Source organism: Centroberyx gerrardi, chromosome 13 (assembly GCF_048128805.1).
Source record: "Centroberyx gerrardi isolate f3 chromosome 13, fCenGer3.hap1.cur.20231027, whole genome shotgun sequence".
Classification (NCBI taxonomy): Eukaryota; Metazoa; Chordata; class Actinopteri; order Beryciformes; family Berycidae; genus Centroberyx; species Centroberyx gerrardi.
Window position 1 is genome coordinate 4,290,681 of NC_136009.1, and position 60,948 is coordinate 4,351,628.

At 41.0% G+C, this 60,948-nt stretch overlaps 1 protein-coding gene across 2 annotated transcripts; it reads right to left on the reverse strand.

Moving 5' to 3' along the window:
- Window positions 1–1,623: 1,623 nt before the first annotated feature.
- Window positions 1,624–54,459, reverse strand: LOC139919832 (sickle tail protein homolog). 2 transcript variants are annotated; one of them, XM_071909688.2, is made up of 26 exons: window positions 54,346–54,459; window positions 41,664–41,862; window positions 40,385–40,583; window positions 38,078–38,171; window positions 28,764–29,040; window positions 27,886–28,159; window positions 26,683–27,000; window positions 24,985–25,089; window positions 24,479–24,516; window positions 24,183–24,364; window positions 23,316–23,491; window positions 19,006–19,142; window positions 18,170–18,317; window positions 17,621–17,921; window positions 16,714–16,872; window positions 16,107–16,422; window positions 15,317–15,415; window positions 14,605–14,914; window positions 13,865–13,949; window positions 13,394–13,594; window positions 12,911–13,003; window positions 11,361–11,432; window positions 8,380–10,536; window positions 7,083–7,217; window positions 4,154–4,190; window positions 1,624–4,123 (listed from the first exon to the last, which is right to left on the reverse strand). In XM_071909688.2, the coding sequence occupies exons 1-25, from the start codon at window positions 54,457–54,459 to the stop codon at window positions 4,164–4,166; spliced, it is 6,216 nt and encodes a 2,071-aa protein (XP_071765789.1). In that variant the 3' UTR covers window positions 1,624–4,123; window positions 4,154–4,163. The 2 variants fall into 2 exon arrangements, with proteins under 2 accessions (XP_071765789.1, XP_078143641.1); XM_078287515.1 differs by lacking the exon at window positions 54,346–54,459 and adding an exon at window positions 51,041–51,155 and having other exon boundaries at window positions 1,624–4,190.
- Between the last annotated feature and the right edge of the window lie 6,489 nt (window positions 54,460–60,948).

Sequence of the window (60,948 nt, forward strand, 5' to 3'; positions counted from 1 at the left end):
AATTCTATGCTATTCCATGACCAGTATTCGTGCTTATCATATATGTAACTTATTAAATCATGCTATCTGTATCCTTTAACGCTAAACCACAACCTGACTTTAGTGTTTTTTATATTTTTCCATTCATTTCAGTGGAGAAATTGGTCTTATATTTCATTCTAACTGGCATTGAACCGTCTTGGAATTGCCTTGATGAGACTTTCAGAGTGTTGACAACATGTTTAGGGTTACTGGTCTTTCTGCACACCAGTCTGTCACTATAGGTAAATGTAAATCAGCAGCAGTATTATATAGAGTCAGTCTGCCTCCACCACCCTCTTCCCAATTATTGTAAGCATGAATAAAGCAGCAAACACATCATATAAACCAATGGAGCCTTGATGTTCAGTGTGTGCACTAGCTTCTCATATCTGGAATATCCTGTGTATTAATGTATACAGGAATATTTAGTCAGGATATGATGATGCATTATTGATCGCCCAAATCACTGCACATTAACAAGCATGGAATTCTCCTTAAAGGACTTATTGGTCGACATGTATGAGTTGAAATACCCCAGATATGGTCGTCCATGTGCTGTTGATGAGGACATCATCAGATGAAACGACGTGAATAAGAAATCCACATAAGCAAGAACATCAGAGCTCCGTTCTCTCTCACACACACACACACACACACACACACACACATACTATTTGGGCAATCCTAATTAATTCCAATTAGAAATGCAAATTAGGAGCCACATCTTTGATTAACAAGCACTCAAGTTCCTTGTTGGTTTGTGGCTGTCCTCTGCCGACGCAGCCCAGTTGTGGGGAGCGGAGAGAAAAAAAAAGTATTGGGACACTGAAAATGTTGTAATTAATCTTGAAATGCTTGGAGTGAGATATTTCTAATTACTCCCCGGTCTCCTCCCTCTGTGTTGCATCTCCCACACTTTTGGACTGCCAACTTTCCCCCTGCTAGATAGGATGCAGAGGAATTACAGACTAATTACACAGAGATGGGCGCTGGGATTCATCTGGCCCCGCAATTTACATATGAGCTAATTAGCATATGATGGAACTAATTACTAATAATTTAGCCAATTACAGCGCCGGGGTATCTCATTAAGGTTTGGGAAGAGGGAGGCTCGGAGGAAGAGGCGAGAGAAGATGGAGGTGTATTGTGTCAGTCAGAGAGAGCGAAGGTATATTTGCAAAAAAAGACGAGAACAGCAGACAGCTGCATTGATTTAGATTATAATAGTATATATAATAGTCATTTTTTAAACCTTTATTTATCCAGGGGACGATGACAGAGCTCCACGCTCTTTTCCCAGCAACACCCTGCTTCACATCCATTCAGTTCCACACATTCACACTGGGAGCTGACCAGTACAACCACAGTCAACATATTTTTTTTTGTATATGTCACACCATTAGAAATACATATTATCAGAAACACTTTTGCAAAAAAAAAAAAACTTTGGTAATTAATATCCCGGGATAGCACATTCTATATGCAAATGTGGAATATTAATTAGAAAATGTCTGAGAAGCTTTTCTAGGCCATCATCAGCGCTGCAGCATGTGTGTACTGCCCTCTTCTGGCAGCATGGTGAAGTGACTCATCACACACATCTCAACACTCTGGAAGCCCTTTATTAGTTCTCCAACCTCACAAGCATCTGAACTTCTACAAGACCTGTGTGCAACACGGCCGACAGCTTTACAAAAAAAACCAAAAACACAATTATGTACAGGACCGTAAATACGACAAGTTCTCTCTAACAGACGAGGCATGCAGAGGTTCGAACGTCGGCAAGGTAACAAAAAAGTATACAATTAAAGGCTTTTTTTTTTTGGATGTCATGGATGTAAAACTTGCCACTAGGTTATGATATGAAACATTCAAAAGTTTTTTTGTTTTTTTTTACACGGTACACAGTAAAAGGTCCACACAGTGCATGTCTTAAATCACATGGTAAAACCAAACACTTTGGTGTTTCAGCTCATGTTGTAAAGTACTGCCTTGGAAAGAACTGCAAAATGCTTTAACCTGCATGGATTTTTGCCTTTCACACCGTCTAGATTGTCTGTCTGTAAAGTAGTGACTGATTGATTTGGCAGTGTAAAGGAACTTGACAATAAAAGTTCTTTGTTTTGGCAAAAGTCTCTTCAAACAACTCACTACAAATCTACATCTAAAAATGGTTTGGTATAAGCACAATAACCAAAGCTTATGCCAAAATAAACTAGATATGTCTTATATATATCTCTCCTATTATACTGCCACATACTGTATATTGTATATCTTTGCCTTCATCTGACATACAAAATGTACACTGAGAGTTGATACATTTACATCATATATTAAACAATATATTTTGTCTATGTAGGATTTTCTTTGGATAAACTTTGCATACTGAGAATCACTCGGCTTCTTATGGGCCTATGTTTTTTCTTACAAGTATATTCAACACCGTCAAGTGGAACGGCACATTATCTCACACATCAAAGAGTCAAAAAACTGCTGTCAAAAGCACTCAGCACCGATTGCCGATGAACAGCAAAATGAGCTGTTATATTTGCATATTACTGATGCATAGAGCTGATGGATTGTATGTTTGTGAATGTGGAAATCAAACCTGAAAGCATGTCAAACTCAAGTCTCTATTCACCAAATGGAAGGATTGTGTATCAGGATATATATCAGGATATGTAATATCATACTGAGGCAACGGTGAAGAATTTAATCTTATTCAGCTTTAAAGGGAAAATCCACCCTAAAACACTTTAACACTGTCAACAAACACAGCTATTGGTGATGAACTTTGCATTTCTGGGTCCGTTTTGTTGTTTGGTGTATTTTTCTTATTCTTGTGGATAAGAATAAGAAAATGGCAAATGTAGACGACGTCACGTCAAGATATTTCCAGCAACTACAATGGAGTCTGATAGTAGAAAATGTTTCAGGATCTAAAACATCAACAGTAAACATCAGGTTTTGGTGTCAGTCCCTCAGAATCAAAGAGCGAGGGCTTCTTTCTAGAGCCGCCATTTTGCACCAAGAGATGTTCAACAATCATACAGGGAGAAATCCATCGTAGAAGAGTAAGAGTTATCAATTTCTCCTTTGACAGTAGTCTCAATAGACCAGAATGCAATGCAGCCTCAAGATGTTGTGTGCAAAAAAGGGGCAAAAATCTACTAGAAATCCTCCTTTGGTACAACTCAAGCCATTTCTCCACTGGAAAAACTCTCACTCTCTTGTTCTTATTCTTCTTATTTCACTATCACTCTCTCCACCTACATGTAAAGCCAACAATTGATTGCGACAAGCTTACTCCCCTTCTCTGGGGGTTGTCAAAAGGCATTCTGGGAAGTGTAGGAAATCACTAACTAGGTACACCAAAAAAAATAATTACAACACTTAACAAAATATGTCCTGGAATGCACCAAACGTCACAGATTGATGCGATCCAACAGTGTAAGAGGATCCCAAGGTGGATTTTTTTTTTTTTAACTTTTTAATAAAAAACAATATTCTGCACAACACTATCTTCTCAGCAGATGGTTGAGAAAATTTATGAAATTCCATTTGGAGTGAATAGAGACCCTGCAATTACAGATCATATCTATAAACGCTCACAGTATATCCAAAAAAGTGAAAAGGTAAACATCACACAATATCACCGTAGGAACACCATGCATTGCCGCTTCATTGACTCTGCCCTCCCCCACCTCTGTCCGCACTTTTATGACATGATGTACTTCCCCCGTTAAAAAAAAAGCTATCAAACACCCTGAAACATCACATCCAAACATCAAACCCATCATGCCGCGTCCTTCGAGGCTGCCACCGGCGCGTGTTGGACCCGTCCGGTTTGGCGTTTCTTGCCGTGGGCCGGAGAGCCGGGGTTGGACGCCGACGACGTCCGGACGCTCCTCGCCGTGGCCGGGAGGAGGGAGGAGGAGGACGGGGAGGGAGGGGAGGAGGAGGAGGAGGTGGGGGACAGGGAGGAGGAGGTGGAGGACGAGGGGGAGGAGGACGAGCAGGAGGACGAGGAGTAGTAGTTGTACTGGGAGACGGGGGCAGAGGCGGAGGCGGAGGTGGAGGAGAGGGCGAGGCGATGCTGGCGCTTGCCGTCGCTGCGAGGCCCGTGGCGGACGGGGCCGCCGCTAGCGTGGGATGGCGACGAGACGTGGCTAGACGAGGGGAGGAGACGACTCAGATTCAGAGACGGGATAAAAGACTTGTGGGGGGGAGGGGGGGGAGGGGAGGAAGGAGAGGGGGAGCGGGGAGGCGAGGAGGCGGAGGACAGGAAGAAGGCCTGCTTGGAGCGTTGGGCGCAAGAAGAAGAAGGAGAAGGAGGCTTGGAGACGTTGGAAGGGGGAGACAGGAGAGAGGGCTTTCCGGAGGAGGCGCAGGAGGGGGCGGAAGGCGAGGAAGCGCAGGAGGAGGAGGAGGAGGAGGAGGAGCAGGAGCAGGAGGAAGAGAGGCTGTTGTGGACATTTGAACAGTGAGGACCGGACAGAGAGGCAGACGAGTGCTTTCCAGAAATATGGCACAAGGCTGGGATCTTAGAAGCAGGTAAAGCAAGGAAAGAATGGTTACTATCCCCAGCTGCTGCTCTAGCGCCTCTGCTGTTAGCCTGCAAACAGAGACCACGGGACACGGCCAGTCAGCGCCCGCCACAACACCGGCTGCATCCAAGGGGAATAACACTCAATTTAAGCGTTCGCACTAGGCTTGGGCCGATATTCGATATTATCGGATATCGCGATGTTTCACGAATATCGCGATATTTCTGCGGTATCGAATAGCGCCGTGTGTTGCTTGGATCACAATTGCGCAAACATTTAAACTTGTAAACGTATAATCTACTAGTGCTCGGATAGTAAAAAACAAAAATAGTCATAGTCGTAGTGAAAAATTTGTAATTTTATTTCAAGTGGGGATTATTATTATTATTAATAGCCTAGAAATCTGATGTGATTTGAAAGAAATAAAATCTAATACAAAAAAACAAAAAGAAAAAATCCCGGAGAAAACCCCCGATAATATTGCATATTGCGATATTTTGGTGGGACAGCATCGCAATATAACATTTTGGATATTGCCCAAGCCTGGTTTGTATATGTTATTCCTATGGCCTTGACCAGTCAAGCCCAATGACTCTTTCCCAAAGCTAGAAATCATAGAACTCTAATCAAGACTGAAGTTGCCGCAACACCCAAACAGGGTGCATTTGTATTGTCACTTTTTAATGAAGAACTATAGCTGTATCCTCACAAGAGCATCACGGGTAATGCCAGTTTCTATCTTTACTAGTTGAGTTGTACTTTTGCATTCAAGAATTAAGCAGCAACACCGCTCTGTTATTTCTGGCTATGAGACACAGTAGTGAATGTTCATCTATACTAACTTAACTGGCCAAAGACATAGTAGTAACATACATGGGGGATAAAATTCAGTGGTATTTCCCTTATAGTCAGCATCAGCTAAGAAAAGAAAAAAAACATTCAATTTGCAATGCAAGTTTTAGAAAATATCTTACCAAATCATACTAGATAATGTTTTCTTTCAGAATAATTGGAAATATTTACCACCACTACAACCTAAGGTCATTCATGGTTTCACAGTATTTGTCTGATGAAACTAATGCCACTGAACAAGCCACAAGCCACAACACTCATGCGACGCTCACAGGATGGCATACTCTTTCATGATATGAAAGGGTGGATAATAACTGACGTTCTAACTGGGTAATAAAGAATCGTAGTTTACGGCTTATGTGAGGCCCTGCTTGTGGAATAACAAATTAGCAACATCTCAGAGATGTTTTGAAGAGTGTTTGAAAGACATCCAAATGATATTTCCACAACCTGCTGCCAGGTGAAGAGGGATGTTATACAGTGAACATGCTGATTTAGAGAAGTTTGTCAGGATGAAGAGGAAGGCGTGCAGTGACAAAAAGCAGCCAAAAACAGTCAGAGAAGACTTAAAGGGTAAGTTTGGCGATTTTTGACCTATATATAAGTTGTGTCTTGCATACCTGTAGTACTTGGACCCGCAGAGTGTATTGGCTCCAGAGTCAGCTGTATGTTGAAACACAAAACTCCTGTTGCTAGACAACTTGCTGCAAAAAATAAGTCCAAACGGGGTACGTTTCAACTGACAGTTGACTCGGGAGCCAATATTCTCTGCGGGTCCAAGTACTACGGGTATGTAAGAGACAAATTATATATAGGTCCAAAATCGGCTAACTTATCCTTTAAGGTTATTAAAGGTTATCCTTTAACACATCCACTCATATACAGAATGAGACAGAATTACACAAGAGAACAGCGACACATTCAAAAAAACACTACATTGCAATCACTACATATCACACTTTCTAAGAACTTTGCTACTGTTGTTGTTGAACAGAAAAGTAATGGTATCTAGTGGCTTGTCTTCATGAGCTGCAAGCTCCACTTTTCTACCTAGTTACCTGTGGCATAAACAAGCTCAAACAGTTTGTCCAGAGCTACTGCACTACACTACTCTGAGTGTGAAATGGTTCACTACAGTAGATGAACTTCAGAAATAGAATGGACAGAAAGCACACTCCCTGGTTTATTATAATCTAATCTCCCTTCACTGAGTCTCATGTACTGTATTCAGGGATGCAGTGGAGGGTAAACCCATTTAAATTCAGTTTGATCACCTTTTTATGTGCGGAATAGTTTACCCACCTCTTTAGGCTGACATAAATCGTTATGATGTAAATTCATAGTATATATCATAATAAGTAGTATCAAACTGATATAGGTTAAATTGCAAGTTAATGCTTTTCTGATAATTGATTGTTGTTCATATTAGTAGTTGTTTGCCTCATGATGATCACTGACTAGAGATCAGAGTTTACCCTGGTTTTTATGTACCACTACATCACTGACTGTACTGATGTCCGACAACAAAGGTTAAAGGTTGTACAGTCTGCCATTCTAAGTGTACAAACCCACTGACCATGCAGCGATGCAGTGATAGTAATTCCCATTCTATCCACTCTACTTCAGCGCTGCTAACCCCAGGTCTCGTCAGAGTAGATCTACCTGTCTGAACTGCTTCTGGGTGTCCTGCAGGCTCTGCTGGCCCTTGGGTGCCTTCTCTGGCAACCCAGAAGAGGACGAGTGGCGCGACTTGGAAAACAACCGCTGACCGGAAGAGGGGGAACTGCCACTGGAGGTCTGGAAGGGAGAGTCATAAATAGAGATAGAGATAGAGGGAAATATAACAGTTAGTTAATATAGACTGAGTGGGATTATGTGTGGGATATGTGGGATTATGCTGTCGTTGAAAAAAGCAAAAAAATGTCTGTTGCGAGAGAGAGAGTGGTGAATTACATAGCATCATGCTCGCAATACCTTCCCAGCAACACCGACATTAAAAACCATCCAAAAGCTTCAATATCAAGCAGTAAATTAACATGAACCAATACCAAAACAACCATTGCATCCCAAGTTATTTGACCACAGTAGCACATGGAGGAAAAAATTATTGTAAATCTTTGCTTTCAGTTCTAGGATGGTACACTATAAATCAAGGGGTATTTCAATCATGCATGGGGTATATGGGGATTCATTTTATTTGTCAATTCAGTAAGTAGATTCTCATATCAATTTTTGTTTCAAAATGATGTCCTTTCTGATATACAATGCATCTTTTACACTATATCTTGACAACATATTGACTGAGAATTCAATTCTACTTTCAATTATCTTGTATGGTAGTGTGAATCTACTTTGTGAATTTACTTAACTGAAAGTGTACTAACTTAATCTCATTTCAAGGGGGTATCTTAACGAGATACTCATCAGTGTCATCAATATTAGCCTGCTATTTCTCTTCACCAGGCACTTGTCGCATTGCGTTGAAAAAGTTTGTACTTGGTCCTTTAGCTATCCTCAAAACATCATGTTTACATTGTACGTCTTGTTTACAGCATTTCTCATCGAAACCAAAGGCTTGCAGCTAGTGGTACCCTTTGGTTTAAATGAGGAATGATAACAATGCTGAACAAGCACTGATCAGCAAGCAAGTGCCAATGCATTAAGAATTTTCATTTGATGAAGAAAAATATCCAAAAATCAAGGTTTGCACTTAAATCCTTTTCTTTCACTCGATGTCTCAGCTCCTATCTACGGCCATTCCGTGTCCCTCCTAGTAAACATTTGGTTTAATTCATTTGAGGACGCAAAACGGCGCAGTTGAAAATGACCCATGGTTACTTATAAGAAGGACTCAGCAGAACATATTTGTACTGTCAGACAGTCACAGTAGAGGCCCAGCCACCAGCACCATTTAAGCAAAATGCGATATGGAGGGAGAGGAACATTAGACCCATCAGACCTGTTTCTTGGTAGAAGTTTTCACAGTCTCCTGGGGAGGCTGAGATTTGGCCCTCTTACTCTGCGGTGGCTTCGGGCCCTTCAGGACATGAGAGGCCGGCCTCTTCGAAGGGCTTCTCTCCCTTTCTCTTTTGACTTTGCCTCCAGGCTGAGGATCGTCTTTAGAGACCATGGTAGGACTAGGAGACAGAGGTGGTGAACAGGCAATGGAGGAAGGGGAAGAGGGGATAGTCATGCTGTCCACGCTGATTTCCAGCTGTTTGATGGACTCCTCTAGACTGTCAATGGAGTCAAACGCGCTCTTGCAGAGCTCCTCACTCCGGCTATGTGATTTGGAGTGGCCGGTTTGGATAGAAGAGGCTGTGTCACTATTAGAAGCACTGCCTTGACCCAAGTCTATTTGTTGTTTGATATTGTTGATCTCAAACCTCTTGGTTTCCTTTGTCTCCTTCTTGGTCTCCTTCATTGGCCCTTTGTCCAATGTTATCTCCTCTTCTTCCTCGTAGACAACAACTTCAAGAGTCTTCTTCCCAGTTTTGGTTGTCCCCGTTCGAATGGCCTGGCTGATGGCAGCCAGTTTGTTTTTGGGGAAATTGAATTTGAACTTCCTTTTGGTCTCCGACTTTCTAAGTGAGTCTGGTTTACACTGGTCTTCGTTGTCAGGAGATAATATATGTTCTGATGCAGGTCTATTTGTTGTTTGCTGGATACGTGGGGAGTTCTGACCATTTTCTGTGATTTCTATCACATCAACTCCCGCATTTGCTTGAGCAATGCCAGTTTTTCTCCAAGGTAAATTCTGCTCCCGTTCCTCCTGCTTCCTTTCCTCTTCATCCTCGATACTCTCTGGTGGTAGAATCCTATCTAGATCCTCCTCGCTTTCAAAGATAGTAGACAGCCGCTTGTAGGCTGACTGAATGTCCATGGGCTCATTGAAGATAATGATGACAGGTTTATTGTCAAAGTCATCAATGTTCTCGCCACCTTGTTCCTCATGTGGACATTGAGTGGGATTACCACTACTGTCCACGGCAACAGTCATCATCTCCGAGCTATTGGTTTTGGCTAGGTCCTCCTCTTTGGACTGAGTCTTGATTCTAGTCTTAGAAATTCGGAAGGAGATTTTATCGATAGGGGGTGGTGGAGGGGGAGGACCCTCGTCATCAAATAGATCAGGACTCAGGCTACCTCCTTCTTCTATGTATCCTGATTGGTCCCTGGATACCTGCCTTGCTGCCTCCTGGTTCTTCTGCTGGCTGTTTTGGCTGTCAGTGAAGCTCGTTGATAGGGGGGTAGATTTCGGGATGGGGCTAGCTACACACCCCTGATCTGAGCTCATGGGCTGATCCTCCTGTGACTTTGGTGACGATACTATAGAGCAATTCTCTGGCAGAATGTTTTCTTTTTGTAAAGTTACAACAACTTTCAAATTTGACTTCTTCTCTGCTGGTGCCGAGGTGGGGGCAGGCACCTGCTTGACCACCTTCTCCACATTTTTCTGGTCAGGACTTGTGATCCCAATGTTTGGAACATTTTCTTTTTGTAGAGTAACAATTGTTGTGAACTTGACCTTCTTGTCTACTGGTGCTGGGTTTGGGGAAGACACCGGCTGGATAATGTCTTTGTTGTTCTGATCAGGACTCACAATATCAACAGTAGGAACATTTTCTTTCTGTAAATTTACGACTGTGAGTGACTCCATCATATTTTTCTCTGCTGGTGTTGGGTTTGGGGCAGGTGTCTGTTTTACTACAACCTCCTCATGTTTCTGGCCAGGACTCACATTATCAACAGCGGGAACATTTCCTTGTTGTAAAGTTACAACTGGGGGTAACTCCACCTTCTTCTCTGCTGGTGCAGGGTTTACGATGGGTACTTGTTTGACCACCTCCTCTTCTTCCTCCTTCTGTTCAGGACCCAGAGCATCTTTCCCAGCTTCTTTGCCTTCCTCCAGTCCAATTGCTATCACCTGTTTATCAAGGTAGCCATCTGCAGTTCCTGGTTGAGAAGCTACCTGGTGGTCAGATGTTAGTAACTCGGGAGGATTTTGATTGGCCACCTGTGATGTTGGAGATGTCCTTTCCTCTCCTTTGCATTGGTCATTTCCACCTGGCAAAGGATTCTCATTTGACAGGTCTGCAGTGACATAATACATGACCTAAAAACAGAAAACGAGAGGAACAGGACTACATCATTAGGAAATTAGAAAAAAATTCACTCTAGTCACTATTTCTTTACTCCTAACTTTAAAGGCATAATCTGCAATTGTCTTAATATATCAAATATTGATATATACAGAGATTCTGGGAGGGTAGGGCTTGCTGATCAAAGACAACTTCTCTGCAAATTTCATATCCCACCATACCTCAAAATACAGGTCCATTTTGATCTGCTGTTTACATACACTAGAAATGTAAAGAAATCATTCACAGCCTAAAAATACAATTGCGACTCAATTCAAAGTGCTTCTAAGTGCTTCTTGCATCAATGGCTCATTCAATCATTTTTAATTGAAATATCTGTACTTAATCCAATACATTAAAATATGAAGACAACAATTTAACAGTAGTTCACTTGGGGAGTCAGATCCATACAAAGGCTGACTTAAGGAAGAAAGGGAGTGGTACATAGCTTCCCCATTGTTAACACAAATCATGAATTGCCTTCCCCCATGGTTGTCAAACATATGCCATGGATGCCAAAGTCTGCGGGTTTTCATTCCAACCAAACACTTCTGCAGCTTCACTAATTAGCACAGCTTCAATCTGAAAGGAGGACCTAATCATTGAAATGAGCTGGTGTAGTGTTTGGTTGGAATAAAAACCTGCATATACATGGGCCTCGATGGCACATGGTTGAGAACCACTGGATTAGAGGAATGGAAAGGGAAGGGAACTTGACATTTTGCCTGTCTACAATCCACCCAGTAGATGACATTTTTATGTGGAAGAGGTCTGTTTGAACCAGGAGAGCGTGCCTTACCCTGGGAATCTGTGGTGGAGTGCTACTGTTGTCATCTGTGTTGAACAATGGGTTGTCTCTCCAGAGCTGAATCTGATCGGTGGGACAGTGTATATTGATGAATAGGAAAACAAGTCGTTGTGTATGGGCGTGCGTGTGCTTACGAGTGCGCTTGTGTATTTGTGCTTATGTGTGCACTTGTATGAATGTGGTTAATGGTTCATGTATGTGTGTTTGCATGCACGTGTTTTATATATAAAGTCAGGTAGAGTGTACTCCGTCCCAGTTAGTAGAAAAGACTTCAGCAGCCAAGGCAGGGTAGCACAGTAGTTGCTTTATTAATCCACAAAAGGCAGGTATAGAGAATGTAAAGTCCACATGGCCAAAGATGGAATAAGACATTGAGGGAAGAGATGGAAATGTTAGCCTGTTAACCCATGGCTAGTATGCTTTCCAAGAAGAAGAGAGAGAGATGGAGTTTACAGAAGAGTAGAGTAGTGGCCCAAATCCTTCAGTTTCATCCCTGATTCAGAGTCAAAGACACAACAGTAGATTGAGAAATGAATAGGATGTATCCTCATGCAGGGACAAGTCCGGCTTACGAAGGTGAAAATACACCCAAGAGGGATTAGAATCTGATGAATCCATCTAGATGCACTCTAGATACATTGTTTTTCATCTGCATTAGAATTTAAATGCCAGCTGTAAATGTGACCATTAGTACATTACACAGCTTCATTTGGAGAGAAAGGGATACTCTGCTACAGCGTTTATGAAGTGTTGCAGTTGGAAAACACCTGTTACATGCATCGCGGTACCCAAGAAAATTACGAGAAAAGAGAGAGAAAGAGCAACAGAAGGGTAATTGACCTCACGAGTGTCAATCCTTTAGTGGAAACTCATGTTGATGTGAGTTAGAAGCAGAGGAAGATATTCAACACAAACCACAAATCAGGTGAGTAGTCAAAGCATTTAGACTGCTATATCTCTTTAATATTTCTTAATAGGTTGGATATAAACATGACTGTATGTATTATAGATCCAGGTTAGTTAGAGTTAGATAAACACTGGAACAGAAAAATCAGACCTTTAACTCTTCATGGGTCAAATCTGATCTTTTTATGGCTTAGTGAAACAGGTAAAAGTCAGACAAAACTGTGTGTCCTGTACACAGTGTGCTTTCCTTTTACAGTGCCGGTGTTCTATCGACTCATTAAGAAATGTTAAGTTGATTGCCCATTAAAAAGTCCTCAGACTGATTTATTCTTTTAAAGGTGCACTTAATTTCGCACTTTGGCGGCCCCATATGGCAGGGGGAGGTAACTATTTGGATTTTGAGGACTTCATTACCCAGAAATCCTGTAAGGTGATGTCAGTAAACTAAAAGTCTTCTTGAGCAGTGAACCAAAAAAAAAAAACAGATTCCTTGTTGTTTCTCACTAATTAGAAAGCTGACAATTAGATATGCGCAACAAAGAGTTAAAAATCACAACTTCTGTGCCTGAATACATTCAGCCATTAATGATTAGTGCTGTTAGTGGATTTTGTATTATTTTTTATTTTTTTTTTACCTTAGGGTCAATCTCTCGGCTCTGGGGGTCAGAGGCTGAGAGGTCAACCACACATCTGGTGCCTACTTCCTTCACAGTGCATTTCTGAAACACCTGGGCAAGGGGGGCAAAGGGTAAAGGGTTATGGGTAAAGGGTAAAGGGTAAAGGGTAAAGGGTAAAGGTCACTGGGAGTGTGGTGGGTGGAGAGGCAGGGATGTAGTGGAGTGTAAACCTACCTAAACTCAGTTGACCCATTTTTTTCTTTGTGGAATGTACTTTTATCCACATTTTAAGGCTGACATGAATCATTATGACATGAGATTCATAATGTACATCATAGTAAGTAGTAGCCAACTAATGTAAGTTATGTGAGTACAGGGTATTTTAAAGTAACTAAACCCCAAACCCAAATCTGGGTAAAGCCTGACATCTAATGGTAAAAAGCATGCTACTTGATCTGCTTTTGTGGAGGTTTAAGAAATCCAAGTGGTAAATAAATCTACCTGCAGTTCTTTCATGAACTTGTCGTCCTCCTCTTCCTCATCATCGTCGTCGTCCTCCGTGTCTGCTGAAGCAGGAGCAGGGGTGGAGGCGGGAGGCGGGACCGGTGCGGGGTGAGGCATCTGGGGTTTGGGCTTGACTTCCGGCGGCTGCCTGGGCGGTTTGGGCTGAGGAACCGCAGCCGCCTCCTTCTCATCCTCATCCTGAAGGAGATGGAGAAAACAATAAAGGAGTATACCACCCAGAATAAATACATACTCCTGTTTTTCTGGGCTCCGCCGTCAGTTTGACTATTTTCAGATTTGCACCAAGGTCTTAAGTTCACCAGGCTCTCTGCAGGCTTCAAAAAGCCAAATTTCCGACTTTGTAAGACATTTTGAATGCTACCTGGAATTGAATTTAAGACCAATTTAAAAAAATACAAAGCAACATTTTAAGTGGACACACACACACACACACACACACACACACACCTGTGCTCCAACAGGCTCTTTCCTGGTGGTGAAGATCACCTCTCCTGACCTTCCTGTGGTAAGGCCTGGACTGGCTGCATAGAATCTGGATGATAATAATAATAAGATCATTATAAAGTAATACATTAACTATAACACTACAACAACCTAAAGAAGCAGCATACGCAATTTTACAAAATATTTAACTGATCTCTGATGCATATATTTCATATCCTCGGCATACAGACATTCTAGTGTTGAAACTGTCAGTTGTGTTATGTTTTGATGTACCCTATTTGCTATATTCTTCTTTTTTCTTGTGATATCTAACATTTTTCCCAACAACCCTACATGCAGGTTTCAAAAAGCAAAATTTAAAATTTTTTAAAGATCAATTTAACAACCAAAATAAAGAATTAAAGCTGTCAAAACCAGCCTATTTCTGATAGATCATAGCTAACGAAAGTTCTGACACTATAAATGAGCAGTAAAAGAAAAAGGAAACCAGGAAATTAAATGTGAGTGGACATGCAAGTGGGTCCAACTTACTGTGACCAGCTGTTGTGCAGTAATGTAATACAACATAAGAAAATCAAACCAACACTACTGCTGGTCCCATTCACCTCTTTTGGTGAAACTACACAATTCATGATATTTCTCTTATTTCACTCTGCCTCGACTAGATATCACTGAATGTAAAGAATCTGCCAATACCACCATCTAATGTTACAGCGGCATCAGAATGAACCTTTTCAGCTGACCTTCGCGGGGGAGGAGGAGGAGGAGACTTGCCGGCCTTGTCTGGACTCGGCTTCCTCTCTTTCTCCACGCTGGACCGGCGGGGCTTCTCCACCAGCGGCCGGCCGCAGCGCTCCGAGCTGGGAGGAGTCGAGGGGGGAGGGGTTGATGAAGGAGGAGCTGGGGAAGGAGCTGGGGGAGGAGGAGTTGAGGGAGGAGGGGTTGAGGGAGGAGGGGCTGAGGAAGGAGGAGCTGGGGAAGGAGCTGGGGGAGGAAGATCGGAGGGAGGAGGCTCCACAGCGGCTGTGGGAGGCTGAGACGCTTCTGCTGGGGCTGAATGTACCAAAACGAATGTGTTTAAAATCGATAAAAACATTATATTATGTAAATATGTTTCAACAAAAAATGAGATACCCACCATTTCAAACATTGACACCCACTCTTATAAAATGATTGATAGCACAGCATAAATAACACTAATTATAATACTTATATTTTAAGTATCACAGTGCCTTCAGAAACTTAGAATTTTACTTACTGACTCAAAACATTTGAGCTTTTCAATTTTAAATAATTTGTAAAATAAATACAAAAAATCCATTTTTGATATCATGGGTTATTGACAATTTTAGGCTGTAACACCACAAAAAGCGGAAAAAGTCCAGGGGGTTGAATACTTTCTGATGGCACTGTATTGTTTGTGTGTTGTTTTCTGTATTGAATCGAGAAGCTTACCTGGGTCTGAGGGTTGTGACAGGGGGGCGTCCACCTCATCAGGCAGCTTGGGACCTTGGTCTTCCTGGGTGTCTGGCAGGGCTTCCTGCTCCACCGGGGCTGCAGTGGATATAGAGCAAAGGTCCTGGTTAGGGATTCACAAAAACCGGTATTGGATATTAGCCCAATTCAGGCTATAAAAAAAGATTATCACTAGTGAAGAATTTCCCCTGATACCTTAATCATTTCCCTTACAAAAAAGTCACATGTGGGCTTTCACATGTGCTTTTTGGACACATGTTGGTTTTCCTACATGAACAGGTGACATTTCCCATCGAAATTTTCACATGTGAAACAGATATTGACAGGGGAAAATGTGAAAAAAAGTGCACTGTTGGAAATGTGGAAAAGAAACACTTCATCTAGAAACTGAAACTTTTTAACGTCTGAAGGAAAAACTGTCACATAGAGAATGTTCTATGTCACTGTCACAAAGAGAATTTCCGAAAGGATAATAAACGAAACCAACTAACTAACATAACATCAGAAAACAACGTGAGAAACATTTTTCACGTGGGTTTTCACATGAAGGTTTAAGAAGTATCAAAAGTGCATGTATGTGCCTTCCTTATGTACTATAAAGCATTAAAGTGTCCCATCTGTAAAAATATCAAATACATGCATGTGCTATGTGTATTTCCAGAGTTGTAAAGTTTTATTTTGGGCATGCAATTTTAGATGGAATCTCCCATTACTTTGTGGTCAGCTTAAGAACAAACCGCTGTCAGCTTATGGGATAATAAAGATCAACCTTGAAGTGTCAGGTCTAGTGGGGTCTCCTGCTCCGACCGGGGTGCAGGGGCGGGCTTCTCCCCTGGAGCGGAATGGGAGGGACCCTCGCTGGTGTCTGACACTTCCAGGTCGGGGATGGAGCTCATCAGGCTGGCCTGGGCCTCCTGGAGCATCTGGTCAAAGTCTGCAGTGGCGGTGCCGGTGGCGTCGGAGGGAGGAGGCTGGCTGGGAGCGGTGTTGCTTGACTGGTCGGGCTGGCTGGTGTCGGGCTCCGGCTGGCTCGCACTGCTGGTTTCTAGACTCTGACTCCCCTCAGGGGTTTCTCTCTCTGTAGTCTGTGGAGGACGGAGACAAAGGAACAGAGTTTGATTCTTCTGTGCAGTACAGTATATGGGTTCTGATTACCTTGAAACTCTCAATGGTCGGGGCGTTTTTGTTCCAAAACAGTACGGGCTGGAAAGTGAGTTTTGAAAGCCACAAATCTGCAGTGATGCTGGAGTGATGCTTCCAGAGTAGCTATTGAACTGAATTATCTAATAACACTGTAAACTGACTAAGCATTCAGCACCACTACTAAATTTATACACTATAGTATCAGATTGCTATCTTATAATGTCAGCACATACGCCTGTTTGTTTTATGGCGGTCCTGCTAGTGCAGCTCTCCTCTGCTGACGTCAGTGCCGGCTGGTTGGCTGCAGCTGTTGTACTGCAGAGTGTATCTGCCTGCAGAGGGACCGTCCTCTTCTGCAGGGCGGGGCTGCTCTCTCTGCTGCGAGGGCTCACCTGCACACCACAGTTACAACAAGTGAACTTTATTCACATACAATGTAACAGAAAGTGCACACAAATATTTTTACCAATACGCAGGACCTAATCTCACTATCCCTTGTGCTATTTAGGGATGGGACAATATCTCGAAATTCAATATATCACAATACAAAAATGTGACAATATGTATCGTGGGGCAGAAAAATGAATGGTGATATTAGCTTCGTTTTATTCTGCTGTAGTAATCACATATGAGACGGCTTGACCATCACAATTTCACAAGCAAACCAAATTTGACCTACTGCTTCATAAAAAAGAGTAGCTGGTTATTTACAGAGGCTTTTTTATAGTGTATATATATATATATATATATCTATAGTCATTTCAACTAGTTATTCATCAGAATGAAAGGAAACTTACTTCCAACTTTATCCACTGAGAAAGTGTTCTGACTGATATTCACACTTTTTTAAAATTCTTTATAAAATATTAGCTAATTTGCATATGTTTGTAACAAAATAACCATGTCATAAAACAAAAATTGTTTTGTATTTGTGTCCATATTCAACATATTATTTTGTCCTCCTATTCACCTGTAGTGCCTCACCATAAATTAGCCCACAACACCTCCAGAAGGATCAACAGTAAATCCTGGCATCTCATAACAAATTCATGCCAATTTCCCCACACAGATCATTTAATTTTCATCTCAATTATCTTCTTTACATGAGGGATGCAGAATGCCGTCCCAAAATGGGCCTACCTTGGCTACGGTTGGCGAGTCTCGTCCATGAGTGGGGGTCAGCGGAGGACTGGGGTGGTGATGGGAGGACTGGATCACCGTGGCCGCACAGCTCTTGACTCGGTGGGCCGTGGCGGGAGAGACCTCAGCCTGGGTCCCGGAGGATGAGGGGTTGGGGAGAGGGGGTCTGACCGAGGATCGGGGCTGGGGTTTGGGGGAGTTCTGGGGCGTCTGTGTCTTGGGCGGGCCCTGGTCTGTTTCCAGGACCTCCAGAGGCTCCGCTGGGGCCGATCTGGCCGGAGGGGTCGACTCTGACACGCACCTGGGGACAAGATGGAGAACAAAGATAGAAAACGCACATCATTTGCATAGAAGATGCTTTACTTTTTCTAAGACCTTTTTTTGGGCATTTCTGCTTTTTTGGACAGTTTGAACTGTAGAGAGACAGGAAAGATGAGAGAGAGAGGGATCCTGTAATGAACATGAGGTGGAAACTTTTCACTCAAGTCAAACTTAAGTGCAGTAAATTTAAACTAAACTACATTAAGCGAGGCTAAGTTCAATTCGTACCTGCGGAGAGCGCCGAGGGCCTCGGTCATTGCTTTGACCCTCTTCAACATGGAGTCCATCTTGTGGGGCTCCTCCTTCAGGAAGCGCACCGCCTCCACCTCCACCCTCAGCACCGAGCGCATCTTCACCTGCAGCTCCGGAAACTCACCTGGGAGAGAACAACAGTATTAAAGTCGCAACGAAAAGAAAAAGGAATTTTGAAACGTGTTAAGCTAATTTTCCATATCATCATTTATATCTATTTAACAGAGGTGGGGACTCGAGTTACATGAACTTGTTCTCGAGTCAGACTCAAGTCACAATTTGAATTGCTTGACTTGATGTATGAAAAGAAGACTTGACTTGGGTTCTGGTGACTCGGGACTTGACTCTGACTTGTACTTTGATGACTTGAAAAGGTTTCTAAAGTCTTGACTTGAGATCTTGTGTTTGTGTAAATAACTTAGATTGAAAGTGATGAGATTTGATCCAGCAGACGACTGAATTTAAATTCTGTTTTCTGAATTTGTATGGAATGATTGAATTTATTGAAGTTGAAACTGATTCTAGAAATCAAACTCATGATGCTCTTACCAAGTTTTTATCCTATTAAAACCATATTGCATTGAAAAGTCCTAGATATTTAGTTTTCTTTAAGATGTTAAATTGATACTGGACTCTTGATTTGTTCTGACTTGACTTGCTGTTCTACATTTAGACTTGAGACTTGACTTGAAACTTGTGCCTCAAGACTTAGGGCTCGAGCCAAGTTGACTTGGTCACACCTCTGCTATTTAACAATAAACAGTCATAAAACCAGATTCTACTTTTGGAGCTATACACCCAAAGCCACTGACTTTTGAGGATGGTCAGCGCCTCTCCGACCCTCCGAAGGTTGACCGCTCCCTCCTCCACGTCTCTCAGAGTGATTGACAGCTGACCAGGACTGGAGGTGGAGGCTCTTTTCAAATGGTCCACATAGTTCTCCAATTCACTGAGGACACAAGAGAGACAGAGACGAGTAATGTAGTGTAATGGTTAACAGAGGTTGGCAAAATGAACTATGTAGTAACCATTTATAAACATAAGATGGCAGCAGAGTTTTAATGTATGGTATATGCAAGTGGAAGTTATGTAAATAAATATCAGTCCTTTTTGCATTGGTTGGTGTCTTTTGGAGTTCTTCCTTTTTTTTTATCAGTGTGCAAGTTCATGCTGGTTTCTTTCTGTCTATACATTTTGAATCCATGCACCTGAGACAAACCTCCTATAAAAACTATAAACTATAGGACTTTTCCTTACAGTGCAGACATCTGTCACTTACTCAACTGATTTTCTGCAATACACCAGTGTCAGTCGTAAGTTTCTGGAGAGCTGACTTGACTTTCATCCAAATTGCTTAATGTTTTTGGACTAATGCCTGATGCTGACTGCAGATTATCCTGGTGTTATTCAAAGACTGGCTCCGGGGCCTAAAAATGGATTGTTGGAGGATCAAAATGAGTCCTGAAATTATTCGGAAACAATTCCAATCAATTACCTTATGAACCCTATGAACACTTTCTTATGGTACTTTATTTATTGACAATACATTTCTCCGGCATACTTTTCCAAGAACACTACAACCTCCGAAAACCTGTTATGTTGTGTTGAGACAATGCTGGGCAAACCAGTTTGACAGTGTCTGTGAGTTCATAAGGCAGACTAAGGTGTGTGTGTGTGTGTGTGTGTGTACAGAAGATCAACAGAAAGTGTTTGACCAGACATAACCTGGGAGGTATTTCTTGGCTAGAGGCCTAGACTTCAAACATCGCCACTGACTGCATTGTTTGAATTCAGTCTTGTTGCTAATGATAACTACATACGCGTGTTATAAGTATGCACTAATACTGAATGGTAATGAACTGTCTATGACTAACGCCCGCAGTATTCCTGTCACTCAATCAATCTTAAAAGACCCATGAGGGAGTTTGCTGAGTCACAAATGTCGCCCAGGCAAGAAGCAAGCAGCCACATGTCCTGGCATGGGGTCTAAATATGGGAAGACAAGCGTGGGAAAGGACGTGTAAACAAATCGCAAAATCGTTCCCATATCAACCTGCCAGGTCTCACCACACCGACAGCGCTCCCATCCCTCTCGGTCTATTTTATTTCAACTTTACTGAGGTATTTACAGGTTTCAGAAAGCCAAGTTTAAAGCAATATTCCACTTAGTTTTAACATGGGGGTTATTTGACACTTGACCACCATGAAAACCAGAATATAAACTAATCACCAAGATCAGATGCAGCTGGACGAGTTTGTAGCGTTCGGATTTTTACTTCCCATTCATTTGAATATAAGCCATGAAAATAACCTGAAAACTGACATTTAACACGTTGGTGAACAGATTCAACAACAGATCCTGCTGCTGTGATTATCAGTTGACTGTTGGTCCACCGTTTTAGAACAGAATTTCACCAAATAGCATTTTTATTGATAAAAGAGAACATAGCGGAGGGATACCATTTAGGAGAGATAGTTCCTGTTTGAGAGACCAGATCTACTTTTATTTTTAAATACTAATTTTAGTGTAAAGCAAGAATAGAAATGCAAAATGAAGAAGGACCCAGGACTGCTTTGTTGTCTTAAAAGCAGGATCTGTTGTTGAATCTGTTCACCAACGTGTTAAATGTCAGTTTTCAGGCTATTTTCTTGCCTCATTCATATGAATGGGAAGCAAAAATCTGAACGCTACAAACTCGTCCAGCTGCATCTGATCTGATTGATTAGTGATTAGTTTATATTCTGGTTTTCATGGCGGTCAAGAGCCAAATAACCCCCATGTTAAAACTAAATGGAATATTTCTTTAATTTAAAATAAACCTGCATAACATGGGGAAAAAATTAACAATTTTAATTACTGTATTTAAGACATTTTAATACTTTTTACGGCCTTAGATAAAAGGCCAAAAACGTCTGCCTCACTTAATTCTCTATACACAGCCATGTGAACCCTATTAGCATTCACTTACATGTACAGTATTATTAGACACGTGCTGGCAGGCAGCCAGTGTCATGCATAGCTTTGCTGGATAATGTAAAGAATCTAAGTAGGCACTGTAGGTCATAGACTGAGCTAATGCAAATCAACTCCATTTTAATGCTTCATTATGACTCAGTAATTCCCTTACTTTACTCGCTAATATAGTCATTAAGATGGTTAATTTCAACGCTTGCCAGCCATGCCAGACATGGTTACTACTCAGTTCCTGCTCATACTTGAGCCTCTCACAACATCAGTATAGTGCTGCTGATTTTTAAAAGAATATTTTTTATAGTATCACTAGCTAGTACATTGTGGAGACAGAGAGGTGTAGACATGGAACAAAGAGCTCAAACTCACAAGGTATGCAGGTAAGCACAAGTGCATGCAGGGTATCTTCAAGTCCTTGAAAGTCTTAAATGTATCTAAATTTCTAAAGGCCTTAAAAAGTATTAAAATGTCTTAATTGCATTTGTTAGAGGTTTGATTTTTTTCACTGTGTAATGACAGGTTTCTTTGTGTTGCATATCCACTCTTAATTAATTAATTAATCCAGAACAGGGTTAGTAGTACAATATGCATCTTATCTGCTTTACTAAACAGAACTAGACTAGAAATAGGCTGGATTTGCCAGCTTCGTTTCCTTATTCAGGGTTTTAAATTGGTCTTAAATTCATTCGTAATTCCACGTCACATTAAAAAGGTCTTGAAATGTCTTAAATTTGGCTTTCTGAGTTCTGAGTTCCACAAATAATGTTATAATGTTATTCAATGGATGTTTTTGACAAAAATACAAGCAAACAAGTAAAAAAATCAGTCTGAACCCATCAGATCTTATTGGATCATCTTAGGTTTGGGGATAAATTTCAGACTCTTCACCATTCTGCTCTTCAGTAAACAGCCAGATAAAGCATAAAAGAAGAGGGAGACGTACAGGTAACTACACATAAAAAGCAGAGAATACTTCAGTTATAGCCAGATGTAGATATAAAGGCTCGGTTGCCCTGCTGATATAGAGTGACTGAAACTGATGAGCTGCAACTGATTTACTGACTGACTCACTTTTCCCATAATGTCCTGATCAAAGATGCACTGAAATGCACCCAGGAGGGGATTGTTTGCTCGATGTGATGGTATATTGGTATTTCTGTGTCTGATTCGCGTGCTGAGAGAGTGAATTTCAGTGCCGACGGACAATAAATGGATTCATACCATTTTGAATCACACTCAGTATGAATTAAGAGCCAGAAACTCGATAAATGCCAGGCCTTTCTTTGCATCCATCGTGCTAAGCAGTCGATGTGTAACATCCTACCATGGGAATCAGTTGTGATCTCTCCAGAAACCCCAATCACACTCGATCAAATCAACGTCCATTTGCCTCACGCTAATTCTTACAATTGTATTTCTTCACATTTTCTGTACGCCATAAGACACAGCCTTGTTATTTCAGCTTCAGCTGCAGTCAAGTCACTGGCAGTGTAGTGTGTGAATGTTGAAAAGGCTAAATTATTACTTTGGAAACCACTAAGGGAAAGTCCAATCTGTACTCCAAACAGAAACAAAAGGATAATCCCACCATCATAAACCGAAATACATGGTTGGGGATTTTTCTTCTGTCTCAAACTTTTTTGTTTGCACTCTTGATACAAGGAACAACAATATGCACCAGCGAAGCATGAGTTTTTAATCAAGTTTTAAGCGCTAGTTCCCACCAGTGACCATACAGAAACCCAGGTTTTTGTTTTTTTTGCTCATTCCTGCTATTTCCAGAAAAACAGGATGATTGTGGAAAAGGGAACCCACAAATTTTTCACTTCAAGTATGATTATTTTAGTTTCTTTACTCGATAATATCAAATATCGGGAAATGGTGTATTTTTAGTGGTTACTTCATGCCGTACCAGTAGGTAATTCTAACTAATCCCCCTCCCATCATGTAAAACTACTATCCTATCAGCTTACACCATGGGCCACTTTTCAATGATCCCTCCCCACGTTATGTCCCGCCCAACATCTTGTTTCCACCAGTCAAATTACAGAATCAAGGTATGCGCTCAAAAAGTCATTTCATTGTGACTGAATCAATTTTGAATGAAGCACATTGCCTACTGAATTCAAACTGGAGTAGAAAAGCTGTTACCTGAGCTGTGTTAGAACTCTCTCCTCCATAGCTTGGTAGTGGATCCTCTCCTCTTCCATTTCAGCTCTCCGTCGGTATCCTGCCTCCCCCGACTGAGCCAGCCGATCACACATTAACACCAGCAGCTCCTGACCTGCCATCCGGAGCATCGAACTCACACTCTCCTGGTTGGCCAGCTGGAAGATAGTGGAATCAGAATTAAGGATAGGAATAGCACTTTTTGGCAGGGAAGTTGCTTTCTCTGGGTGGAAGTATTCCCTCTACTTTGATGATAAATGGTGGAAAAGTTGACTTTCTCTGGGTGGAAGTATTCCCTCTACTTTGATGATAAATGGTGGAAAAGTTGACTTTCTCTGGGTGGAAGTATTCCACTACTCTGACAAGAATGTTGGACATTAATGCTTGAGTTATCCCAATTCATATATTCCTCTTTTTTTAGTAACACTAGTACAAACATCAAAATCCACACTGCCATGTATGAATGCATTTAGAATTATGTATAAATACACTAAGGGCTAAAACAAAGCCACTTATGCTATGATGAAAATTATGTTTGCGTCTATAATATCTGAATTTAAATGTTTTTCCGTTTTAAACGTTTTTCTAAATCCAACAAGATATCACTTACGATTATGGTTACCAAATATTTATAATCAGATTAATGTAATCCCCATACATGCAATCCATTGTCCACATTAACTAGTAACCAATCCTTTGCTTGCACTTTGGCCATTTTGCATCCCTTCTAGTTTGGATTTGGTTAGATTTGATTAGTGATGCATAGTAACTGCAAAAGACTACTACTACTCCTAATAATAATATTCATAACCAATCCATAGCTTAGAAAGTGAGGAGACGATGAATTACCTGTAACTGCCTGAGTTGGTTGAGTTGCAGTCGCAGCTCGGACACGTTCCTCTTTGCCAAGGCCAAGCTCTGCTGCAGGCCTGTTTCGGAGGGAGGGGCTTGAAGTGCCAGAGGGGCGGGGCTAAAGCCGTCAATCAAAGGGGCGGGGTTCTGAACAGCAGGAACGGGCTCTGGCAACGCCCCTGAAGGTCAAAGAAAGATATACAGATATACAGAGAGCAATACAACTACTGAGGTTATACTCCATGTTTTGAAAGTGAAAAAACTGAAAGTGAAGTAATAAGGTTTTTTCTCACCAGGTACATTGTTGAGGAGGTTCTGCCCATCACTTTCACTGAAAACAGACAAGCACAAAATTAACAACGGTGTTGATGGTGGTCTCCCTATAATAAGGGGATATCTGTTCTAATTTGCATTTACAATGGGAGTCTATACTATACCATTTCTGACATTATTTGCTTTTAAATCTTTTTTTTTTTTAATATATATTCAGAAGAGAACAGCTACTAGGAATAGCTTAGGAATAGGTTGAGATAGCCAGGTTGATTGCAGGTATTACAGCTACACTAGGCAAGATTTTTATGTCAAAATACATCCATCGGCAAAATACATCCATCGGCTTAAATCATAAAGTGGGGCTGCAACAGAGAGTGTCCCATGCGGACTAACTGAGACACCGTAGAGTCAACCAATTTGCCTAGTGTAGCTTTAAGTTTTATTTATTTTTTATTTAGCCTTTATTTTATCAGGAAGTCCCATTGAGATTCAAAATCAAAGTTGTGATATAGAGAAAAATACAGACCTGACGATGTCTTTGATCCCTGTAACATTTGGTCCTATAGCCAGAGCATGATGCACCAGCCCTGCTAGGCTGGCTATCTGCTGTTCCATTGCTTTCATTCTCTCACTGGAAAATACAACATAGGCTGTATGACTGATCACATATATCAATATTAATGTCCAGTATGCTCTTATAGTAAAAGTCATAATAGCAGTCTCCCATCATGCATCTATGCTACATTAGTGCTGTAACAGCCACTGCATCCTCCTCTTTCTCAAATGTAAAGTACAACAGTGATGGTTTATTGTAGCCATATCACAGATATCACACAAAATGTGACATTCCTGTAATGTTTACATCATATCATCTGTTCCGTAGTCATTACTCTCTCATTGCAAAACACATTCAACTCTTACATTTTACTCTATGCATGCAAATGGTTCAATCATCAGTCATGCATGCTGCACATAGAATTTTATAATTTCTGAATTTTGTACATTAAAAATATTCTCCTAAGAGATCTCATCATTGTACTGATTGTCAGGCTACAAAACAGCTATTCATTGCATCTCATACTGTAGCACTCGTACAATGGAATGCCCAGTATTTCTCTCAAACTAGGATTTAACAATAGGGAATAATTTATTTAAACGTGATTTCTGTAAGATTTTCTCAAAATGTATCAGTGTATGATGAATTGTAATAACAACCATCAGCGCTACATTCTGTGGTTCTGGCTGTCAGTTGCTTTTAATCAGCTACGTCATTATTTCCCTGCTCGCTGCATTTGATGTACAGGCCTATATAGCAGGCAGCCAGAAGGGTCATTTAATCGCACAACTCAAACTGGGCCAAATGACAGCAGAGAGCAGATAACTATAAGGGCATCATTTGTAAATGTAACACTCACTTCTTTGCTAGTATTAAAATGTCATAGCAACATTGCAAATTCAATATTCACATCACAGTTTCACAGCGATTATAGGACAATTTTGCCTGATGTCACAAGAGTAACAAATATACAGGGTGGACAACGACGTGATTGCACAGTCTTGGTCATTTAAACGTCCACTTCAAGATCAAGAAAACCATTTCCTCCATAAAATGTACAATAATAATTGAATGCGTGGCAGGTTATGCATCTATTGTTGATGGGCAGCTGGGCTGTGGCCAGCTACCTAGGGGTTAGCTAACTTTTCTACACAACCTAGCTAAACAGCTACCAAGGGGTTAGCTAACGTTCTAACATCCTAATTAACCAGCTACCTACAGGTTACCTAACTTTCTAACATAGCCTAGTTAACCAACGATATGTTCAACACAGATGCTAACTACCTCAGAGCCTGCTGGTATGGCAGACTTCACAATTTGAATTAGAATGTGTTTTTGCTTTGTTCTTATGTCACTTCATGTGTCAATATAGGTGGAAAGCGGAGAGCCAGATATGTGAGAGATGTTCATTGCTACATTTAGATGCAGCATTTCAACCCCAAATGCCACAGTTTTGGGGCATTTTTGTAGCTCAGGTTGGCTAGCTTGAAGCTAAGCTTGCGCTTTACATTTATTGTGTTTACCACTGTGTTACCCTAGTGCAGTTTCCAAGTTATCCACCTGGAAGTATCAGTGACCATTTTGCTTACCAACCTTCTGATATGTCCTATAAAAACACAAAAATGTGGAGAATCTTAAGTGGGATGAAAAGTTGGGCTCTCAGCTCACCTTTGGGGGTCACCGGCCATCACATGACCCTGAGACAGCCTATCAGGGTGTCCGTGAGGGGAGTCCACAAAAACGGACGAGGAAGATGACGACGAACCGCTTCCTCTTGTTCGGTTCACAACCTCCACCACGGCCCCGTTACTTTCCCGCCGGAGGGACCGGCGAATTGGAGACATCCGCTCCGACGTCACCAGGCCCACCCCTCCAATGATCTGTCCGTCAATCATCCTGACTTCATTCACTCGGTGTGGGGAAGGGGGCGGGGTTTTGGTGCCCAGTGGGGGAAGTTGGCTGTCCCCGTACTTCCTGTTTTTCTGCCTGGAGGGATTAATGGATGGATTAAAAGACAGATACAGCAGACACAAAGACAGCTTACATGAAAATCAGAGCCATGAAAAATGGGTTAAGGACCAGATTGTGGTGGGTCCCCACATAACGAAAATACTAGTATGTTTTAACAAACTTGGGTCATGGGGCAAGATCAATATCTACTTAACATGGGTCCCAGGTTGAAAAAGTTTAAGAAACCCTACCCTAAACTATTACTAACAGTACCTCCAGAGGGCATGGTCCATTAGTTAAATGGACTAGAGCAGTGGTCTCCAACTGTGTGCCATCAAGAGCCATGTGTGTACTTCACTGATTAGTCCCTCCTCTCTGGTTGAAGATGTGTTAATCATAGAAATCAGCTGCTGTAGTGTTCAAATCCCCATCTTTAACTGTGCTTCTTTCTGTGATGCTGCTTGTCTTTACTGCAGCATTGAATAACACAACTAAAGCTGTAAGAAAATCAATGCTAGCAGCATCCTGGTGGATCTGTGGATGAAGTGTACCCTCGCAGTTGCAGTGGCAGCAGGTTGAATCTGGCTCACAACCTCTGTCAACCTCTCACTTTCTGATCTTTCCCGTCACCCTCCACTGCACATTATCTAATGAAGCAGAAATGTCAGAAATAATATTCCTTGCAAAAAAAATATACCTCGAAGGTATCTAAGGTCTTCAAGTCACAACTATTCTCTAAAACAAATCCCCAACTTCAGCTATGCTGTCATACTTCTCTCTGTTTACCGTCTCCCTTTTCAGCATTCAACTTCACAACATCACAGGTATGGTAAACACCTTTACCCCATAAACCACCAAGGTTTATGGGGTCCAAGGCGAAATAGATTCTGGATTGGGGTTTTAAAACAAGAGAATCTGCACCTGTGGAGAGACTGGGTTTGGTGCTCCAGGATTTCCCCGTAGGCTCCCAGGGGTTTAATGGAGGCCCGATACTGCTGGAGTCCCCCGGGAATCCCCCCACCCCCGGCATCTACCATGTCTGCGGTGAGCGAGGGAGGAGCGCTGGCCAGGGAGGAGGCGATACTGAGGCGACCTCCTCCATCCTGGAGGGAGGAGCAGTAGGAGTCGGAGTAGTGCGGTCCTCCTTCGCCCCGCACCACCAGGGCCACGCTCTTACTGCTGCCAAGGTCCTCATCTGACAGAAAGACAAGACAGATGGAGTTCAGATGGAGAAACAGACTCGAAACTACGTTGTAAACACAGCTAGAGGTTTTCCGCATTGCCTCTAAACAAGTTTTCATACATTCATTGGATTAAAAAGATGATAATGCAGGGTATCTGCAGGTTTCAAGCAAAAAAGCAAAATATAACACTTCTTTAGACCTTTTTACGCTACCCAAAAACAACCTGTTTCTGATTGAACATAGCTAATAAAAGTTTTGAAACTATAAATGGGCAGAATAAGAAAAGGAAACCACCACCAGGAAATGAAAAGTTAAGAAGTCCAACTGTTTAGTAAAGCAGACAGGATGCATAATGTACTACTAACATTTGATAGAAATGCACTCAACCCAGATAGAACCTTATAATTCCAAGCTCATGAATTATTACATTTTCGAAGATGGATATCTAATTATCCTTTTCACTGGTAATTTGGTGGATGCTTTTATTCAAAGCATCTTACAGTACCTTGAGGGCATACATTTTTTTGTACTTTTAGAAAGAATCAAACCCCTAACCCCGGCAGTGCTAGTCCTTGCTCTACCAGAATTTAACCTCCAACCGTCGACTTATCTTACCAGGCTTGACATCTCTCCTCTCCAGTATGGCGCTGCTGCTGGGGCAGAGGCTCGCCGATCGGCCCGCCCCTGACAGCCGTTCCCGCGGCAACGTGGCACTGCCCGGGTCAACTCCTCGTGAAACCCCCCCACCGTAGGCCATTCTGGAAGGAGAGGAGGGCATGGAGCGGACCATGGGTGGGGACATTGACCCCTGAAGATTGTGCAGGGTACTGCGGCTGGACGATGACAAGGTGTGGACTGGGCTGTGGCTGCCGTACAAAATCTCCTTGGATATCTGGGAATAGAGGAAAACACATTTTCATGAGTGCTGACAAGATTGAATTCAGTGGGAGTGTTAGTAGAGACTGTAGAGCCAAAAGCATTTTGGCAATAATAAATAAACTACTTTCAATAAAGTAGCCATTTTTACGCTTGCCAGAAAGTTCAGCATCTCCATATGCTAATGTGTCTAAGAGCTTGTAGTATTTTCATTAGGTCCTTAATGAACTGCCATGTCTGAAATGCCTATGGTAGTAACCTTTATAGACCAGCTGTTGCTCCTGCTGATGCTAGTTTTCAATGCAGTTGTATTAGAAGATCGATTTTTCCAATTCACATTTCTCCACAATTCAAATTGCTTGTGGAAGCGTTTGGATAGCAGGTAGCAGAAGATTCACTTCAAGTTCTCAAGTGTATTTTACAAAATTAGATTGTTTGATTTAGGTTTTGCATTTTGTCTGTTGGACTTCTTTGTTCTAGGGTGGAATTAATCTTTTGTTGAGGATGTAATCTTAGTTTAGTAGGCCTTGCTAAAATAGCTACTAGTATTAGTTGTTAAGTTGTAGTAAGCTATTATTGGTGATTTTATTTTATTTTTCAATGTTATGTTAGGGTTAGGGTTAGCTTTTCAAAAATGTGGTGACTACTGTTTTATGTTTTGTTTGCTAGTGTTCAGCTTCGTTAGCGTCAGCTGTAGCTGGTCACCATTGTTGGCTGTCTTGGCTTTCTAGCCAAGATGCTCGCAGCTAGCAAGCAAGGCACTAGCGCTACACTAGCTTTCACTTGTTAATACAGTCTTACTATGGAATGACTTCTAGATACCTGGAACCTCGAACCCTAGAAACATCGGCATATTCTTAATATCTTATTACCAGGTTTTGTTTGCAGTATTTTTATATTTCACTTCATCTCTGAAGAAGGCTCAAGACTCTCAAGAATTCTGTAGCTGATTCAGTATGGATGGAGCACGTCAGCATTCATTTACGTGAATGAGAATAAGTAACCATGGTTCTGAGTTATCTATCCAGCTTTGAATTATCATGCTATTGCTATACAACTTAAAGACATGTCAAATTTGTCTCAACACCCTAAAATACCTCCGTGGATATCTGGAAAGTGGAAAAAAGCTAAGTTTGTTTGTTGATGTACAAGGGCACTGTGATAGGAAATATACTTTTTAATGCACTTGTTTTTCCCCTCCAAAGGTTTTATAGTCCCAACAGACTTCTAATTTGAAAACACTGCTTTGTTTGACTGTTAGACAAAGCTATTTGGATTGAAACATGAAAAACTATGCCAGCTGGGGCAAAAGGGTCTGTTGTGATCAGATTTCTACCAGGTCCGCATGAGAGAGGAGAAAAAAAAAACCCACACGATAACAAAGGTTGAATGCTCTCAGAGGCTAAACAAACCCCTGACTGGAAAGCCTGCCTTTAAAGAAAAGCCCTGCGTAGGCGTGCAGGTGTGTGTTTGTGTGTGAAAGCTGTGTGTGCAAGGGCCTTGCACTGTGGCAATAACTCCAAGCGTCAACATGCTCTCATAAAGACAATGAATCCACGTTTGTGAAATCAGTATTCACTTCACAAGAGCAAGTTTTTTTTTACCACACTGTCACACAAAAACAACCAAGGCAATTTTGCATGATAAATCAGATTGATTCCTCTCCAATAGCCAAGAAGGCTGTTGATCTGTGAAACATGCAGATCTATTGAGCTCATCCACAGTTCAGTGGTTACAGGCTCAGACTGCCAGTGTTATCACAGAGTATATACCACCACTCCAAACCTCATATCTCCTGTCTCAGGCTTCTTTCTCTCTCTCTCCTACTCAAAGCAACAGCACTGCACAAATGTGACTGAACTGCACAGGATGATAAGAGTCTACATGTATTTGGCACTCATTCTTCATAGGCCCCCCATAGATTCAAGCTTAACTGGAGAGACACACTGTAACTCTGTATGCTCTGCAGCGCTCCTGTTTCTGCAGAAAATTCTGCCGCAAATCCCACAAACTCTGCTAATAATTTCCCATGAACTCACATTGTGTCGAAAAGTGATATTAGCTCTCCAAAACTATAAAATGTCAGCCACATACAGTACTAATTTGTTTCTAATTTCTCCTTAAGTTTCTCCTAAGTAAGGTTTTCCTGGTCCTCCAGCATAGAAATGTCTGCAGAAATTTCAACCAAATTTTAGTTTCACAGAGCCTGCTTCCAGAGCTTTGATATAGTGTTTACTATCATCATAAAATCTTTACTTCATCAATAGGTAGGGTTGCATAATTAATCGTAGATAATCATGAATAATGTATATCGTATATTGTATATTGTGATTTTAAGCTTCCACAATTAGGCTAATAATTATGCAATTTGGTCATATTGAAGTGTTTGTTATATTTTCAATTCTCCCTGAAAGCCCAGGTGTGGTGTATCAAAAGCTTCTATTATGCCTGACCAATCATAAGCTTTGAATGTGCAAGTGACCGAAACCAAAGTTAAGATGGAGAAGCAGACAGAGAAATCTTCCATAGAGCATCTTGGCAAAATGAATGAGCAAAGTGGAAAAGATCGTATCAAAGTTAGAGAGGAAAATCCTGAAAATCTGTTCCTAAAAGTGGATCATCGCCTGGTAGATTCTATGCAAAGACTCCCTTAGGGTTGTAGCTGCGCCAAAAACAATAAAGTAGTAATTATTTATAATCTGAATTTTGTAAATAAGGACCACAATAAGAGTAAGACAGTAACAGTGAAAGCAAGACTTTGTAGCTGCTGCTACTGCGAAATACTGCACTGAAAAAAGTGAGAAAGTAAAAATATATTAAGGTGAAAAAGTGTGATAAAATAATTTTTGTGATCACGACATTTAGCAAAATAATCAGGGTTTTTGCCCTAATCGTGCAGCCCTACTGTCTACAACTCTCCAGAAGAGAGGAATTTTCTGCTGCACATTCAACAAAACTGCAAGTTTACCTTGCCTGATCGTGTGCCTTGGTATATTTGGTATTTTCTCCACTCCAGCAAAGTGTCCTCAGATGCTCTCTTGCGCTCCCTCTTGCCAATACGTCATCAACCTTCTCTGATGTTCTCATAGGCTTCCACTCAAAATGCTGGCAAAGTTGCGATCACTTGTTTTTCCCCCTCATTTCTCTGACTTATAAACATATTCAGTAATGCTGTAGCTGTGCAGATGGGAGGTGTAGGGTAACTTGTGTGAGCGGGCGGGTGACACCGTTCAAGTTCATCTCTTTGTTCCAAAAGGGCGTTGATTTCTAAACTTGCATAAAGCTGGCATGTCATAACACATAAACCGCCTGGCGTTTGAATATTCAACACAAAATAAACCCCCCTGCAGTATTACGCCCAGACCAGTTACACAAGGAGAGCGAGCCATCAATCAAAAGATTGCTCCAGCACAAATTGAGTTGACACAGATTCCCCACAACAACAAAATCTCCTTACAAGCCTGACTCAGTTATGACGAGCTTTCACTTCGGCTTTAAAGCAATATTTCTCTTTTAGCACGCACGCCTCCATGGAAGTTCAGGAGCACTACTAAAAACTTCTAACATAAGTTCATAAATTAAATATTACCTATTTTGTAAATGAAAAAGGGACGACCTGAGGAGTTTAGGCTGCTAATTCTGTATCATCAGTTTTTGACCTTCCTTTTTGCCTTGCTTTTATATTTTTCACTTGCTTTCGTTGTAGATCGTTTCTATTCTTGTATTCTTTGTAAAGAGCTTTGTAACTGTGTATATAATTAAAGATTACCATTGGTAGCAGTAATAGTGAAGGTAGTAGTTCCAAGTGGCCAGTTTTGACAAGAATAGAATAGGATAGAATAGAATAGAATAGAATAGAATAGAACAGAATAGAACAGAATCAAATCTATAAAGCTAAAAAGGGCTAAGTTAACACCTTATATAAGAACTCATTCCTATGTATTCTGAATGCATGGCAACTTAATTAAATTAATAATTGTCTATGGGTGCCCCATTGTCTCATATCTCATTAGTCACCCACACCCTACTGCACAGAGCAAATAAAAGGCTCAGAGGTGTGTTATGGGAATATATATACAGTATATATTCATTTTAGGCAGATTTGATCTTACATTTGAACTTCACAGAACTGCAGAGCAACCATGACTAAGCATAATTATTTCCCCCAAACTGTCAAGGGTGCAGCTCACTGGATTTCGAAGGGAATCAGGATTTGTACAGGAATCCTTCATCTCATCGGTCTTGGAATACAGCCATTTTTTTTTGCAAACACACAGCTATCTGTCTATGGAAAACAACATGGGGGCAATGAACGGACGGCAGCAGTCAGGTTAAACCATGATGTGCATTCCACTAGACTAATTAGACATAGGACTATCTGCAAGTCATGCCATACTGTCCATGTGTGTGAGAAAGAGCGAGAGATAAACCAAAGGCAACGGACAGTGAAAGCAAGACATCGTGTGCGAGCCAATTGTCTGTCGAACTCTTATCTCTCACACTTGTGGAAATAGAAGAGCTTCTTGGGGTTTCATGCCAAAATCTGTCACAATCGGACTCCCTCACTGACAACCTCCCTAAATAATCCCAGTAATTGGCAACACGAGGACAGCGTGAAATTCAGCATTATATAAACATCTCAAAGCCCATGTATGCCATGTACAAGCATGTTATCAGAACACGCCTGAGGAAACGAAGCATGGACTTTGTCACGCTGGATCTCACACCCATCAGCAACTCAAAGACCAAGGGTGGCTGAGCATTTTATCATCTGACAGGCTGTCTGGTTTTCAGGTCTCTTACAAAGCCCCCTCTCTCCAAACATTTAAAACATATAGTGGTTCTCCGTGTGATGAAGAGAAGACGACTTTATAGGCCAATTTACAGCTGGTTATTGTCTTTCATGATCAGGGTAAGGACTACCATTCCTTTATTTGTCCGTCATGTCATGTCACGTTAAGACACCGCTGATCAGATTTTGACAAAATTAGGAGGAATAATGCATCTCACCCTAGCATTTTGGCGGCACTCAGTAGAATGCATACCAACACTATGTAATTGTCAAGATATGCCAGTTCCACCAAAAGTTAATCATTTCTTCCATGTCCCATTAACAACTTGTTTCACATGCACACATATTTATGACTGGACCTGAAATGGGACATGAGATCTGCCTGTTCAAATTCTTGCCACTTTTAAGCATTTTAGCTGATTATTGCAACACCACATGGCCAATCAGCTCTATATCAGTTCATTGGCCATTAGAGGTGCCCCTCTACCACTGGACCAAGTTTTGGAAAAATTGGCAGGGCGTTTATGTCTAAACTGTATATTTTGATTGGGCCAATAATGGAGGCTTTGACTCTTCTTCTGTCTACTGATAGGCCACACAGTATCTCAGACACTGCTGATCTGAGTTTGAGAAAATATGGGAATGATGCATCTCACCACTGCGTTGCAAATTATCAAAATTACACTGATTGGCTTGAGGGAGCGCTATAATTACAGGGCAAATTACAGATTACAGGTGTATTTGTTGCTGATTGGCCCAGAGGGGACTGCATCATTCATGACATGTTTACTGTTGACTTGTTGGAATCTGTCTTTAGTCATATCCCTCCAAGATACACAGACTGCCGCCTACACTTGTGTATTTGTTCAGAGAGGTCATCACAGGGTCGTCTGCAGTGCAGAGCCCCTTGGAGCAGTTTGGGATTTAGTGCCTTGCTCAAGGGCTTTTCCGCTGTGATGATGTGGACATGTAATACTAGTCCCTGTTAGAGATGCCAGCTCACAGCCGGAATCCTCACAATTTGTTGAGAGAGAACACATTCTTTCTTTAGGTGTTTAAAAGCACAATATTTTTTCCTATTGGAGTTTGATTCTTCTTGTCATATCCATTTAAACGCACCAAAGGACAAGAGCTACTATAGGTTGGGGGAAAGGACATACAGGATACAGGCTGATGCAGAATGCATAGGACAGGAAGAACTGAAGAGCATAAGTAATATTGTGTAGTCCTAAAGAGGAGAGCACTTGTCTTATTGATTACATCTGGTGAGCAAGACATGCAGCTGCATATTTTACAACCGTTTCACTGCCTTTCGATTTTCAAATCTCTGCACGAGTACATTTCCACAGCCGATTAACGGTGCAGTATTTACCCACGGAATTTGTTTCGCTTGTCTTTTCCTTTTAAATGCATGAAGGGACAAGAACAAGACCAGACTGGGGGCACAGATGCGGAATCGGAAAGATGAGAGAAGGTAAAGGAAGAGGAAGGAAAAGAAAAATGGGCCCAATTTTAAAATTCCATACTTTTCCAGACCTCAATTTTTAAGACATCGCAGATTGAAAATATTTTAAAGCTTTGACTCTAAGGTATATATTATATTACTGATACGTACTGGTGTACACAGATTCTCTAACGGGAAAACTATTCACAATTTCCTGGATCTTTTCAAAACCGATTTTTTGTTTTTCCATACCTCCATAGACCTTGGAAATGGTGAAAATATTTTTTTCTATACTTATCTATATGTTCCAGACCTGTGTAGAAACCCTGAAGACAAAGAAAAGCAGAGCTGGAGGGATTAATTCCCTCAAGGGACAGCGATTTATCCCAAAGAAGAGAAGGGGAAGAGGAGAAGACCGGTCTTAATGCGTTAAAACTGCCGATCAAACCTGGGAGACGCTCCAGGAAGCAGGATTACACAGTTAGCCATGGAACTGTGGAAGAAAGGTGGCTGCATTTTGATGTTTTGGACTTGGAATCTGCAATGCTAAACTTGTATATTCAGTCACTGAACGTTAACCAGTTCCATATTTGATGATCACTAATTTATGGACAAAAAAATTTGTATCAGAGTTTTAAAGTACCGTATTTCCTCTAATATTGGCCCGGGCCTTTATTTACCTCAACTGCAGAGGGTACCAGGCCTTTATTGGAAGCAGGCTTATATTAGAGACAGGCCTTTATTTCTAATTCCCTCTGTTTGATAAGTATATTTGCTCATATTTTAGTATGAAGCTTCCTTGTTTTCTGATCTGCTTCTGTTGGAGTACGTTAGGTAGACATTTTTTTGTTACTGCAATGCGTTACCGATAATTACGGTAATCGACGACGGCATGCTCCAGAGACTTCCGCCGGCCGAGCCATCTTGTGGCACTTGTACGTTACTACAAACTACAGTTACATTATATAACAGGCACCAGGAGTTTACCGGTATCCACCATTGTTTTTTCCTTCGTTTTTTCCCCCAGCCTGTATTTGAGGCCGGCCTTTATTTGTTCGTGTCGACCACGGCTTTTAATTGACTACCGGCCACTATTAGAGGAAATACGGTATGTGACTAAAGTAAAGAGGTGACACTGCAGAAGAGGGATGAGATGAGAAAACTCCACAGGGGGATTGGCCAGGATCACTGAAGATCACCCTGTGTGTGTGTGTATGTGCGTGTGTGTGTGTGCCTGCATGTTTGCAAGTCTACACATGTGAGGGTGATGTGTATGAAAGTGCACGGCTGTGGTATGTCTACATTTGAATTTGTGCGGGTCTGCAAAGCCTGCACGTAGCTACATGTGTGTGTGTGTGTGTGTGTGTGTGTGTGTGTGTGTATCTCACCCCATCCTGTGATCTCTATCAGCAGAGCAGGAGCTTAGGAGGCTTGGTACTCCACAATACCAGAGATCCTTACGCTACTAGCCTTTTATCCTCTATACGCTGTATCAGAGATTTACAAAAGACCGAGCGAGAAAGAGCCGGACCTCTGATAAGAACCGGCTTTAGGTTTCCTTAAGGCACAGCTGAAGAGGCAAAACAAAGTCAACAGAGGATGGAGAGAGAGTGGGAGGGAGTGATAAAGAGGGACAGCAACACCTGGGGACCTCCAGGGATTTATAAGCAGAAATCATCAGCGATCTTAATCCCATGTCTGTAAATAAAGTAAAGTAAAAATTCTGGCACAAATTTCCCGCCGCATTTTGGTCTCCTGATAATATTAATCCCATTTCAATCAAAGTCTGTGATTTCAGCTATAATTTGTTTTTGCCGCAATTTTTCTTCTTCTAGACGTGCAATTTCTCTCTTCCTCCTGTCATTAAAAATGTTAAAACTAAATGGAATATTGCTTTTAAGTTTTGCTTTGCTAAATCAGGAAATTACGAAGTTTTGATCTTGACAAACTGTATCCGGGGCACTGGTGATTTCAGCAAATTTCATTACCCTGTGTGAATGTGTTTCATAAAACACAGTTGGGGGGTGATTCATTAATTAGGATACCACATAATACTAATCCTGCGCAAATAGGGCTTAGTAATAGAATAGAAGGAGCAGTAGGAGGAGAGCGAGAGAGCATGGAAACAAGCCTCCGTGGCCTTTTTGTGAACTTGTTGTCATTGTTAATGCCTGTGAGCTGTGGAACAAGCACCTCTGAAAGTCTTACGGTCTCCTAGCGACAGACCAAGATCTAGATGTTTGCCCTTGTAAAGCTCCTCATCTGAGGCCTAATCTGATTTTATCATGTTCAACTTCCAGTTTCATGTTTTTAAAGTTGCAGCCTGGCCGCTGGAATTCATTTCAGTGTAGATGAAACATCGCTGTTAACAGTTGCAATACATGACGAGGCAACAGTAGACATGTCATCCCTCATGGGCCAAAATGCAACAGAACATCATGAGGGTTTCATCAAAGTTTCATCAAAATCTGCCATGTCACACGCACTTGTAACAAAAACGGAAATTCATCCATTGTCACCCCTAGAGTTTGACTGATATGGGTTTTTGAAGGCCGATACCAATATTTATGGATTGAGACATTCAATATCTATACATTTGGCCATTTGCATGCCATACTTGTGTAGAATTAGATCAAAATATCACATTAGAATCAGTTCAGGTTAAGGACTATATGCTTTTCTCACAATACGATTCGATATGCGATGTGGGGTTCTTTCTTTATGTTTATTTCTGAGCCACAAATCTTTCTAGCGATGGCATTGGCTTGCTAGAATGTAAACAACAATGTAAAAATGAGAGCGTATGAGGCGACTCACCCTTCCCTCTGTGTTGGCCGGCCGGGCGTGGCGGTTGAAAACATGCGCCGGGTCTTTATGGTAAACCTTCAGACAAGAGTGGGAGGTGATGTTTCTAGAAGAAGAAAAAAACACACACACACAACACTAATAGTTTAATATTTACTGCTAGTTTAATATCTAAAAGAAGTGAATTAGAGGTTACAATATGTTTTTGAAGGCCGATATCATTATTTTTGGATTGAAGCTGCCACTATTTTGCCATTATTTTGTGCTGCTGATATTCAGTATCAAAAAAATTCAGAAAAATTCCAAGTATTGAGTGTTTCCCCCAGAATTTTATTTTTGTCAGGGTGGTAAAGCCTCTGAAACAGCTTTTAGACCATCATCTCATACTCTTTTATTCCTCTCATTGTTATATATTGCATATATATGGATATTTTTTTAATTTTCACAATTCTCCATCATTTTCACAATGCACAAATCTCACATTGCCTTTCTGTCTGTAGTTGTGCTGCTACAGATGCTACTGCTGCTATTTTACATCCTGTTAATGCTGAAATTCAAACATTTTTGTATATTTTCATTCATGCATTTCTACTTATTTTGACTGTGCTGAAATTGTCAGTTGTGTGTGTTGACAGCACTTGAAGAATTCAGATTCAGTTTTGAGTAGTGCGTTGTTTCCTGATTCATGTAAAATTGTTCAAATCAGTCAAGTAATAACAAGATGAATCTGATACATATCAGGCCAAGCAGCCACTGATAATGTTAATAATAACTTAATAGTTGTTGTCCCACTATATGGGTTGAAAAGACAATAAAACTTGTTAGTGTAATAAATTCCCAGATAATTTAATAACATCATGTTTTTACACTGGGGATTTGACAATTTTTAACTGATGATGTAATAATAATATTGACATTTTTAGGAAATTTTTACATTATTAGTCAATGTATGTTGTCCTTACTCCAAAGGTCTAAAACTGGCTCTCACAAGGACACACAAACACACACACACACACACACACACACACACAAACACCAATCAACTAACGCAAAACACACCATCCTCTCCCAGACGATTACAAACATGCCTCCCCCTAACCAACCACAAACATACACTACATACTACACACACACACACACACACACACACACACACACACACACACACACTGTCAGACAGGGGCCTCCTCCCTTGTTGGGCTGAACAATAGCAGATTTAACGGCTGCATAAAGGCAGTGAATGAGCAGGAGGCAGAAGACAGACACTCAAGACACACTTCACTGACACTCAACTGGCCGTGTGTGTGTGTATGTGTGTAAGGGTGTGTGTGTGTGTGTGTGTGTGTGTGTGTGTGTGTGAGTGACAGCCCACGGTACAGAGTGTGACACCGCCTCCGGGCCGCTGTCGAGGCCGGGCCACATTAAGAATTTGGACCGAAGCATATAGTTTGTGCTTTTTTAGATTTGGACGTGGCCTTGTTGCTCCAACCTTTTAACCCTGCCACAGCCTGTTCCACTATCTGCCTACACTCATTGTCTCATTTCTTTTTTTCCATTTTTGTGCTTTTACATTTTGCTCGCTATTTAATGGTTTAAATTGCTGTTTTTAGATTTATTGTAAAGTGTTTGTGACGATGTGCAAAGTCATTCTAGAGAAAATATGGAGAAAACTCTTCCTATGTCTACTATATAAAGATAACTTAAAATGAATTCTAAGTAGAAGCGGTTTATGAATGTTTGTGACTTGTTATTTATCAGAGGTTGCAAGAGGAGACAACCTTTTAATTTCAATGGGACAACCTGATAGATAACTAGTCATAAACATTCATAAGACACATGCGTTACTGAAAACACACTTGCACCGAGGATTTTTTACTCTAATTGGCAGATTGTTTTTTAAACATGATTTTTTATGATGATTAGAGCATTCCATAATTTCAGGCTATCTACAGCCAAATTTAAGACTTTTTAACACTTTTTTAATGCTACCTGGAATTGAATTTAAGACTAATTTAAAAACTGAAATAAAGAAAGAAACATCCGTTTCTGATTGAACATAGCTAATGAAAGTTCTGAAACTTTAGGGCAGTTCTGGGCAGAATAGCAAAAAGAAAAAGGACACCAGGAAATTAAATGTTTAGGGACATGATGTCCAACATGTTCGGCATATTGTATTAATCCTGTCCTGTATTAATTCATTAATGAAGAGTGGGCATGCATGTGGGTGCTGGTCCTGTTCACATCTTTCGGTGAAACGGCACAATTCAAAGTATTTCTCTTATTTCATCTATTTTACTTTCCAACTTTGCATTTTCACACCTGATGTCCTCCAGATCGTAGTAGACATTGCGGCTGGTGTCTTTGATGTAGATGGCCACGTTGGGCGACTGCAGCATCTTCATGGAGAGCTGGTGGGGGAAGGCGCTGACAAACAGAGCCCTCAGAGCCTCCTGGCCCGTGATCTCAGCAGGCATCCGGACCTGCTTGGTCTCGTCACCATACTGCAGGTACAGCACTCCTGGTGGAGGACAGGGAGGCACCAGCCACCTTAGTCTTTATGTGATGACAACATAGACACCAAAATCATGCATGTGCCCCCAGTATCCTTGGTCCCAGTGCTCCATGTTAACACTTTAGCGTACACTGTGTTGAGTGACAGTAGGCTGGTATTTTCTAAAAAGTGAGAAAAAACTTGTAGCAGCTCTAAAGCTAAATGGTGAAGTAATGTAAAATGATATTCAGTCTGGCAGTACTGTGTAGGAAATAACAGGAAATTTGATATGAAAATAAGGTGCTGTTTTGAACTAGCAGGACTACTTTTCCTCTTTGCATAGGCAGTGGGTGACAGGAGACTGTGTACAGCTAAAAATGAATTTGTGGTCGCTCACCTGACACAGTTCCAAAAATAAACCTGGCTACATCAGATATATTGAGTGAAGGATATCTCATTTTTAAAATGTATGAATCTGCAGACCAAAATCTAAAAACCAAAAAACAACTTTTTTTTTATTAGTAAAAGGTCAGATATATAATATAGATGGACAAAAAGAATGAGATGATGGGTGTCTAATACAAAGTTGCATGTCTTGGATGAAGGTGGTGTGTGTGTTTGTGTGTACCCTTGCGTATGGGTGGGTGTGTGTGTGCTTGCGTGAGCGTAAAAGTGGGATTTCCGTCATAATCCTATTGATAGTTTATGTCTATGTCTGCAGATTACAGCAATGTGCTTTTGAAGATCCTTAGTAAGATCCTGTTGCAAGGTATGCAGATGTAAACATTGATTATCTGAAGTAGGGCTTAAGAGGAACAAGCTATTCACCAATTCTAATGCTTTGGAACGCAACATGTGTTCAACTCTACAACTGTAAGTCTATGTAAAGCCAACGTTGCAGCTACACTACATGTGTCTAACTCCTGGGTCTCCATTGTAAGTCTATGTAGATTCTTGGTGTAATTTTAGAGTTTTGGTCAGATTTTACAGCTCTTTGTCTGATGCTGGATAGGCGGTGCAGGTTCTGGTTTTCTGGGATTATAGCACTAATCCAACTCCATATATCATTGCATTTGGATGCGTGTGAGTGTGTGTGTGACGACCTACCGAGTCGATCTCTCGTCTGGCTGCTAGACCGGACCACGGGCAGACTTGCTCGGGCTTTACAGCCCCTGGTAAAGGGGGCCGTAGGGGGCAGCACTTCTCCCTCGGACATGGTCTCCACAGCCAGGGGGTCCTGCTGCTCTGCCAGGCCCAGGACGCCTGCACCGGGAGGGGGGCTTGGAGAGGGCCGAGCGCTCCTCACCTGGAGGGGCGGGATGGAAAATGAGTAGGTTCTACGAAAACGTGATTATATGGGATTCTTGTCCTGTGAATTTGAATGGATACTATTTGGTTAGCACTGTTGCTCTTTGTACGATCTATTGTGTTATGGTTCTCTGTTGCGCTGATGTTTGTATGAAAACGGGGAGAGGATTATGGATTGGTCTCCATCCATTCATTTGTCTGTCAATTGCACGATATCTCAGATGTGATGTTGATGAAACTAGGGAGAATGACGCATCTCACCACTGTGTTCTGGCATTTTTTAAAAGTGCACCTATTGGCTTCTGATTGGCCCAGAATGAGATGGCATCACTCATGAGGGATGACATGTCTACTGTTGCCTAGTTATGTATTGCAACTGTTAACAGCGATGTTTCATCTATACGGAAATGAATTCCAGCGGCCAGGCTGGAGCTTTAAAAACATGAAACTGAAACTTGAACATGATAAAATCAGATTAGGCCTCAGATGAGGAGCTTTACAAGGGCAAACATCTAGATCTTGGTCTGTCGCTAGGAGACCGTAAGACTTTCAGAGGTGCTTGTTCCACAGCTCACAGGCATTAACAATGACAACAAGTTCACAAAAAGGCCACGAAGGCTCAGCGTTTCTCATATTTGTGACAGTCCACTACAATGTCAGACGCAATCACTTTAAATAGATTTCCCAGACTGACACAATAACACAACAGCACTGCTTCGCCCATCGGCCTGCCACCACCACTGCTGAAAGCTGTCATATGGACAGGAATGTAACAAGGCATTTTGCATGGTTGTTGTCAAATATGACTTACCACATACACATTCATATACAATACTGTGCAAAAGTCAGAGACTACCCTTTGTTTATTAAATTTCCAGTCAATCAGCTATTCAGTACAGATTATTTATTTTTTGGTGTCAAACAATAATGCAGGAAACATATATTTAACAGAGAATTACACAAAAGCCTCCAACACTACGCATAATATCAAATCTATCAGTATTTAATTTGTCCACTCTTTACTTTTGTGCACCCTACTGCCACTTTAACTCTTCACAAACACACCTTAGCTGCCTGGCACATTTCTTTCTCATGTGCATCTAAAATGGCTAAAGGCGATATGTCTGATGAGATTAGATATAAGACAATACACTTGCATAAGGAAGGTGAAAGTCAAAGGAAAATAAGTGGAAAAAAATGAGTTTCCACAACTGGAGTTCAAAAAATTATTGCTAGATGTAGCGAAAATGGGACTCCTAACAACCATCAGATCACCATCAGATAGACAGTACTTAAAGCTTTCATCTTTGAGAGATAGGAAAAAATCAAGCTCCACTCTTGCTTCAGATCTGAAAAAGTCTCCCAAAAAGAATGGAAGCTGTAATAAAGGCAAAGGGTGGACACACTAAATACTGGAAAAAATTTACTTAATGGCCGCTTTGACTGGAAATTAAATCAAACAAAAGGGTGGTCTCTGACTTTTGCACGGTACTCTAAATCAATATATGCAATCCATACTGTTTAAAAAAATAACCAGAAACTTAACATTGAAGCTAACATTGTACAATATAAACCAGTGAAAACTACCTTAGTGCCACTTTCACTGTAATGATAACCAAAATGTCACAACTGCTTCGATATGAAGATTGACTCAATTCAATGTCCTCTGCAAGCTGAAATTCCATGTCAACGTCACCTCTGAAAAGTTCAATGTGGCACGAGAACTGGAATAGTTAACAGAAGAAGAAGGAGGAGGAGGACTGGAACAGAGGCAAAGATCATCTTCCCTGAACAGAAAATTCACCACTCACAGAACGATATCCAGTCAAATTTTTCGTCAAAATTTGAGCAGTGGAATTCAGTCTAATGCAAACTTATCCTCACTTGCCAGGCTGTGAAGGAATAGAATAGAAGGAATCGAAGAGATGGTTTGAAAATAACAGTCAAACTCCCTCACCAGGCCTGTGCCAAACATGCCGTCACCTGTGTGTTAAGTCCTGTAGTAGCCGACACTGACACAGTGTTGTTAAATTGTGTAGATCATAATGTCTGAAAATGATTGCATCATCACCTTGGCTGACCACACACACACACACACAAACACATTCAGAGAGGCCCTTACACACACACACACGTTTAGCTTCACATCAGATCATAATGTTCACCCTTCCTGCCGACAGAGCTGTCAAACAAAACACACTCGCATACAGACGCATGAACAAACACACACCCAAGCATGCAGGCCAACATTAGACACTCATGCCAGCTTACACACATGCACTTAGCTGTCCACAGTAGCAACCGGCTATGGAGCACCATGCACCCATTTACAATCTGCTTCAGTAACAACTGCCAACACATTTTGACATCAACTACAAGACAGCTGTCAAATGAGATTTTACAAATAACCCTGACAAAATGCAGCTGTTGTGTTTTGGCTTAGAGCTGCATGCTTTGTTTACAAAGTAACTGTGTGTGTGTGTGTGTGTGTGTGTGTTTTCTTGTGCTTTTATCCTTTTAACAACCAACTGTCCTCACAAGGATAGAAAGATGAAGAAAAAGTAAGAACATTTAGGCCGGTCCTCACTTCTACAAGGGGCTAGTTTAGGGTGAGGGTTAAAGGAATACATCAGGTTTTTGGTAGATTGTTTAGCTTAGTGATGAGAACATACTGTACAGACAGTAGGCTCCATGCTAACACTTTAGCATACACTATGTTGAGTGACAGTAGGCTCCAGGCTAACTGTTTAACATACTCTACAGTATTTTGAGTGATAGTAGACCCCATGCTAACACTTTAGCATGCACTATGTTGAATGGTAGACTCCATGCTAATGCTTTAGCATGCACTACAGCATGTTGAGTGATAGTAGGCCACTAGCATTGCCTCTTAAGAAACTGAGAAGCGTTTCTATTTCTGTGCTGTTTGGAGTCATTTTATGCTACATTTTTGCCCTTTTTGGAACTCTAAAGAAATGGCCTCCACTCCAGCTGTGTTGGAGAAGGCTGGAATGAAGCTGCACCAGTGTTTCAACTGACATGGGTGTGAGTAAATAATGACAAAATTTTCATTTTTTCGGTGCTACGGAACTACTTTCCTGAGATCACAAACGTGTTTACAGCCGGCTTATTAAGTTGTTTGAGGAAAAAGTCGGCTGGCCCGGTGCATCACGATGATGAAATGTACTGCCCAGAGCAACGGCATGGCTCTTTGACGTGTTTTTAACCGTTTTTTTAATACAATGGATTTCTATAGCTGCTGGGACATGGCTGCATTGGGCACCGGCTACATGGACGAGACTTGTTGGCAAAACTATTATTATTATTATTGTTATTATTTGTTGACGGTAAGAAATGCATTAAAAAACACCAGCCTTATCCTTTAAGGTTAGTTTAGGGTTAGGACTTGGGTTTAAGGTCAAGGTTCATTAGGATTAGGTTGTGGTGTGTGTGTGTGTGTGTGTGTGTGTGTGTGTGTGTGTGTGAGCTGATCAGAGGTGACTGGGATGATGTGGCCCTGCCATGCGATGGGGTCCTGGATGCAGACAGCCTCATCGATGCATGCCGACTTATTTGATGTTTGCAAACTGACACATGCACAAATGTATGCACATACACACACACACACACACACACATACACACTAAGACTTGTACGCCTGCACAGACACACACACGTGCACATATAAACACTGAGTCACTGCATTTTAATGACAAGGTAGGCCGTTCCCGAGCTGCTCCCTGACACACTCGGCTGAATCATGCCCTATGGCTAGTAACCCACAGATTCACATTAGTCTCCGCTAGGCCGGGCTAGGCAAGCTTTCACTCTCATCACACAGAACACATGATTTGTTTTGCTGAGCCTTAGTCGATGCCATATGTTCTATAAATACACTACGGTTCGACTGATATGGGTTTTTGAAGGCTGAAAACGATACTTTTGGATTGAAACTACCGGTAGCCGATATTCAGTATCTTTTGCTCGAGTGCAGCCACTGTCTAGCCAGCCACCCTCAGTCAACACAGACTTGTCAAGACGTGTTGAATTATCCACCAAAGCGCATTAGAAAAGCACCGAGTCTCAAAGCTCCATAAAAACTATCAATGTAGTATCTCTTATCCAAAATCAGAAGATATATCTCTCTAGTGCAGTGAAAGCTGCACTGAAAGAGGGTTGCTGATATGGGTCTCTAAAGGCTAATACCAATTCCCATATTTTTGTATCAAAGCTGCCGATAGCCAAGATTTTGGGCCAATATTCAATATCTTTACATTTTTTAATGATTACATTAATACATTTGTGCAAAGAAAATCACATTTCATCCCAGGTTTTACGGACTATTTTTATGTAGCTGTGGTCTGGAAGGAACCTCCATCATATCAGAGGTGGATTTAAAGGTCCTATATTCTACACTTTCCAGTGTGTTATTTTATGTCTTGAGGTCCATTCAAAGCTGTGTGTGTGGTGTCATGTACCAAAAACACTCTCAATCCATTTTTACACCTTCATTTTCCAGCATCTCTCTGAGCCTTACCAAGAACAGGCTGTTTCTGTCGCTGTGTCTTTAAGGCTCATTAATATTAACGACCCTCTGTTCTGACTGGCTACCGTTTCAAGAGTGAAACGTGAGATACCGCAGACCCGGCAGCTACAGGTAGGGAAAACTCTCCGGTAATAAACAATGACAACCGCTCTTTGAAAAAAACACTTTGTTAGTCTATTATTTCTTACAAAAATGATAATGAGCGAACCTTAGTGACGCCACAAAGTTACAGAAGTCCAAACAGCTCGTTTAGAGGCTCGCTTTTCTAATATGGATTGTGTGGGTTTAGTTGCCGACCGTGCATTTTGATACTTTCACCATGTTTAGATAGACCATCCAACTCCTTTATAATCAAAGAGGCAAGGGAAATCCTATTTTACATGATATGGGACCTTTAATAATAGGCCAATATCGGCCCAATAGATTGGCAAAATGATATCCGTCTAACCCTACCACTGATCATTTAAAATGACTGCACTTGGCTCAAAGAGGAACCTCTCCTTGACGTTACAAGCTAGAAACGACGGGCTGACATGAAGCAAGACACTCGTGGATTGCCTGTAGCACTTGTTAGAGCTAAAACATGACGAATGCACACACTTGTTCCCCAACTTCAAAAGACCGCATGAAGTTTTGAGGCTGGCTAATTACAGAGCTGAGGATGAGTTGACAAGCTGACTGGCTGTCAAATTGCCTGCAATCTGACCAAAGAGCTGATGATGGTTTTTAGTGCCGTCACATGTAGTAGAGGTGGAGCCACAAAACATGAGTCACTCACTGAGTTCATAAGTTTTGGTGGTTAGATATGTGGGTTCCCAAGCCAACATTTTGAGGTACATTTTTTTTATACAGATGAGCAAAATTACCAACATTTATAACCAACAGTAGTTTCTTTTTCTACTCAGTGGCTCTTTGTTTTACCCATTTCTACTTTGTAATGTTGTCTGTGTATATTCCCCTTAAAATAATACAGTCTTCATGTGTTTGTTGAATGTATAGGTTCAAAATCCTTGGATTTTCTGTTGATATAGTTTGAGTTTCTGTAGGTGGCTACAGCTCCTTTCTTTGTCTGTTCAGCCATGGTGGCTATCACTGCTCATGCTAACTACCCAGTTCTTCTTCTGTTTATTCCAAACAAACCGGAAATGTAAAAGGCATCACTTCCTGTGTGGCAGGGGATTTTTCCCAGGAAAGACCAACCAGACACCAGGTGTTTAGAACAGCAAATGGAAAAGCTTTATGAACTGGATATAGGTTGAATCACTACTGTGTTATACCAATTGGTGATAGACAATAGCATAACAGAACAAATAGGACTATTTGTTGAAATAGGACAGAATGTATTACCTCTACCTGCAGAAGTAAAAAAAAATGCAACATGCACTTATATAAACACATTTTTAATGCTATTTTTCAATGCATCCATTAGGCCCGATGCTTAGCTAGACACACCACCATCCTGTACTATCTCAACGTCTTTTTTAAGATTGCAGCAACATCAAAAAACACTCTGTTGGTAAACACTACTTAAACAGAACTATGAACTCTGCCCTGCAGTGGGATACAACCACCGCCAAAAAGTCTGTTTCATATTTAAAAAGAGATATTTCACTTAGTTGTAATGTTTCTACTTTAAAGAGTTTGCCCAGGGCTGGGCTGTACTGGCAATACGTGGTATTTTAAATCAACAATGTAAACAACATCAAAGGTTTTGCCATTACTCAAAGTGAGTATTCAAAAAATATCCAAGTGCCTGCTGAAGAAAAATGAGAAAAACTCAACATGTCAGTATCTCACCGATAGATCTCACACAATGCTGCGTTTTACGTTTCCAGTTTGTTTGGAATAAACAGAAGAAGAACTAGGTAGTTAGCATGAGCAGTGATAGCCACCATGGTTGAACAGACAAAGAAAAGAGAAACTCAAACTGCATCAACACAAAATCCAAGGAAAAAGACGTCACAGTGCTGGACACAGGTGATCTGTGGAAAGTGCAGTGCAGAAACACCACAGCAATGAGCGCTGAGCACCAAAGATGGAGACTAAATTAAAAATTAAAAAACGAGGAACTCACAGATTACCGCTTTCCTCTTAAATATGTCAAGAGCTTTAGCATTTGCAGTGGCTTGATGAACATGACTTGGTGTGTGAGTGTAAAAGGTGAGACTCTAAAGGAAGTGTGAATTCTTTGTATCTAGACTGGAAAACCAACCTGTGGTTGTGCAACAGATTGTACAAGGGTTTGGTTTCAGAGATGCATTACAATATATCAGAGAAAATCCACCTTAAAATGGAATTAATATTCAATATGAATAGCAGAAGTGAGGCTGACTTTATGGACTCATAGAATGCTTCTTTGAATGTCTGCACCCTATGTCCGAACTTGAACTATTGACTTTTAACTCGGGTCTGAAAACAACAATGCACACCCTGTCACAGTTTCCTAGTCATTTCTCACTGAGGCAGATCCAGAAAGCGTCACTTGATTAAACAGGAAAGATTGGCTCTTGATAATGTACATAAACTAAACTTTCAAGATAACCAGATCAAGATCAATATTGTAACATTACATCCATTTGCTATTCTAAATAGACTGAGAGCATGCTTAAATGATTTCCTCAATAAAAATCTGCATAAAGTAAAGGATTTCAACATTTTAAAACTGTTCACTACCTCTGGACAGTCTCTTTACCGAGAAAAAAAGAAATCAGCACAGTACTGATCAGATTATTTCTATATCCAGCCCTAAACGAGTGTGCTTTACAAGATTATCCCATTGGACAACTTAGTTGTTAAATGATGATAACATGCATATGAAAATTATCCATGTGTCCCCGCTAGATCATTGGCTTTGGGGCTCCATGCACTCCATACACTATGTTGAATGATTGTAGGCTCTATGCTAACACTTTAGCATGCACAATGTTTAGTGATAGTAGACTCCACGCTAACACTGTAGCATACACTATGTTGAGTGATACCAGGCTCCATAAGTCTTTAGCATACACTATGTTGAGTGATATTAGGCCCACTATCACTCAACATAGTGTATACTAAACTGTTAGCATGGAACATCGAAGCCAATGATCTACCATGGGACAAATGGATGATTTTGGTGTCTATGTTCACCAGCGGTATGATTTACCAAAACCTCACTGTATTCCTTTAAAACCTGGCCCAGCACACATGCTGTGAACCAAACCTGGGATAAAGGCAGCTGCAAAGGCCAGGACTGTATCAGTTTGCTCCAGTAGGCCTTTCTTTGATGTCTAATAGTGGTCAGATGCCAAACTGAGGCCATGCAGGGGCCATTATACGCTCTGTCAGCTTTGGTGCAGTGCCAGGCCTTTGAAATGGACCTGGCACTGGTTTCGCTCTCCGCCCCAACACAATACTATTGCATACAGACACTCAGAATGGACAACAGGTGGGTGAAGGGATGAGGTAAAAGAGAGGGAGGGAGAGAGAAAGAGAGAGAGAGAGAGGGGGGGGGGGGGGGGGAGGTTAAAAACAAAAGTAGAAATTAGAAAGTAAGGGGAGAAGGTAAAGGCTGAAACAAAGAAAGAGAGAAAGAGGAGACTTCGTAATGTCAAGCTTTACTTTTAAAAAAATCTACTTGTCCCAGTAGTCAGTGCAGGGTTCTGCCTACATTTTGGACTTGCCAGGCACTTCAATTGAATCCTCTCCAAGTCGCACAATATATATATATTCGTGATGTTGTTGTTTTTTCTATTTAAACCAGTCTTTTGCTCAGGTGTGGCACATCTGGAACCCATGGGACTCCGTAGGTTGACTTGCTCTACCTAGTGTCTTCGATGGTAAGACCCTAGCTACGGTAGGCTATGTGCGGTTCTATGGACAGAAAGTCACACCAAACTCCATTCAATAATCTAACAAAGTAATGTGGTCTTGCTTATCAGCAAAAATATAATATAATATATAATATACCATGTAATACAACACATCTTCTGTATTTGTAGGGGCCACTTTTCGATTCGGCATACATATAATCCACCAAGTAGCACTATATTTCAATAAAATCTCAATGGTGCACATGCTCGCTACCGCCCACCACGGTGTATTTTGCTGAAAAAAGATGGTGGGAGCCAATAATAAAAGTCGTAATTTTATTCAAATAAATGATGTTTGATGTATTGTATGCAAGCCGAATGGAAGAGTGGCTCCTAAAGATTCGAAAAGTTCCACATTATATTCTACCAGTTTGTGCGTTTGCCGATAGTCAAGCAAAATTAAACTGCCAGATTTTTGAATGGAGTTTGGCGCGCCGGTCTCTCCTTGCGAGAGATGACGGCATGTATTGGGGCTGGGTAGACATAACACCCGCTGAACTGTGATGTGTTGAGAGAGTGGGCTCCTTAAGACAACTGTAGTCCGTTTACATTGGCTCTAAGCAAACAAGGAATTAATAATAGCTTCTTGCGCTTTAACGCTAGTTGAAGCTATGCTAACCACATTTTTCTTTAACACGTTTAAACTTCACTGGTTTAAGAACTACTCATGTGACAGATAAACACAGTTGTGCACACAGTTTCCTTTTAAACAACACCAAAGAAAAGAAAAAAAATGACAGTGGAACACACTATTAAAGTAGCAGTTTCAATAAGCTTACCGGAGTGAGAAATGTGCAGTGCGGACGTCGATTCAAATTGCAATAGCTCTGTTTTTTGGGTGTAAAATCCAATATCAGCGCTTCAAGTTGATTTCAAGTTTCCTCTCTCTCTCTCTCTCTCTCTCTCTCTCTCTGTCTCTCTCTCTCTCTCTCTCTGTATCTATCTATCTCTCTTAGGATCAGGTGCATTGAAACAAAACCCCACCTTTCTCTCTCTCTCTCTCTCTCTCTCTCTCTCTCTATCTCTATCTCTCGCTCTCTCACACACATCAGGTGCACTATTACAACAAAACTCCACCTCAGCAAATAATGCTGGCCTTACCAGTCTGACTAGCAGAACAGTCCAACTTGTTAACTTTATGACACTGCAGCAACTCACTTATTCACAGTGAGTCAGGAGACCTCCCCCGCCTCCCCCAATAATTAAAAGAATATCATGGAAACCAATATATTGTTACAACATCAAAAGTGCATTTTATAGACCATAACTGACTTTTTCTAAATGTTACCACTTTATTGAAATAATAAAAGCTTTATCTTTGTCTTCAGGATACACACACATGTGCATGCATATACAGTCAGACACGCAAACACACACACACACACACACGCGCGCGCGCGCGCACACACACACACACACACACACACACACACACACACACACACACACACACACACACAGAGAGAGAGAAAAAGGCCATACCCAGTCACTTAAAGACAATAAATTGAGATGTTGGAAGCCTTCTCTTTCCCAAGGTGATATGGATAAATACAAGGTTTGACCATTCCATGAACACCAATACATGTTAATTTTCAATACTTCATTTCAAAATGTCTCATAGGTTATATTTTGCAGAAATTATCTATTAAACATGATGCCCACTGTAAATAATTAAGAAGCCAAAATAGGGAATTGGAAAGACGAGGAAAGCTTTTTCTCTGCCTTATCTTCATTGGAAGAGGAAACAAGAAGATCAGGTGGACAAATGTACTGTATCTGGGTTCATCCATCTTGTTACTTTTCCACATTATAATAATAATAAACTTTATTTATGTAGCACTTTTCAAAACTAAGTTACAAAGTGCTTCACGTCAGAAAATATCTACTTTGTCTTCACCACTAGAGGGCAAAAGCTGGGAAAATCCAACTTCTGACATAGAGTTTTTTTTTCATTTTGAGCATGACCAGGAAGGTAGTGCACAAATTTGCTCTGGAAGCTGTCATTATCACATCTGTGTTATCAAATGATGATTCTACAACTTCCAAACTCAATTTGAGAAAAGCGGCTTCAGAGGCTGGAGCTCAGATGTCTGTCGCAGCAAATTCAGAGAGCCGTTTTTCCACATCTTCCCAGCTTCCCAGCTCTGCTCCTGTGGATCCTCTTGCCACCACAACTTTAACTGCACAAGAGGATTACTCACCTTCTAAAGCTGGTGAGCTGGCCTCAGATAGGCTCAGATAGCAGACCCAGACTCCACTGCTAAGTTCCCCAATGATGTTCCAGTGGATCCCTTTGCCACCACAAGTTTGGAAGTACAAGTGGTTTCCACAGCTACACAGTGAGTCAACCAAAAAGGTTTCTCTATCAAACCATCATCTCATTACATTTACCATTTACCACAACAGTGTGAATTGGTCTTAATGGCTTGCAGGCTTCCACAGCAGACCATGTCTCCATTTCATAAATTCCCACCTCTAATCATGTTGCCATTATGTATAAAAGGGCATTTTACATTATGCAAACAGGTTCTAATTGAACTCAACTCGCAACCAAGCAGGCTGCCAGAGCTTCAGTCAAGGCTGACTACCACAACTTGTTAAATCCTACTGCTGCCACTGTGGTTGTGAAGAAGAATCCCACTTTCTCCAAAACTGAGTTAAAAAATCACTGCTCTAGTGGTTCTCAACTATATGCCATCAAACCAAACAATACACTAACTGATTTCACAGATTTGTATAACTTCAATCAGAGAGGGGGAATTAATTGGTTGGAGTGAAAACCTGCAGACTCTTGGGCCTCGATGGCAACCACTGACTGAGGTTGCAACCAAACAGTTCAAATGTCTCCTCCAAACTATGTGCCTGGCATTTTGGCTGCGGTGTGTTTTGTGGCGCTGGGAGCTCCAAGTTGATTATGTCTCAACTTTAGCAGTGCTGCGCATTACATCAATGTGAAAAAAGTCCTTGAAAGAGGAACTGTTGGTGGAGCTCTTGTTTCTGTTACCAGCTGCACTTTGCATTTGAGCAGGAGAAAAAAGCCTTTGATCTGATCACGGCCTTACACAGCTTCTTCCTAGGTTGCCATTGAGTAACATCCCTCACAACCTCTTGCCATTAAGCAGGTTACAAAAAATACCAAAACAAGGATCCTTGCTTGTTTGCCCAGTTTGCCGGAAGTTTCTTCTAAGCAGGATGCCAAAGCAGACCAAGAAACTGGTGTGCAACTTCCACCTGTACTTGTCTGGTACTTATCAAATGACGGTTCTACAACTTCCAAAGATGATTTCAGCACACTGACTTTGGAGTTTACCACAAATCACAGTGATCCAGGACGTCGTCACACCACAACTTCTCAGCTCTACTCCTGTGGACCTTCTGGCCACCCCAACACTGACCACAAAGGAGGATTATTCATCTTCTAAAGTTAGTGTGAGAGATCCGGAGACAGCGTACAGTATGTGGCCAAGCAGGCTGTCAAAGCACCCCCAGACTCCATTATCAAACTTCCCATCTGTATTCTGCTGGATCCACTTGACACCATAACTACAGCAAACAGATGCTGATACCAAGCAGATTGCCAGAGCAGAACAGAAGACGACCAGACCACAGCTTCTTACTTCTGTACCTGTAGAACGTTTGATCTCCACATGTACCAAAAATGATTCTTTCAAAGACAGAAATTGCTGTCATCGTTTTTGAATGATGTTTCAATGGCATTTCTGCTTTACAATTGAATGTATAATAGAGAGAGAGGAAAGACGGGAGAGAGACAGGATGATGTGAGGAAGGTCCTGTGATCCCTTGTGAACTTAAATTTGAACCCATGACATTGCAGGGATACTGCATGTGCTTTAGTTCCAACAGCCACAGCCATGACTAACTTCTATGGAATTTAGCTCTCCAACATTTTCATAAAGACCCAGAAAACTAGAATAGAAAACTAGTCAACATTATAAAAACTAGCCCAGATTACTGGACTACTCAGGTCTAAAGATTTCAAGTGTTTTGAACCTGAGCACCCTCAAACCATAGCAGTTAAGTGAGAAATTCAACCTGACATTGGGGTATGCTCCATGGATCTCACCTGCTCCCTCATACGTTCCTGGTGCCCCATGATAACTGCAGCATGGTGGGGGTACCGCTGCCTCAGGTGGTCCAGGAACACCTCCTTCTTTCTCTCCACGTCCGAGTGCTGCATCATCAGGCCGTCCAGCTCGCTGTCCCCGCCGCCAGCGCCTGCCGCGGCGTAGCGTCGAGGTAAGGTGCTGGGCGAGCGCGGGGGCGAACCGTAGAGACCGAAGTCGGCGTTGGAGAGGAGGCTGTTGTTGGTGTGCTGTTTCTTCTGGAGCAAACGCTCGGTGCTGCTGTCCACAGCGGTAGAAGAAGAGGAGGAGACTCTGGACGGAGAGTTTCCTGGGTCTGGGTGAGATGGACGAAGGAGGAGAGGGAGGAGAGGACAAGAGAAGACAGAAGCAGAGAGGAGAGAAAAAAACAGATATGGAAGGGTGAGATTTATAGCTATACAATTTTCGTCGGTGGCCCCAAATGGCAGCAAGAGAACTTTAATACCCAGAAATCATGTGCGATTGCTTTCGACCAAAGGATACCAAAGGGGCAAGAGAGGTAGAACATGAATAAAAACAAAAAGTGGAAGCATCTTCCTTTGAGATAACTTGATACCACCTACTCTGTCAGCAGTCTGCATTGTTTTCCATTTGTCAGTCTCATGGGTTTAACTTGACCGTTCTACACTGGAATGAGTAATGCTATTGTACTCAGTTTGACCCCACTGTTTATAGTGTGTGTGTGTGTGTGTGTGTGTGTGTGTTTGTGTGTGTATGTCTGTGAGCACAGTCACTTTGCACTGTTACTCTGCAATTGTGAAGTAGGGCCTTTTTTCTGCAAGATGAACGCAAATTGCACATAATGGCTGTGATTATGTGTGTGTGTGTGTTTGTGTGTGTGTGTGTGTGTGTGAACTCTACGTGTACTCTGCATGTGTTGGCACACAGAGTACAAACATGGCTATGATTCCTGAGGAAATATACAGATAACAGGATGCATCAGCTATTTCTCAATTCAATAACTGTAGAATATACTAATCATTTTGGTATAGAAAGAGGGCCTGTGTATTTGTCTGTATGAATGTCTATGTGTGTATGCGCCCATGCGTTGATGTGTGTGTGTGTGTGTGTGTGTGTGTGTGTAAGTGTGTGCGCGTAATAAGGGGGGGACAATATGCAGCTCTGCAGATGATGGGAACAACAGATTTAGGCAGGCTAAAAATACAACAAAAACATCCATTCATCCATTCAGCTTCACACAGCACATACACACATACACCCATACACACATGTGGGAAAATATTATCTCTGGTAAGCTACAGTATGAGCATGTTATTGTATGATTTTATGTATCATTGTCCAAGGCATCTATAATCCTATTCTATTTATTCACGCGGCGGCCATATTTGATTTATGTATATGTGAGAAACACTATGTGTAAGACTGGAGGCAGATGGAAACAGACTCAATCTGTCTTTGGAGAAAAATTTAAAATGTACATCAAAATTAGCTTTGAATATCCTTGAGAAAGCATAACTGGAGGCCAAATTATCCAAGAAGGTCTAAATAAAAGGCTAACTAGCTCAGTAGCTGTCAATTAACTCTGATTCTATGCTATTTGGTTAGCATGTTAATGTAGTTAAGTAGCAATCAATAGACTCTGATGCTATGCTATGTGGTTAGCAAGCTAGCGTTAACTGTAGGCTACATTACAATGGGAAAACCATGAATGCACCATCTAATATTATGGATTCCTCCATGTTGGATTTTTTCCTCAGATGTCAACACGCCAAACAAAACTTGTTTCTACTGGCTGGCCAAATTCGCAGGTTCACAGTTCATCAAATTTGAACTCAGCATGAAGGAGAAGCGTGAAATCGTTTTGCAAACGGAAGTGATTGTTTTTATCCGTCCATCGCGTGGTTTTCAATTGACGTCAATGGGAAAGGAAGCGAAGCGAATTTCCGCGTAGGTTCGTGCTAGTGTGACCACACCTTTGGACCTAGTTAGTTTGGAGATAAATGTAACATTGACAACACGATGTAGCTGACTGTTAACATTAGCTAACATTATGGATCAACATCATGGATTTTTCCTTCAAATCAGCATCTCTCCACCATATCAAAGGATGATTTTGGTTGTATGTATGTAAAAAAATTTGTCCAAAGACCGGTTGAGGTTGTTTCCATCTGCCTGTCGCTGTCTTCCGCATTGTTTCCCACCCCGAGTATTACGTAAATAAAAAATGACCGCCATGCGAATAAAGCAAATTGCATCATGTACTGTATAAATACACCAAACACAGACAAACCAACAAATATTTTAGATTCAGTAGAATTTAGTATGACTGTAGAAAGAATGACTGCTGAGCCTTGTGAGCTCTAAGAGGACTCGTGAAACACAGAACAATCGTAGGTTTTCAGACAGACAGAAAGGCAAATAATGTCCATATATCTTATCTCCTTTCCCCGTCGTCTGGATACAGCAGATTATAGTTATTTGATACTTCTTGTGGCTAAATCCTCCTCCCTAAAAACTGCTGTCTGGAGTCAGATGGACACTTACAGTACAGAGCAGTGTTTCACATCATTTATTATAACAGTGGTGGTTGAGGCTAATTTCTGGTTTTGGCGTCTGTCACTGTTGGTTCTAGTTTTGGCTCTAGTGCAGATTGTAGCACTGGAGCAGTTCTTATTCAGGTATTTGTTTATGGCAATTCTAAGTAATTGTTAATAATTCTGAGCACTGGACCTATTATTGTCGGTCAGTGTTTTGAGGGGACATTGGACTAAATTGCATGTTTTTATTTTTTTGTACATTTTCTCTAGCAACAGTGGTAGTTTTGCTATTCTGGGGGGAAGACAAACTAGTATGGTCACTAGTGGGAAACAGCTGTGGAAAAAATGTGTTTTATTATTATTATTTTTAAATGTATCATGTTTTGTCTTAGATGAAGCATGTCTTTCAGCCACAAAAGAACAAGGGAGGATGCTGTAAACAACCAAGACATGAAAGTAAATGAAAACATTTATGATTGTTTTGGACTCTATAGAGGCAGTGCAATATGAGGAAAACTATGGATAAGAGTGTGAAAATGCTTTGCTGTCTTCATTCGATTATAAAAGATATCTGTTCCTGCAGGTTTCATAGATCTGTATGTCTAAGCAATCACCTTTTTACTTTTTTGTGTAACAGTGTTCCTCTGTTGATCTGCATTACTATGTTCAGGATGTCAGTGTGTTCTCAAATTGTATATACAGCGGAGAAATCAGATAGTTGCCCTGGATCCAGATTTTGCATGGCTTGGTAAATTTCAAGACCAGCAAAGCATGTGGAACCATAAAGTCAGGTGTGTGTGTGTGACACTGTACATTTTATATAGCCCACGGATTAAGAATTACAAATATTTCAACTTTTTGTCAAATTTTGTAGACCCAAGAAGTTCTCCTTACCAAGGATTCTCAAACGTTTTCCAGTTGTAGAACTGTCTACAGTGTAGGTGGGGAGATAACAGTGGTGAAACCTACTGTATGATTAGAATAGTCATCTTTTCTAGTGAATTAAATTACTTCACTTAATAATTGACAATTAATTCATTTAATGGTTATCTTGACCAGTGCTACAATCTACCAAAAACTTGGTGTATTTCTTTACGATTTAATAACTTTGAAAAACCTTCATAATGCTAACAGGTATGAAGAAAGACTGGTAGCAAACACACGACATGCCTCCATATCTCCCCCCAAACCAACATACACGGCTGAGGGCATTGTATACTCTAAGTATGTGGTTGGACAAAATAATTACCATAGTCCAAATGCCAATCCTCTGTCTCAGGCAGTCAGTGAATAGCCCTAACTGCTGTTTACCGCTCCATCCACTGTGACTGATGCTGTCCACATTGCTGTGTGACGTTTTACATTCATACACCTCCAGGCTGTAATATAGGCTGCACACACACAAATATACAAACACACATACACTGCAAAAAATTACAACCACGCAAGTGATTTTGACTTATTTCAAGATATTTTGTTGTTTCACGATACTGTATGCTTTGTTTCCTAGAAAATTACACTAAAGAAATCTATAAAAACTGGAAACTGGATTTAAGACCATCTTAACTCTATTTAATTTTCTTGCTTTCAATTTTCATGAAAGTCAGAAAAATTGCTAAAGCCAACAAATTTATCAGCTGGTTCACTGATAATTTGATTGTAATTTTTTGCAGTGCCCAAAAATGTACATGTCTTCTGCACACTCACACACACACACACACACACACACACAGAGCTTCATCAGGCTGACATTCTGAGCTGTCCTGGAGGTTTGTTTTCTGTAATGAGGGCACTTGGTGGCTGGTCGAATGGAAAATGACTTTTAAAACGTAGCTGGAAGGACCCGTTTGGTGGTGTGTATATGACTGTGTGTGTGTGTGTGTGTGTGTGTGCATGTGTGTTTGCTTGTGACAAAACACCCATACAAAGTTTAGCCATCACTATGACTATCATCATCAGCATCACTGTCATCCTCCGTGTTGGGTGGTAATCATTAGATGACATAATCAGATTTTTAAAAAATATATAATGCATCTCTTATCAAGCAGGAGATTTTATTTGACTACAATTACTTCTATCGCAGAAATCGCAGTTGCATTTGGAGTTTCCTGAATTTAAATTCGATCTTTGGAAGTTAGATTAGCTTCCCTGCTAATAGCCCCGCCCTATTTGAAAAGCAGAATCATTTAGAGCCATGTGACTTCCCACTCTTGTCCTTGTTGTGTGACATGAACCGAAGTGATCAGAACAGAACAGACATCAGCTGACCACTTAACAAGAGAAAAGTCGTTTTCCACCAAGGAATGGAGAACATTGCTCTATCACAGATGTTTCATGCATAAAACCCATGACCAAACTGTACCAGAAAAACAATAAAACAATTATACCAAGAGCTGGGAATGGTGTAGGACTGCCAACTTATGCTACCATCATACAATGCCAGACGAAATTCCCATCTTCTTCATGAGATGGATTTACTCTGGACCCCGACTGGTGTCCTTTCTGCTCAGCCATAGCCACTTCAGAATGCTTTGTGGTCTGCTGTAAACCCTCAGCATGACTCCCTAACTCCCTGAGTAAACTAACTGATAGAAATCGGTGTGTCTAAAATTCTTCCCATAGCACAACAAGCTTTAAAAAGTAAGTAGAAGTAGAAGTAAAATGACTAAAAAGAAGGAGAGGTTTACTGAACACTGTCATGCACTTAATTGTCTTTGAGCAAAGATCATTAAGCTTTAGTTCCTATGACAAGCCCTTCTCCCCAGAAATGAATGCATTACCTGTTTTGGAGTGGCTTGTATGAATAATTTAAGGATCAATATTTGGATTCCTTTTGAGCACATATCAGCAAACTACAGCATCATTAAGAGAGATGAAAATCCAGATGAACTGTTTTAATCTAGATGCCAGATTTCAGATTTCAAATAAAACATGTTCAAGTAAAAGTAGGAGTATAGTAGAAGTAAAAGTAAAGACTTTAAAACTCAGAAAAGCTGTTTTAGGCTAAAATCTACTCAAGTACAGTGAATACAGAAGCTGAAATGAGTTACTTCTAATATGGAGCCAAAAGTCATCTAAAAAGAAACTGGTTTGGTTTCACAGACAAGTAATCAATTATCAGCTCACATTACATTTTAATCTTCCTAACACTGACATTTCAATCATCATTATCATCACTATCATCATCCTCATCCTCATCAGGCTCTCAGGTCACACAGTCTGCAGCAGAATCACATTGTGTAACATTAAGATGGAGCCTGAAGCCTGAGTCCACTGACATTAAGTGGAGGCACCACAGGGGGAAATGGTGATTTTCGCTGGATTGGTCAATTTTGAAATATTCTAATATTTTGCTTCTATATCAACTCTAGTTTCAGAAGATATACAAAACAATCATCAAAAACAACTATAAGTGGTTAATTTATGTTTTTATACCAACTGAGTCAAGTACACCAAGGACCAAAAAAAATCCCCACTTTTTTCAATTTAACAATTAACATTTTTTAATTAATTAATTGTGAATTTATGTTGATTAATTGTGAACAATTAATTAACAATTAACAGTTTAACAATTGAATATGGCCACCCAATTTGACCTGCTGCTTCTTAACAAAAGTCTGGTACGTTATAGGAGCTTCTTTACATATGTCATGGCATTTCTATTTTATGGGGTATCTTTCATGAAAAAAATCATATATTTATTTATTTCATTTTTTTCAAATATTTGGTTAATAATTCTTCAAATCCTTATGCAAATTACCAACTATTTACCTATTCATCAGAATCAAACACAAAAATTAATTTGAATATGTTAACAACAACATTAATAAAAGTCCACATTCAACATATAAAAGTGTTTTTTTCTATTGCCCTGCGGTGCTTCACCTTACGAAGTCACAAAACAAGAAACACCATGTCCATGAATGGTAGGAAAATGAAATGAGGTCAGAGTGTTGTAGGAAAGAATCCATCAGGTCCTTCTTGAGGTCATCGACCCAACAGGTGACCTCATGGCTCTGGGCAGCATGCAACTACAGTCCTCCTTCCTGCTTTGAACAATTCATG

Bases quoted from the DNA above. Each gene is read 5' to 3' on its own strand.
- LOC139919832 (XM_071909688.2), bottom strand. From the start codon at position 54,459: ATGCAGCACTCGGACGTGGAGAGAAAGAAGGAGGTGTTCCTGGACCAC. The intron at 19,143-23,315 runs GTAACAGCTTTT...TTGTGTCCTCAG, and splicing joins AGAGTTCTAACACAGCTCAG to TGAATTGGAGAACTATGTGG. The intron at 7,218-8,379 runs GTCTGATGGGTC...TCTCCCTTCCAG, and splicing joins AAACTTCTACCAAGAAACAG to ACCTCCAGTGGCAGTTCCCC.